Raw genomic sequence first — 68,443 nt, forward strand, 5'->3', positions numbered from 1 at the left:
AACTGTGTTTTCTCCGTCACACGGATTACATTTATGTTTTCAGAAAATACTGCTAATTCTGACCTCCATTAAAAATTAGCTTCAGTGTGTCAGTGAAGCAGTTGACATCAGATTGCTGTTCAAAATAGTTACCTACAGGCCAGGTATTTAAAACTGTGATTTCTCCATCACACGGATCACATATACGTTTTCAGAAAATACTGCCATTTCTGGCCTCCATTAAAAATTTGTTTCAGTGTGTCAGTGAAGCAATTGACACCAGATTGCTGTTCAAAATAGTTACCTACAGGCCAAGTATTTAAAACTGTGTTTTCTCCGTCACACGGATCACATGTACGTTTTCAGAAAATACTGCCATTCGTGGCCTCCATTAAAAATTTGTTTAAGTGTGTCAGTGAAGCAATTGACACCAGATTGCTGTTCAAAATAGTTACCTACAGGCCAGTTATTAAAAACTGTGTTTTCTCCGTCACACGGATCACATATACGTTTTCAGAAAATACTGCCATTTCTGACCTCCATTAAAAATTTGTTTCAGTGTGTCAGTGAAGCAGTTGACATCAGATTGCTGTTCAAAATAGTTACCTACAGGCCAGGTAATTAAAACTGTGTTTTCTCCATCACACGGATTACATTTTTGTTTTCAGAAAATACTGCCATTTCTGACATCCATTAAAAATTTGTTTCAGTGTGTCAGTGAAGCAGTTGACATCAGATTGCTGTTCAAAATAGTTACCTACAGTCCCGGTATTTAAAACTGTGTTTTCACCATAACACTGATCACATATACGTTTTCAGAAAATACTGCCATTTCTGGCCTCCATTAAAAATTTGTTTCAGTGTGTCAGTGAAGCTATTGACACCAGATTGCTGTTCAAAATAGTTACCTAAAGGCCAGGTATTTAAAACTGTGTTTTCTCCGTCACACGGATCACATATACGTTTTCAGAAAATACTGCTATTTCTGACCTCCATTAAAAATTTGTTTCAGTGTGTCAGTGATGCAGTTGACATCAGATTGCTGTTCAAAATAGTTAACTACAGGCCAGGTATTTAAAACTGTGTTTTCTCCGCCACACGGATTACATTTATGTTTTCAGAAAATACTGCCATTTCTGACCTCCATTAAAAATTTGTTTCAGTGTGTCAGTGAAGCAGTTGACATCAGATTGCTGTACAAAATAGTTACCTACAGTCCAGGTATTTAAAACTGTGTTTTCTCCGTCACACGGATCACATATGCGTTTTCAGAAAATACTGCCATTTCTGGCCTCCATTAGAAAATTCTTTCAGTGTGTCAGTGAAGCATTTGACACCAGATTGCTGTTCAATACAGTTACCTACAGACCTATTATTTAAAACTGTGTTTTCTCCATCACACGGATCACATATATGTTTTCAGAAAATACTGCCATTTCTGACCTCCATTAAAAATTTGTTTCAGTGTGTCAGTGAAGCAATTGACACCAGATTGCTGTCTAAAATAGTTACCTACAGGCCAGGTATTTAAAACTGTGTTTTCTCCGTCACACGGATTACATTTAAGTTTTCAGAAAATACTGCCATTTCTGACCTCCATTAAAAATTTGCTTCAGTGTGTCAGTGAAGCAGTTGACATCAGATTGCTGTTCAAAATAGTTACCTACAGGCCAGGTATATAAAAGTGTGTTTTCTCCATCACACGGATCACATATACGTTTTCAGAAAATACTGCCATTTCTGGCCTCCATTAAAAATTTGTTTCAGTGTGTCAGTGAAGCAATTGACACGAGGTTGCTGTTCAAAATAGTTACCTACAGGCCAGGTATTTAAAACTGTGTTTTCTCCATCACACGGATCTCATATACGTTTTCAGAAAACACTGCTATTTCTGACCTCCATTAAAAATTTGTTTCAGTGTGTCAGTGATGCAGTTGAAATCAGATTGCTGTTCAAAATAGTTAACTACAGGCCAGGTTTTTAAAACTGTGTTTTCTCCGCCACACGGATTACATTTATGTTTTCAGAAAATACTGCCATTTCTGACCTCCATTAAAAATTTGTTTCAGTGTGTCAGTGAAGCAGTTGACATCAGATTGCTGTACAAAATAGTTACCTACAGTCCAGGTATTTAAAACTGTGTTTTCTCCGTCACACGGATCACATATACGTTTTCAGAAAATACTGCCATTTCTGGCCTCCATTCGAAATTTCTTTCAGTGTGTCAGTGAAGCATTTGACACCAGATTGCTGTTCAATACAGTTACCTACAGGCCTATTATTTAAAACTGTGTTTTCTCCATCACACGGATCACATATATGTTTTCAGAAAATACTGCCATTTCTGACCTCCATTAAAAATTTGTTTCAGTGTGTCAGTGAAGCAATTGACACCAGATTGCTGTCCAAAATAGTTACCTACAGGCCAGGTATTTAAAACTGTGTTTTCTCCGTCACACGGATTACATTTACGTTTTCAGAAAATACTGCCATTTCTGGCCTCCATTAAAAATTTGTTTCAGTGTGTCAGTGAAACAATTGACACCAGATTTCTCTTCAATATAGTTACCTACAGGCCAGGTATTTAAAACTGTGTTTTCTCCATCACACGGACCACATATACGTTTTCAGAAAATACTGCCATTTCTGACCTCCATTAAAAATTTGTTTCAGTGTGTCAGTGAAACAATTGACACCAGATTTCTCTTCAATATAGTTACCTACAGGCCAGGTATTTAAAACTTTGTTTTCTCCGTCACACGGATTACATTTACTTTTTCAGAAAATATTGCCATTTCTGACCTCCATTAAAAATTTGTTTCAGTGTGTCAGTGAAGCAGTTGACATCAGATTGCTGTACAAAATAGTTACCTATAGGCCAGGTATTTAAAACTGTGTTTTCTCCGTCACACGGATCACATATACGTTTTCAGAAAATACTGCCATTTCTGACCTCCATTTAAAATTTGTTGCAGTGTGTCAGTGAAGCAAATGACACCAGATTGCTGTTCAATATAGTTACCTACAAGCCAGGTATGTAAAACCGTGTTTTCTCCGTCACACAGATCACATATACGTTTTCAGAAAATACTGCCATTTCTGGCCTCCATTAGAAATTTCTTTCAGTGTGTCAGTGAAGCAATTGACACCAGATTGTTGTTCAATACAGTTACCTACAGGCCAGGTATTTAAAACTGTGTTTTCTCCGTCACACGGATCACATATATGTTTTCAGAAAATACTGCCATTTCTGACCTCCATTAAAAATTTGTTTCAGTGTGTCAGTGAAGCAATTGACACCAGATTGCTGTTCAAAATAGTTACCGACAGGCCAGGTATTTAAAACTGTGTTTTCTCCGTCTCACGGATTCCATTTACGTTTTCAGAAAATACTGCCATTTCTGACCTTCATTAAAAATTTTCTTCAGTGTGTCAGTGAAGCAGTTGACATCAGATTGCTGTTCAAAATAGTTACCTACAGGCCAGATATTTAAAACTGTGTTTTCTCCATCACACGGATCACATATACGTTTTCAGAAAATACTGCCATTTCTGGCCTCCATTAAAAATTTGTTTCAGTGTGTCAATGAAGTAATTGACACCAGAATTCTGTTCAAAATAGTTACCTAAAGGCCAGGTATTTAAAGCTGTGTTTTCTCCGTCACACGGATTACATTTATGTTTTCAGAAAATACTGCCATTTCTGACCTCCATTAAAAATTTGTTTCAGTGTGTCAGTGAAGCAGTTGACACCAGATTGCTGTTCAATATAGTTACCTACAGGCCAGGTATTTAAAACTGTGATTTCTCCATCACACGGATCACATATACGTTTTCAGAAAATACTGCCATTTCTGGCCTCCATTAAAAATTTGTTTCAGTGTGTCAGTGAAGCAATTGACACCAGATTGTTGTTCAAAATAGTTACCTACAGGCCAAGTATTTAAAACTGTTTTTTCTCCGTCACACGGATCACATGTACGTTTTCAGAAAACACTGCCATTTGTGGCCTCCATTAAAAAATTTTTTAAGTGTGTCAGTGAAGCAATTGACACCAGATTGCTGTTCAAAATAGTTACCTACAGGCCAGTTATTAAAAACTGTGTTTTCTCCGTCACACGGATCACATATACGTTTTCAGAAAATACTGCCATTTCTGACCTCCATTAAAAATTTGTTTCAGTGTGTCAGTGAAGCAGTTGACATCAGATTGCTGTTCAAAATAGTTACCTACAGGCCAGGTAATTAAAACTGTGTTTTCTCCATCACACGGATTACATTTTTGTTTTCAGAAAATACTGCCATTTCTGACCTCCATTAAAAATTTGTTTCAGTGTGTCAGTGAAGCAGTTGACATCAGATTGCTGTTCAAAATAGTTACCTACAGTCCAGGTATTTAAAACTGTGTTTTCACCATCACACTGATCACATATACGTTTTCAGAAAATACTGCCATTTCTGGCCTCCATTAAAAATTTGTTTCAGTGTGTCAGTGAAGCAATTGACACCAGATTGCTGTTCAAAATAGTTACCTAAAGGCCAGGTATTTAAAACTGTGTTTTCTCCGTCACACGGATCACATATACGTTTTCAGAAAATACTGCTATTTCTGACCTCCATTAAAAATTTGTTTCAGTGTGTCAGTGATGCAGTTGACATCAGATTGCTGTTCAAAATAGTTAACTACAGGCCAGGTATTTAAAACTGTGTTTTCTCCGCCACACGGATTACATTTATGTTTTCAGAAAATACTGCCATTTCTTACCTCCATTAAAAATTTGTTTCAGTGTGTCAGTGAAGCAGTTGACATCAGATTGCTGTACAAAATAGTTACCTACAGTCCAGGTATTTAAAACTGTGTTTTCTCCGTCACACGGATCACATATACGTTTTCAGAAAATACTGCCATTTCTGGCCTCCATTAGAAATTTCTTTCAGTGTGTCAGTGAAGCATTTGACACCAGATTGCTGTTCAATACAGTTACCTACAGGCCTATTATTTAAAACTGTGTTTTCTCCATCACACGGATCACATATATGTTTTCAGAAAATACTGCCATTTCTGACCTCCATTAAAAATTTGTTTCAGTGTGTCAGTGAAGCAATTGACACCAGATTGCTGTCTAAAATAGTTACCTACAGGCCAGGTATTTAAAACTGTGTTTTCTCCGTCACACGGATTACATTTAAGTTTTCAGAAAATACTGCCATTTCTGACCTCCATTAAAAATTTGCTTCAGTGTGTCAGTGAAGCAGTTGACATCAGATTGCTGTTCAAAATAGTTACCTACAGGCCAGGTATATAAAACTGTGTTTTCTCCATCACACGGATCACATATACGTTTTCAGAAAATACTGCCATTTCTGGCCTCCATTAAAAATTTGTTTCAGTGTGTCAGTGAAGCAATTGACACGAGGTTGCTGTTCAAAATAGTTACCTACAGGCCAGGTATTTAAAACTGTGTTTTCTCCATCACACGGATCACATATACGTTTTCAGAAAATACTGCTATTTCTGACCTCCATTAAAAATTTGTTTCAGTGTGTCAGTGATGCAGTTGACATCAGATTGCTGTTCAAAATAGTTAACTACAGGCCAGGTATTTAAAACTGTGTTTTCTCCGCCACACGGATTACATTTATGTTTTCAGAAAATACTGCCATTTCTGACCTCCATTAAAAATTTGTTTCAATGTGTCAGTGAAGCAGTTGACATCAGATTGCTGTACAAAATAGTTACCTACAGTCCAGGTATTTAAAACTGTGTTTTCTCCGTCACACGGATCACATATATGTTTTCAGAAAATACTGCCATTTCTGGCCTCCATTCGAAATTTCTTTCAGTGTGTCAGTGAAGCATTTGACACCAGATTGCTGTTCAATACAGTTACCTACAGGCCTATTATTTAAAACTGTGTTTTCTGCATCACACAGATCACATATATGTTTTCAGAAAATACTGCCATTTCTGACCTCCATTAAAAATTTGTTTCAGTGTGTCAGTGAAGCAATTGACACCAGATTGCTGTCCAAAATAGTTACCTACAGGCCAGGTATTTAAAACTGTGTTTTCTCCGTCACACGGATTACATTTACGTTTTCAGAAAATACTGCCATTTCTGACCTCCATTAAAAATTTGCTTCAGTGTGTCAGTGAAGCAGTTGACATCAGATTGCTGTTCAAAATAGTTACCTACAGGCCAGGTATATAAAACTGTGTTTTCTCCATCACATGGACCACATATACGTTTTCAGAAAATACTGCTATTTCTGGCCTCCATTAAAAATTTGTTTCAGTGTGTCAGTGAAGCAATTGACACGAGATTGCTGTTCAAAATAGTTACCTACAGGCCAGTTATTTAAAACTGTGTTTTCTCCGTCACACGGATCACATATATGTTTTCTGAAAATACTGCCATTTCTGGCCTCCATTACAAATTTGTTTCAGTGTACCAGTGAAGCAATTGACACCAGATTGCTGTTCAAAATAGATACCTACAGGCAACGTATTTAAAACTGTATTTTCTCCGTCACACGGAACACATATACGTTTTCAGAAAATACTGCCATTTCTGGCCTCCATTAAAAATTTGTTTCAGTGTGTCAATGAAGCAATTGCCACCGGTTTGCTGTTCAAAATATTTACCTACAGCCAATTATTTAAAACTGTGTTTTCTCCATCATATGGATCACATATACGTTTTCAGAAAATACTGCCATTTCTGACCTCCATTAAAAATTTGTTGCAGTGTGTCAGTGAAGCAATTGACACCAGATTGCTGTTCAAAATAGTTACCTACAGGCCAGGTATTTAAAACTGTGCTTTCTCCGTCGCACGGATTATATATACATTTTCAGAAAATACTGCCATTTCTGGCCTCCATTAGAAATTTCTTTCAGTGTGTCAGTGAAGCATTTGACACCAGATTGCTGTTCAATACAGTTACCTACAGGCCTATTATTTAAAACTGTGTTTTCTCCATCACACGGATCATATATATGTTTTCAGAAAATACTGCCATTTCTGACCTCCATTAAAAATTTGTTTCAGTGTGTCAGTGAAGCAATTGACACCAGATTGCTGTCCAAAATAGTTACCTACAGGCCAGGTATTTAAAACTGTGTTTTCTCCGTCACACGGATTACATTTACGTTTTCAGAAAATACTGCCATTTCTGACCTCCATTAAAAATTTGCTTCAGTGTGTCAGTGAAGCAGTTGACATCAGATTGCTGTTCAAAATAGTTACCTACAGGCCAGGTATATAAAACTGTGTTTTCTCCATCACATGGACCACATATACGTTTTCAGAAAATACTGCTATTTCTGGCCTCCATTAAAAATTTGTTTCAGTGTGTCAGTGAAGCAATTGACACGAGATTGCTGTTCAAAATAGTTACCTACAGGCCAGTTATTTAAAACTGTGTTTTCTCCGTCACACGGATCACATATATGTTTTCTGAAAATACTGCCATTTCTGGCCTCCATTACAAATTTGTTTCAGTGTACCAGTGAAGCAATTGACACCAGATTGCTGTTCAAAATAGATACCTACAGGCAACGTATTTAAAACTGTATTTTCTCCGTCACACGGAACACATATACGTTTTCAGAAAATACTGCCATTTCTGGCCTCCATTAAAAATTTGTTTCAGTGTGTCAATGAAGCAATTGCCACCGGTTTGCTGTTCAAAATAGTTACCTACAGCCAATTATTTAAAACTGTGTTTTCTCCATCATATGGATCACATATACGTTTTCAGAAAATACTGCCATTTCTGACCTCCATTAAAAATTTGTTGCAGTGTGTCAGTGAAGCAATTGACACCAGATTGCTGTTCAAAATAGTTACCTACAGGCCAGGTATTTAAAACTGTGCTTTCTCCGTCGCACGGATTATATATACATTTTCAGAAAATACTGCCATTTCTGGCCTCCATTAGAAATTTCTTTCAGTGTGTCAGTGAAGCATTTGACACCAGATTGCTGTTCAATACAGTTACCTACAGGCCTATTATTTAAAACTGTGTTTTCTCCATCACACGGATCATATATATGTTTTCAGAAAATACTGCCATTTCTGACCTCCATTAAAAATTTGTTTCAGTGTGTCAGTGAAGCAATTGACACCAGATTGCTGTCCAAAATAGTTACCTACAGGCCAGGTATTTAAAACTGTGTTTTCTCCGTCACACGGATTACATTTACGTTTTCAGAAAATACTGCCATTTCTGACCTCCATTAAAAATTTGCTTCAGTGTGTCAGTGAAGCAGTTGACATCAGATTGCTGTTCAAAATAGTTACCTACAGGCCAGGTATATAAAACTGTGTTTTCTCCATCACACGGATCACATATACGTTTTCAGAAAATACTGCCATTTCTGGCCTCCATTAAAAATTTGTTTCAGTGTGTCAGTGAAGCAATTGACACGAGATTGCTGTTCAAAATAGTTACCTACAGGCCAGGTATTCAAAACTGTGTTTTCTCTGTCACACGGATCACATATACGTTTTCAGAAAATACTGCTATTTCTGACCTCCATTAAAAATTTGTTTCAGTGTGTCAGTGATGCAGTTGACATGAGATTGGTGTTCAAAATAGTTAACTACAGGCCAGGTATTTAAAACTGTGTTTTCTCCGTCACACGGATCACATATACGTTTTCAGAAAATACTGCCATTTCTGGCCTCCATTAAAAATTTGTTTCAGTGTGTCAGTGAAGCAATTGACACGAGATTGCTGTTCAAAATAGTTACCTACAGGCCAGATATTTAAAACTGTGTTTTCTCCGTCACACGGATCACATATATGTTTCCTGAAAATACTGCCATTTCTGGCCTCCATTACCAATTTGTTTCAGTGTACCAGTGAAGCAATTGACACCAGATTGCTGTTCAAAATAGATACCTACAGGCAACGTATTTAAAACTGTATTTTCTCCGTCACACAGAACACATATACGTTTTCAGAAAATACTGCCATTTCTGGCCTCCATTAAAAATTTGTTTCAGTGTGTCAATGAAGCAATTGCCACCGGTTTGCTGTTCAAAATAGTTACCTACAGCCAAGTATTTGAAACTGTGTTTTCTCCATCATATGGATCACATATACGTTTTCAGAAAATACTGCCATTTCTGACCTCCATTAAAATTTGTTGCAGTGTGTCAGTGAAGCAATTGACACCAGATTGCTGTTCAAAATAGTTACCTACAGGCCAGGTATTTAAAACTGTGCTTTCTCCGTTGCACGGATTATATATACATTTTCAGAAAATACTGCCATTTATGGCCTCCATTAATAATTTTTTTCAGTGTGTCAGTGAAGCAATTGACACCAGATTGCTATTCAAAATAGTTACATACAGACCAGGTATTTAAAACTGTGTTTTCTCCGTCGCACAGATTATATATACATTTTCAGAAAATACTGCCATTTCTGGCCTCCATTAAAAATTTGTTTCAGTGTGTCAGTGAAGCCATTGACACCGGTTTGCTGTTCAAAATAGTTACCTACAGGCCAGGTATTTAAAACTGTGGTTTATCCGTCACACGGATCACATATAAGTTTGCCCCAAATTCAGTCAATTGTTGTGAGCATGGAAGATATTGTCCTCCATTTGAAATGGGCAAGGTATGTTGCAAGGGACGGGGAAATGGACATGATGGTGATAATGGTGCATGCAGAGGCCAAGGCCGTGGGCAAGCTGAAATTGTGCCACAACAAACACCCACATCATCTCGCTCGACCTTCCTGTCCCAATTAATAGGGGACCGCAGAACACCACTATTGAACACAGAGCAGTGTGAAAAGGTTATTGGTTGGATAGCATATAATGCTTCCAGTCACTTAGCCACCACCTTGACTTCCACATGGTCAAGTCTCAGTAGCTGTGAGTCTGGACCGCATATTCCTCACTCTGAACCTTCTTCCTCCCACCATGCTGAGTGCCCAGAGACAACTGATCCCACACTTTGACACTCCGAAGAGCTGTTCACTTTCCCATTTATAAATTCGGAACTCTCGTCCGGTCCACTTGAAGCTGGGGAAGAGGAGATCGCATGTAGCAATGCCCAAATATTTGAGCAGTCACGGTCACATGAAGGCGACGGTGGGAAAGTGTCACAAGAGGTGGACGATGATGAGACACAATTGCCAGAAAGTCAGGAGGAGGACCAGGGTGCGTAAGTGGAAGACGAGGTGGTGGATGATATAGTAACTGACCCAACCTGGCAGGAGGACATGCAGAGTGAGGAGAGCAGCACACAGGGGGATGGAGGCAGAGCACCCCAACAGGCCGGAAGAAGCAGTGTGGTGGCTGCAGAAAGAAGGCAGGCAACCGTTCTCCGTAACACCAACATGAAGGAAGTTGCCAGTACAACTGTTAGGTCTTCCCGAGTCTGGTTGTTTTTTAAAGATTCTGCCGATAACCCCAAAAAGGCCATTTGCACCACCTGCCAGGCCAGCATCAGCAGGGGTGGCAAAACGACCAGCCTGACCACCCCTTAACATGATCAGGCACATGGCAGCAAAGCACCCGACTTTGTGGGCCGAACCCCAGGATCCAGGAACAGTGTCTGCGGGTGGCACCATTGCTTCTTCCGCTGTTGTGCAAGCAAGCCAATCCCCTGTCCATGGTGCCCGCAAAGATGCCTCCTGCCCTGCACCTGCCGTTGCACACTCTCAAGTATCAGCATGAGGAAGCACGTCCATGTCCTTGTCCCAGCGCAGCGTTCAGTTGTCCATACCCCAGTCGTTGGAATGCAAGCGCAAATACGCAGCCAACGCCCCACAGGCCACAGTACTAAGTTCCCACATATCACGACTGCTTGCGCTCGAAATGTTGCCTTTTAGGCTCGTGGAAACGGAAGCATTCTGCAACCTGATGGCGGCAGCCGTCCCTCGGTACTCGGTCTCCTGCCGCCACTATTTCTCCTGGTGTGCCGTCCTCACATAACACAAGCTCGTGTCCCAAAACATTAGCCATGCCCTCAACAGCGCAGTTACCTGGAAAGTCCACCTTACCACGGACTTGTGGACAAGTACTTGTGGGCAGGGACGGTATATCTCGCTGACGGCACACTGGCTTAAATAGTGGAAGCCGGGACCCAGTCGGACCTTGGGACGGAACATGTCCTCCCGATGCCAAGGATAGCGGGCCCTAGGTCAATCAGGGTTGCCCCCACAGTCTACAGCTCCTGCACCTCATCCTCCTCAGGCTCCTCCTCCTCTTCAGCCTCCATCTCCAAAATGACCATATCAGTCACAAGCTGGAAGCACTGCAGCACTGCCTTGGCCAAGCAGCAACAGGCTGTGCTGAAGCTAATATGCTTAGGTGACAAACCGCACAATGCTGAAGAGTTGTGGACAGGTCTGAAAGAGCAGGCAGATCTGTGGCTCACACCGCTGAACCTACAGCCAGGCATGGTCGTGTGTGACAATGGCTGGAACCTGGTGGCGGCTCTGAGGCGAGGCGAGCTCACACACGTACCATACCTGGTCCATGTGCTTAACATCGTGGTTCAGCGGTTTCTCAAATCCTACATGAGCTGCCAGATCTGCTTGCTAAAGTACACCGCCTGTGTGCCCATTTTAGAAAGTCACCTACAGCTTCCGCCGCCCTTGCCGTGTTTCAGCAGCGTTTGCAGCTTCCCGCTCACAGACTGGTGTGTGATGTCCGCACGCGTTGGAACTCTACACTGTAGATGCTGGGAAGGATTTATGAGCAGAAGAGGGCAGTTGTTGAGTACCAGCATCAACAAGGCTGTCGGTATTCAGTTCAGACTCCACACATAAGACCTAAGGAGTGGACATGGATGTCAGACATATGTACCATCCTCCAAAACTTTGAGGCCTCCACCAAGATGGTGAGCGGTGATGACGCCATAATTAGCATCACCATCCCGCTTCTTTGTCTTCTGAAACGCTCTCTGCCCACAATCAAAGAGGATGCATTGCAGGTGGAGTACGATGAGATGGAGCAAGGAACCATACAGGGTGATTACACACAGCCCAGCCTCATCTCATCCCAACGTGGATTGGGTGACAATGAGGAAGAGAAGGAGGAGGAGGAAGAACAGGAGCTAGTTTCATGCGCTATAGACGGTACTACCTGCACAGCTGTCATACCGTCTGTTCAGCGTGGATGGCCAGAGGACAGAGAGGAGAAGGAGGAGAGCATGGTCAGTCATCCTCTTGGTGAGGACACAGAAGTCTTGCCTGTTAGCAGTCTGGCACGCATGGCTGAGTTTATGTTACACTGCCTTTCCCATGACCCTCGCGTTCTCAAAATTTTGGGTGACAGTCATTACTGGTTGGTGACACTTCTAAACCCACGCTACAAGGAGAACTTTATATCTCTTATTCCTGAGGTGGACAGGTCTACAAAAATGGGACAGTACCAGAAGGCCGTTGTTGCGGAACGATTAAAAAAATTCCCATCTGTTTTCAGATGGGAAAAAAATTCCCATCTGAAAACGCTGGCGGCAGAGGTCACAGTTCGTTGGACAACCAAGGAGTACAGTCGAGATAGACACAAATGCAATCCAGCAGAGGCAGAGGAACACTGTTAAAGTTCTGGGACAGTTTTCTCAGACCCTCCCATCGCACAGGCCCTGAGGTGCGGGGTACTCTCACAAGGAGTGCAAAGTTTGGGAAGATGCTGAGAGAGTACCTTGCCGACCGTACCAACGTCCTCTGTGATTCCTCTGTGCCTTTTAATTATTTGGTATCCAAGCTGGATATGTGGAATGAACTGGCTCTCTACGCCTTGGAGGTCCTGGACTGCCCTGCCACTAGCGTTTTATCAGAGTGGGTTTTTAGTGCCGCTGGTGGAATTATAACTGATAAGCGCATCCGCCTGTCAACTTAAAATGCTGACAGGCTGACTCGTATAAAAATGAACAAGGGCTGGATTGGGCCAGACTTCTCAACACCACGGAATGATAGCAGCGTAACATAAACTCAAATCCAGTGTCTTTTTTTGGGAGGTGTATTCCCATGCACCTCTTCACACCCACACATGGGTATACGCTTCCTGATTTTGTCTATTTGCTCTTGTCCTCCTCCTTCTCCTCATCCTTATCCTCCACCACCATATCACCAGGGTGACCATGGTCCGTGATGTAACACCCACATAATTTTTTTAAAGGGTGTTTATGATGCTGGTAAAAAAAAAAAATTATACAGTATGTTCATGTATACCCCCCAGGGGTAAATGTTTGTCAGCCCATACACTTAGTGCATGGGCATTACAAGTATAGGAGACCCGCTCCTTTGTAATGGGAACATTTTTTATGAGGTCCTCTAAGTCTCTTCCAAGGGGCATTGGAGTGCCTCCCAATTTTTGGCAGCCCTTGCATTCACTGCATAGGCCAACACAATGGGAGACCCTAACCTTTCTAATGGGAATTTGTCGTTACTGTGGCCCTGCTCTATGTGTCTTTAAATTCTTATTGGAGTTTTTCCTAAATTTTGTCAGCCGTTGGACTCACTGCATACCCTATAACTGTATAGCAGACTCTCTCCTTTCTAATGGGAATTTGTCGTTACTGTGGCCCTGCTCTATGTGTCTTTAAATTCTTAGTGGGGTGTTTCCTAAATTTTGGCAGCCCTTGCAGTCACAGCATGGGCATTACCACTATAGGAGACCCGTTCCTTTATAATGGGAACATTTTTTTACTGATACCCTCCTCTATGTTTCTTCAAAGTGTATTGGGTTGCGTCCAAATTTTTGGCAGCCCTTGCAGTCACTACATACACAATAACAGTATAGGAGACCCACTTGTTAATAATGGGAACAACAAAGCATAGCCGGCTGATGGCTCTCTAACAATAGTGAGGGCCGACTGCTGACCTTTTAAGAATAGTAAGGGTGGTCTGAAGGCCCTATAAAAATAGGTTTTATGACTTTCAGAGTCCCTCCATCATAAATGAAACAGGATGTATCTGATGCTGTGTCACACACCACATTTCCAGATAAGGTTGTAAAATGTTAAAGTGACATTTCCCGGTGATTGCATTTGTCTTAAAAAATAATGTAAAAAACCCCAAAACAATAGGATCTTTCTTTAGTATAAAAAACAGCGTCGCCAGTTTAACCTCAATGTAATCACATTGTTCAGCTCCTGCACCTCCTCCTCCATCTCCGAAATGACCACATCAGTCATAAGCTGACAGCACTGAAGCTCTGCCTTGGCCAAGGGGCAACAGGTTGTGCTGAAGATAACATGCTTAATGCTTAGGTGACAAATCGCCCAGCGCTGCAGAGTTGTTGAAAGCTGTAACACAGCAGCCTGATCTGTGGCTCTCTGAACATACAGCCAGGCATGGTCGTGTGTGACAATGGGCGGAACCTGGTGATGGAGAAATGACAACCGGAGTAGATACGGTTTCCCTCTATGCCAGTCCTTTCACTGAGCTAAAGATGTTAGAACTCTCCTGTTAGGTTTTTTCTATTATGCTGGTTACATGACCGTTTTTGCCTATTTAATCCTGCTCCGCCCTTCTGGCCTTGCTGGACTTCATTGTAATTTCTACTCTTAAGCTAGCCAGGTGCTTTGTTACCTTTCTCAGTCAGTTTAGCTAGGTCTTTTGACCTCTATGTTCTATGTTGTTTGTTTGTCGTTTTACTGCTACAATTTCTGCTAGGAGGTGTCCATCTTTCTCCCAGTCCCTAGTTCTTGTAGGGATCCCTCCCTCACATCTATAGGGCTTCGTTCAGACTAGCTGAGGACTTCAGCGGGTCTGATCGCAGGATCAGGTTCCCTGTTACATCGTAGGGATCTAGCTTAGTTCTATTGTAGGGACAGATCTCCTGTCTTTCCTTAGTGCTTGTAGCAGATCATAACAGTAAGTCCAGCCCAAATTATTTCTCTAAGGAAAGACCTCCAGTTTCCATCATGGTGTCGGTTCAGGATTTGGCTCAACGCCTGCAGGGACACTCTCTGGAGGTGGCCAAGCTCCAACAACACGTGAGTAGCTATTCTGGAGCGCATTTTGTGGAGCCAAAGGTACGATTGCCTGATTTATTTTTTGGTGAACAAAAAGATTTTTTTTCCTTTAAAAATGCTTGTTTATTGTATTCTCGTTTGAGACCCAGATTCTCTGGTGATGAATCACAGCGCAAAGGGTTCATAATGTCACTTTTGCGCAAAGAACCTCAGGGATGGGCCTTTTCTCTCCAACCTAGTGATCCGTGCTTTAGATCAGTGGATAGTTTTTTTTCTGCTTTGGGGTTGGTGTATGATGATCCTGATCGTGTCTCATCAGCTGAGACGGAATTGAGACATTTGAGGCAGGGATCAGGTAATGTGGAAAATTATTGTACTCACTTCCGTCGGTGGTCTGCTCAGGTGGGGTGGAACGATTCAGCTCTGAAAAGTTTGTTTCTTGCTGGGCTAGGTGAAAGGGTTAAGGATCTGCTGATTGCTTATCCTACACCTGGAAACTTGCAGGAGGCAATGCAGTTAGCTATACGGGTGGACAGGAGACTGCATGCAAGGGTTAATGAGAGTAAATCCTCTGCCATGTCAGCTCCGAGTCTTGAGAGGGTCTCTACTGACACTGGAGAGCCGATGGAGATTGGGGCGATGTCACCCCGCTCTCAGGAAAAAGACCGCAGGTTTTCTGAAGGTTTGTGCTTTTATTGCGGCAAATCTGACCATTTCATTAAGAACTGTGTGCTTCGTGTGAACAAAGAAAAAAAAAGGTCAGTTACGCCCGTATTGCCTGTTTAAACACTAAGGGTGTATTTCTTTCTGCTACTACCGCAGCTCAGGAAGAATTAATTGAATTTCGGGTATTTGTGGATTGTGGTTCTACTCTGAATGTGATTGATGGGGGATTCTTGGAAAAACTTAATTTAAAACCCAGCCCTTTGTCATCCCCTATTGCCGTGGTTTCTGTCGATAGCACTCCCTTGAAATGTGTTGCTCACAAGGTTTATGAATTTCCCTTCACTATTAATGGTATTCACCAAGAAAATTTGGATTTGGTGGTATTAAACAATTTGCCTTCTCCAGTAGTTTTGGGGTTGCCCTGGTTAAAATTGCACAATCCTGTACTGGACTGGTCTACCAATGAAATTAAGTCCTGGAGCCCTAAGTGTTATGACAAGTGTTGTAACGGGCGCATTGCTGCTGTGGATAAAGGGGAATTACCTGTACCTATTCAGGATTTTTGGAAAGTTTTTTCTGAGGAGGAGTTGCAAATTTTGCCTCCCCATAGAGACTACAATTGTACCATTGAATTTGTCCCTGGAGCGACTCTTCCTAAAAGTCGTTTATTTAATCTGACTATTCCTGAGAGAAAGGCTTTGGAGGAATACATACAGACGAGCTTGGCCGCCGGTCATATCAGACCCTCTAAGTCACCTGTGGCTGTTGGATTTTTTTTTGTTAAAAAAAAGGACGGCGGTTTACGTCCTTGTTTGGACTTTCGCGAGATTAATAAAATTACTGTACGCAATCCCTACCCACTGCCATTGATTCCTGATTTGTTTAACCAGTTAGTGGGGACCAAGTGGTTCTCTAAAATTGATCTCCGGGGGGCATACAATTTGTTGCTCATGAAGGAGGGTGATGAATGGAAGACTGCTTTTAACACTGTGGTGGGTCATTTTGAGAATTTGGTTATGCCTTTTGGTCTTACCAATGCACCAGCATTTTTTCAGAATCTTATTAATGACATCCTTAGACCTTTGATTGGCAAAAATGTGGTTGTGTATTTGGATGACATTTTGATTTATTCGCCTGACCTGGAGTCTCATTGGCGGAGCGTACGTGAGGTATTACAGTTAATGATTGACAATTCGCTTTTTGTTAAGCTGGAGAAATGTGAGTTCGCTGTACAGAGAAGTAGTTTTTTGGGCTACATTATCTCCAACTAGGGCTTTGAGATGGACCCGGTGAAAGTTCAAGCTGTGCAGGAATGGCCTAGGCCTATTGGTTTGAAATCGATACAGAGGTTTTTGGGTTTCGCCAATTATTACAGAAAATTCATTAAAAAATTTTCTATTATTGTTAAACCACTGACCGATCTCACCAGGAAAGGTTCTAATACGGTTCAATGGACTACTGAGGCCATTGAAGCTTTTGTGTTTCTAAAGGAGAGGTTCAGCTCTGCCCCCATCCTTATGCAGCCGGATGTGACTAAGCCGTTTTTGGTTGAGGGTGATGCTTCTTCTGTGGGGGTCGGTGCGGTGTTGTCTCAGGAAAACAAGGATGGAGTACATCCCTGTGCCTTTTTTTCAAAAAAATTTTCTGAGACTGAACTTAATTACGATATTGGTAATCGGGAATTGCTGGCTATTAAACTCGCATTTGAACACTGGCGTCATCTCTTGGAAGGTGCTGATTTTCCCATTCAGGTTTTCACTGATCATAAAAATCCTATCTATCTTGATGCTGCCAAGCTCTTGAATGCCGGTCAGGCTAGGTGGGCACTTTTTTTTTCGCGGTTTAATTTTTCCGTTACTTACATCCCGGGTACCAAGAATGTTAAAGCTGATGCTTTGTCTCGCAGCTTTTCTCCCATGGTCGGTGCTGAGGAGGAGGAGAGCATTTTACAAGAAGGTGTTGTGATTGCTGCATTGGACTCCGTTTTGGAAGATGAGATTCTTAAAGCACAGGAGAATGACCCATGTAACACTCCCCATGGGAGGTTGTTTGTGCCTAGGACCTTTAGGAGAGATTTGTTTGTTGAGTGTCATGAGTCTCGGTTGGCAGGTCATCCTGGAATTTCTGAGACCAAGAGACTTGTGGGTCGCAGTTTTTGGTGGCCTGGATGGCAGAAGGAGGTCATTAAGTGTGTGCGTCAATGTACTGTGTGTGCTAGATCTAAGTCTTCACATACTCCTGCTGCGGGGTTGTTTTGCCCTCTGGAGGTTCCTAGTGCACCTTGGACACATCTGGCTATGGACTTTATTACTGACCTTCCCCCCTCTGAGGGTTTCACGGTCATCTGGGTGGTTGTGGACCGTTTTAGCAAGATGTGTCACTTGGTTCCCTTCATCAAACTGCCCTGCGCTAAGACACTCGCTAAGGCCTTTGTCAAGGAGATTGTCAGACTCCATGGTGTTCCTACTGACATTGTTTCTGATAGGGGACCTCAGTTCGTGGCTCGTTTTTGGCGTGCCTTTTGTGACAGGTTGGGAGTTCATTTGTCATTTTCATCTGGATATCATCCTGAGTCTAATGGCCAGCCAGAAAGGAAGAATATGGATGTTGAGCAGTTCTTGCGTTGTTTTGTGGCAGACAATCAAGAGGGGTGGTTTGAGTTTCTGCCGCTTGCTGAATTTGCTCTTAACAACCATACATCCTCTTCTGCTGGGTGTTCGCCTTTTTTTTGTTGTTCTGGGAGACATCCGTCTTTTGGGTCATTCTCCAAATTGGTATCGGCTGTGCCTGAGGAGGAGACTTTTTCCGGTGATTTGGAAAGAGTTTGGACGGATGTGCGTGGTAATCTTCAGGAGGCTAACAAAAAATCTAAGATGTACTTTGACAGGAAACGTCAAGAGGTTTTGTTTACGGTTGGTGACATGGTTTGGTTGTCCTCTAAGAATCTGCGGTTGAGGATTCCTTCTAAAAAATTGGGTCCCAAGTTTGTAGGGCCCTTTAAGATGCTTCAGGTAGTTAACCAATCTGCTGTTAGGTTGGAGGTTCCTACCTCCTGGAAGATTAATCCGGTGTTTCATGTTTCTTTATTGAAAAACGCTTATGTATCAGATAGAGACGCCACTGCCACTGTTCCTCCGGTGGTGGAGGACGGGGAATATGAAATTTCCCGCATCCTTAATTCTAGACGGTATAGAGGGAGTTTGCAGTATCTCGTCGCTTGGAAGGGTTTCGGTCCCGAGGATAACTCATGGGTGAGGGAAGATGATGTTTCTGCTTCCAGACTTGTCAGAGCATTTCACAAGAGGTTTCCTGATAAGCCTGGGCCTAGGGGATCCAGAGGATCCTCATAGAAGAGGGGGTGCTGTTAGAGCTCTCCTGTTAGGTTTTTTCTATTATGCTGGTCACATGACCGTTTTTGCCTATTTAATCGTGCTCCGCCCTTCTGGCCTTGCTGGACTTCATTGTAATTTCTACTCTTAAGCTAGCCAGGTGCTTTGTTACCTTTCTCAGTCAGTTTAGCTAGGTCTTTTGCCCTCTATGTTCTATGTTGTTTGTTTGTCGTTTTACTGCTACAATTTCTGCTAGGAGGTGTCCATCTTTCTCCCAGTCCCTAGTTCTTGTAGGGATCCCTCCCTCACATCTATAGGTCTTCGTTCGGACTAGCTGAGGACTTTAGCGGGTCTGATCGCAGGATCAGGTTCCCCGTTACATCGTAGGGATCTAGCTTAGTTCTATTGTAGGGACAGATCTCCTGTCTTTCCTTAGTGCTTGTAGCAGATCATAACAAAAGAATATGGCTGTGGTGAAATACAACTCCCACTGAGAAGCTGTTTCAGATTGAAAAACATTGTGCCCACCAAAGGATTTGATTCTGAGGGCTCACCTTTCTCCCCCACTCAAGAGCCCCATAGCAGCTGCAAAGTAAGCGATATCATGAACTCTCCTGAGGTAAAAGCCAGGGCACACCAGAGGATTCTCTGGTGGGATCGTCCAACCCTGCCGAGAAGCAGTCCTGGCTAAGAAAAGTGTGTGGGAAGGTTCCCGGTCACTTTATGGCTGCTTTCTTACTGAGGAGGAAACACACGCAAACACGGGGAGAACATACAAAGTCCTTGTAGATGTTGTCCTTGCTGGGATTTGAACCCAGGATCCCAGCGCTGCAAGGCTTCAGTGCTAACCACTGATCCAATGTGCTGCCGTTCACCCTCTAATATCTAATAGGCTGGAGAAACTTGCACCTACTGCCACTCTATCTTCATCTCCTTTGTGAGAAACTAATGTGTTTGGGCAGCCACTCAGTCTACCAAATAAAATTCCTGAGAAGGAAATTGGGGATGGCTTTGCTACTGGTACTGGGGGCAGTGCTAATACCATGACGTCGTACCATAGTTTACTGAAAATATTCCAGGCTGGTTGGAGGCAAGCAAATTCCCACAGAAAAGTACCAGCAGTAATGTTCAGGGACCCGTACTTGTAGAAGGCGGAGACAACACCAGGAGAAATAGTGATGGCTGGGGACCGAATATGGACACGAGGCATGAGGTTGTGAAAAGCTTCCGCCTCCACGAGCCTAAAAGGCCACATTTCAAGTGCAAGCAGCTGCCCAGAAATCTGGCAGTTTAGTATTGCAGCCTGTGTGTGGGTGGGTGGCTGGCTGCATACTTGCGCTTGCATTCCAAGTAACAGAAAACTAAGCAGATGGTGGTCTCCATCATCACCATGGCCTCACCTCGGCACTATGAACTCTCCTGAAGGAGAAGCCAGGGCCCATCGGAGGAGTGGGTCCATCCATCCCTGCCGAGAAGCAGCCCTGGCTAAGAAAAGTGTGGGGGAAGGTACCTGAACACTCTATGGCTGCTTTTTTAATGTGGATCAGCCATGCTTATGCATGTTATTTCTCAAACCGCATTACAGATCAGGCCATTGTCCAACTCTGTATTCAAGAAATTAAATGCGCAAAGAAAGATGTGTGTGTGTCAAAGCACCACCGTCAAGGCCGAGTTGATGTTGGACGTGCTGCCATTGTTTCTGCAACAAGCTGCATTACAGGACTTCCTGTGAGAAAGGGTAGATAGGGTTTCCTTCTATGCCAGTCCTTTCACCGAGCTAAATACAACTGTCAGCAAAAAAAGTTGTGGACTGGCTCCGTACCGTCCCTGGCCACATTCACCTGTCCACCTGTTTGTGGTTAGGCGGTCCTTCCCAGTAAGTGCATTGGGGAGGGCACACGTAATGTTGTGGGACCCGTGCTTGTGGAAGGCGAAGACGATACCGGGAGAAATAGTGGCGGCTGGGGACCGAGTATGGAGATCCGGCCACCACCTGGCATGAGGTTATGAAAAGCTTCTACCTCCACGAGCCTAAAAGACCACATTTGAAGTGAAAGCAGCTTTAATGGACTTCCTGGGAGAAATGACAGCTGGGTAGATATGGTTTCCCAAGTCCTTTCACCAAGCTAAAGAATATGGCTGTGGTGAAATACAAAGCAGCAAAAAAAGCTGTGGACTGGCTTCGTACCGTCCCTGGCCACATTCACCTGAACACGTGTTTGTGGTTAGGCGGTCCTTCCCAGTAAGTGCACTGGGGAGGGCACAGGTAATGTTGTCGGACCCGTGCTTGTTGAAGCCGGAGACGATACTGGGAAAAATAGTGGCGGCTGGGGACCGAGTATGGATACCCGGTCTCCGCCACCATAAGATTGTGGACAGCTTCCGCCTCCACGGGCCTAAAAGGCCACATTTCAAGTGCAAGCAGCTGTCAAAAATTTGGCAGTATAGTATTGCAGCCTGTGGGAGGGTGGGTGGCTGGTTGCATACTTGCGCTTGCATTCCAAGGAATGTGGTAGGGACAACTGAATGCTGCACTGGGACAAGGACGTGGACGGCGATTGTTGCAAGTCTGCAAAGCAGGTGCATGGTGGGAGACATCTTTGCATGCGCCAAGGATCACTTATGATGGGCACATTTTTAGGCAGTGACCTGGGAGCCAGAAATGCTTCCAGAGGTCTTCCCCATGCTGTTCCCATGTCTTTTCAGCACTGTATGCATGTGTCTGATGATGTGTCACACACCACATGGCCAGATAAGGTTGTAAAATGTTAAAATGACATTTCCCAGTGAATGCATTTGTCTTGGTTGAAATCATTGCAAAAGTGGAAAAACACATCAAAACGATACGTGTGAACATAGCCCAAGGTGTGGCGGAGTAGTTTTGGTTTTGGTTATTTATTTTGCCTTATATACAAGTCATTACCCTGGAAAGGATGTTCATTAACCCTATAACGCATACCTGGGGCCTCGCAGGCCCGCCCTGTTTATTGTTTTCTATTTTATGCAAGATTTCTTTAGTTAGAATTTTGAAACTCTAGGTATTCCTCAGGTATATAGTTGTTTGTCATTTCCAGTTGGTCATTTATTTATTATTTGCACACGGGCCTAAAAGGCCCCAGGTATGTGAAAGTGTAGATTTTTATGGTCATGCGTTCTAGGGTTAACATATTTCCCAGGAAAATCCATTTTGGTTTCGTTTTTGTATGTTTTATTGTGAGTCTGTAAAAGTGGCGCAATACTCTGAAAACGTTGTTGACATCAGTGACCTGGGAGTCAGAAATGTTTCCAGGGGTCTTCCCCATGCTGTTCCCATGTCATTTGAGCACTGTTCCCGTCGATTTGGACAATTTTTAGGCCCTCTGCAGACCGCTGGGGGGAGCCGCATGAAAAATACTCGAGTTTCCCATAGACTTACATTGGGCTCGTTGCTCGGGTCGAGCACCCGAGTATTCCAATTTGCTCGACCCGAGCAACGAGGACCCGAGCATTTTAGTGCTCGCTCATCACTAGCCCTGATATCTAAGGCTATGGATATCAGTAAAACAGCAGCAGACAGAACGTGCAGTGGACCCTATTCTGGTGTATACACTCTCCACAAACTTTGCCTGCCGAACTCCTGTTATCACCAGAATTAATAATATGCATGTGGATTAGTCCTTAGAAGGACTGTTAGTTGAGATGTATATTGCTCTGGAATACCTTTACCTAGCTAAATAAACCCCATATATGGGGAAAATACACTGTTTGGGCTCACGATAGGGCTCAGAAGGGAAGGAGCACTGTGTGACTTTTTGAACGCAAAATTGGCTGGAATCGAGAGCGGACGCCATGTTGCATTTGGAGAGCCCCTAATGTGCCTAAACAGTGGAAACAAGTGACTCCATTTTGGCAACTAGACGCCTCAAGGATTTTATCAAGGGGTATAGTGAAATTTTGAACCCAGAGGTACGACACAGAATTTGATAACATTAGGCCATCATATTGAATAAGTTGTCATTATTCTTGAGCGCAAGTGCTCGCTATTTGAGTTTGCATCGGTTACTCAGGTATGCATCATGTATCGCGGATGATCGAGTGACATGCTCGAGTCCCCGCCCCACATGTTTCAATGTTTTTAGACACCCAAAAAAACATGTGGTGATTGCTCGTGCATGGCAGGCAATCCTCGCGTGTTTTTTTTTGCTGTATAACAGCATATGGGGAGAAGACTCGAGCATGTCACTCGAGCACCCGCGACACTCGGTGCATACCCGAGCACCCGATGCAAACTCAAGTAGCGAGCACTTGCGCTCAACACTATTCGCCATATCGTCATCATCTTTTTTCTTTACTTTTGAAAAAATCCCATCCCCAACACAATCCTAACCCTAATACAAGCCCAACCCTAGCACAACCCTAGCCTAGAGTTTCTTTTTTACGCCATTCCTCGTGCGTTATAAGTGATTAGATGACTTTATTCTTCGGGTAGGCGCTATTGCAGTGATACCAGATTCATATCGGGTTTTTAAGTTTGGCAGCTGTCCCACACTAAAAGACTCTTTGTTTTTGCAAAGAATAGTTTTTGCAAGAATTTTTCCATATTTTGGCCGACTAGCGGGACAAGTTGATGTTTTAATTGGTATCATTTTTCGGGCACGTGACATTTTTTGATCGCTTTCTATTCTGATTTTTGGGAGGCAGAATAAACAAAAACCAACAATTCAGGAATTGTTTTTTTCTTTTTTTATGCCGTTCTGCATGTGGTAAAATTGATAAGACAGCTTTATTCTTCGGGTTAGTACTTTTACAGTGATACTACATTTATATAGTTTTTTATGTTTTTATGTTTTCTAGAAAAAATAATTTTTTTGCATCGCTTTATTCTGAGAGCTATAACTTTTTTATTTTTCGGCTGATGGAGCTGTATGGTGGCTTGTTTTTTGTGTTACAAGATGACGTTTTCAGCTGTACTATTTTTATTTACATTCGCATATTTTATCGTGTTTTATTCCATTTTTCCTTTGGCGTTATGATGATAAAGCATCGTTTTTTGCTTCGCTTTTTATTTATTTTTTTTACCGTGTTCACTAAAGGGGTTAACTAGTGTGACGGTTTTATAGGTCAGGTCGTTCCGGACGCGTCGATACCAAATATGTGTGCTTTTATTGTTTTTTTAATAATAATATTTATTTATGGGTACAGTATATTTTTATTTTTTTTGTATTATTTTTTCATTATTTTTTTCAAATTTTTTTTTTCACTTTCTGACACTTTTTTTTCACTTTTACCCTTTGTCCCACTATGGGACTTTCATTTTTTGCAGGCTGATCACTTGTATAGCATAGAGATGCAGCAGCATCCCTGTGCTATGCAGGATGTCAGCTCTGCACTGGCACAAGTTAGATCGTGCACTGCGCACGATCTATCGAACTTCCTGATGCCTGGTGACCCGGATGTTGTCATGATGACATCGGATCACCATGGCACACACAGTGCGGGGTCTCCGATTCAAGGTAAGAGGGGCGCTCCAACCTCTGCTTGCCCTGCATATGCTGCGATGGACTTGGATCCCAGCATTTAGGGGGTTAATGTGCCGGGAGTGGTGCAGGACCCCTCCTGGAACATAGTACCGGGTATCAGCTGTTAGAATCAGCTGACACATTGCGGCGATCACGTCCGCACAGCTTCTGTGCGGGCATGATCGCCGGAGAGTAATAATACGTACCTGGTCAATAAGGCCCAGGCCACAGGTACGCGCACGTCAGAAGGGGGTTAAGAAAAAAATGTTTTTTTAAAAAATGAAATGTGTTAAAGTCTTATTGTTTGAGGCGTGTGGACCTATTTTACAGTGGTTAAAAGTATAATTTGCCCCTTTTAGAATATTGGCTATAAGAATATATGTGGGTAAAAATGATTTTTACTTTTTTCTTTGCTCTTCACTATCGGTGTGGGTTGGACTGAGGTTATACAGTGACTTTCTTTATGTTTTCATTTCTTACTTGCTGTCTCATTATGAGTTACTACTTTTAATCTATGCATATCTAAAATAATCTTTTTTAACCCCTTCACGACATATGACATATACTGACTTTGATGCGGGCTCGTAAGCCGCGCCCGCATCTTTCCTGTGATTTGTACTGATGAAAAAGTTTGAAACTTCGTGACACATTGACTAATAAGCCGCATTCCTGGATTCCGTTTTTCCTTTTTCATCATCATTACTGGCAGCGCAGTTTTAACCCATTAACTCCATATCTGATGTTATCCTAGCCGTGGGTCTGCAGCAGCCTCGAGCCTTTACAGTGGCTGTGGTCACACAACTACACTAGGTGAGTACCTTTACATTCGGTCTCCCCAATTTTACCTGGACAAGACCCTTTTGCCCTTATTGTTATCCCAGCTTTCTACCATATCTTTCCTGGCAGATGATGACTGTGTTATTCAGCCATCATCAGCCTCTAACAGCCACATATGGAGAGAAACTCTGCTCACAGCTGTTAGCCTGATAAATACCGCTCTCATTCTCTGACAACAGCATTTACAGCACGCTGGCAGAGGGGCGTACCATTCTATGAGTCCATCCTAAACAGTGTATGGATCGAGAATACCATAGTGACCCTTCACAGGTACTGCAGCTCAACTCCTACTGAACTGAATAGGAGCTGAGCAACACTTGAGAACGACCACTAGACAAAATGTGGATCTGTAGTGTTCTGACTCCTAGGTCAATATCAATATCTTAGTACTAGACAACCTTTATCACCGAGTTCATTCTCTTATTGATAAATCTGGGACTCTTGGTGAGGTTCATGGACTGGCCAGACATTGTCCAAGTGTTATAAATTCTCCATCACTAAATTATCCCTAAAGGACCTGAGTTACATATTTTGGACTCCTTGTGTCATGCACTACCCCATCTCTTGGTATAAAGCAGAATTTTTTTTCCTAGAGTGTTCCTTTTAACAGTGACGCTATAAGCATTTTTTCAGTAGAATGTCAGCAGATATGGTAATGGTAAACTGATGTAGCTTACCAATCCCATTTATTCATAGATAAAAAAAAAATTAAGAAAAAGCAGACATTTGTGTGACTGGTATAATAACAGGTCAGGAAAAGTTACAATACATTGGTCAATATTTTACCTTACACAAAAAATAATGTGTATGTTGCACTTGGTCATGGGAAAGAATTTGCACATCACTCTCGTTAAATTAAGACGATTTTTTATATAAAAATGTAAAGTAAAGTAACACTATACAATAAAAAAAGTAATAAATACTACAAACAGATTCATTTCAGGGACACCCTTTTGTTCAATCCACTCTGTAGGTTCTTCTCCCCCACTTGGTACTGTAAAACAAACTTCCTAGTTGTTGGGTCTTCCTTAGAACAAATAGCGACATACATGAATTTACAATCCTCTGTACTGCAAGTTCCTTCCCAGTAACCGTCCTTTCCGAGGATCAAAGGAAAGGAATATTTTCCTTTTATGCTCACTTCAGAAACATCAGGAACTCGAAGTTTGAAGGAAACATTGCTATTTTTTGGCAGGACACCTTCCAATGGTGTAAGGAGATCATATTGCTCAGCCCAGTCTGTGTATACTAATGGGAATAGTGGCCATTTCACTGTGGGGTTTTTGCATATAACGAGGTAGTTACACTGGTGTTTGTACGCGTTACTGTTTTTAGGTTTCACATTCACATGCAGCACATATGTTCCTGGCTGTGGAAGATGGACCTTTATCTGCACGTTGCCCTCCATTACAGTTTGGAAGACGTGTCTTTGGGTCATCTCTGGAGTCATTTGTATTTCATCAGAGTGTAAAGTAGGAAAAATACTTAATTCCCGGAAAAATGCAAAGCTGACGGTAAAACGACCATCTTCTGAATATATTATAGGATCAGGGTGTGAAGGCTGAATGAGGCCAGCCTTCTCTGTATCTAGACCTGGTCCCACAGGATTATGGAGGCTAGAAGGGAAGGATGGCCATTTCACCTTGGGGTTTGAGCATGTTACTAGATAGTTACAGATGTAGCCAGCAGAGCCATCAAATATCTGAAGAACGTAAGAACCTAAGCGCGGAAGGCGAACATTAAGCTCTAACTTATGCTTCTGTGTGCACTGTATAACATGCATAGCCTCCGGTGCGATCTGTACGTCTTCAGACTTGAGACTAACTGTGACATTTAATATTCGGTTAGTAGAAAAGCTAAGGATGAAGCATCCATCTTCTGTGTCCACAATTGGGTCTGGATGTGAGGGCTGGAGCAGTCCAGCCATTTCTGTGTCTGGACTGGGACCTACTGGATTATGGAGAATACTTGGAAAGGGTGGCCATTTCACTTTAGGATTTGAGCAATGCAATAAGTAATTGCAGATAAAACCTTTATTGCTGTCAAATATCTGGAAAACATAAAACCCAAAGTTGGGAAGCCGGATATTAAACTCAACTTTATGCTTTTCTGCTCTCTGTATTACATGATGTAGTATAGTCTGTATCTTATCAGACTTTAAGCTGCTGCTTAGTTTTAGATAGTTGTTGAGCTTGAAACTGATAGTACAACATCCATCATCTGTACGAATAATCGGGTCCAGATGGGAAGGTTGAAGAAGACCTGCCTTCTCTGTGTCCGGATTGGGGCCAGCTGGGTTACGTATCAATGCTGGGAACGGCAAACATGTGACATTGGGATTTGAGCAAATTATGAGATAGTTACAGACGTACCCCACATCAGCATCAAATATTTGGAGAACATAATGACCAGATTGTGGGAGATGAACACTAAACTCCACTTTCCGATCTTGTACTGCTTGTATGATATGATTAAGAATGTTTTTTCCTTCACTGGATTTGAGACAGGCTGTAAGTTTAAGCTTTTTCTTCATAGTAAAACTTATACTGCAGCACCCATCGTTTGCATAAATGACTGGCTCTTCGTGTGAAGGGGAGTGAAGACCAGTTTGTTCTAACAACAAGCTTGGACCAACAGGGCTACTGAGGCATTTCGGAATCTTCATCTGGTTGTCAACAACTTTGCAATCTATTCTGTAATCCAAAACCATCTGGTAGACCTCTTTTGTATCTTGTTTCCTTGCATAAATTTGTAAAAACTGTTGACCGGTCTTTTGGGGATAAATATCAAACTTGGCTTCTTGATCAATGAGTCTTAGTAGACCAGGATCTTCTGTTTCTTGTAGAGTGAAGAGGAAGAGCAGATCATGCTGGCTCTCTATTGTGATGGATACTTTTCCCTTTTCTAGAAAAAAAAAAACATACCTAGTTACAAGAATAATATTGATCTCCGTCATGTCATAACTAAATGTATTTTCTGAGCACCAGGAAAAGATTTGACATATAGATATGGTGTTGGCTACCTTTTTAGAGTATGTGTGTGCAATTCAGATACAACGGATAATTTTTCAACTCAGGTTAAAAAAAAAAGTGTTATGGTTATTTGTTAACATTGTCTGTTTTTATTTTCCCCTCCCTAATTTTACTTTACCAGCACCTTCCCCAAACACAATTAGAAAATTAATTTCAAAATGTACAATTTTTCCAACACCTTTTTTTCTGCCTACACAAGCAAAGTGGGGAAAGTTCTCTCCCCATTGTTCTACAACGCAGAATCTATGGAGTAAAACGCTTCCATGTGGAACCAAGCTGGACGCCATCAATGATCTAGTGAGAATATTTTACCTGTTTCAATAACAGCTGCATCAGGCTGAGAGGAAATCAGTCCTAAGCTGTAGAAGTGGCTTCTGCGGTGAACACTTAGCACAAACTGCTTCTGGGACACTTCTGGCTCCAGTAATTGAAACTCTGTTTTCTCCGGGAAGTGATCGCCAATAAAGAGAGCAGGATGAGTCAGGAAATAAAACTCATTGTACCTTGGAAGAATAAACAGAAATAAGAAATGGTGGAAAAGTATCACTAACAAATCTGACGGAAATTATTTGAGATTGCGCCCCCAAGTCAAATGTGAGCAATGTATTGTACTGCATTACAATAACCTTTGTGTGAGATGACATATAGTGTCCATGTTCAATATATAAATGTCTACTATAAATATGATTGCGGCTAGGTGACTTTTAGACTTTTGATCAAAATGGTTAACTCAAGTTTTTACTTGTGTAGCAATAGTGTAGTGTACGCATTTATTAATTGCAGAAGGTTGTTTCAGAGTCCAAAAATGCACCTTTAGTCCAACTATAGGGATTGAGCATAAAATCTTCTTTATTGAATATTTAATAAAATCATGTTGTGACAGAGTAACATCATAAAAAAAGAGTTACAGATTGTACACGCTTCGAGCGGCTTACCTGTTCTTAAAGGGAAACTGTCAGTTCCCCCATGCCCTCCAACCCAGCAGTATTAACATACATATGATTACATTCCCTGCCTAACCAGCCCTGTATAATGCTATTCACTGAAAGCTATGTTTAAAGAAAGTAGCTTTAACCTCCGCTCTTGAATGCTAATTAGGGCTTTGACTAGTCGATGGAGCGTTAGTTCCCCAGATCTGTCAGCCCTCTTTCCATGTTATCACGCCCTCTCTAGAGCTCTATTTTCTTCTTACCAACACTTAAGTACTTTAACTTGGAATATCTAAATAAAGAACACACTACTTACTGGAAAACAAACTTGCTTATATACTCATCAACTTGTCCAGCTCCCCATGTGCAGTCCAGCAGGTGCCAATGTCCCTCCAAATATACCATGTTCCAAGTGTGATCTGAGTCCCCAGATATTGTTTGCCCGGGCTTGAACGATGCTCCCTTACAGTAGCCGCTAACGGATCGGCACTGAACACTAACAAGTCTATTGGAGGATAAGGGTATTTCATTAGTAATATTTTACTTAAAAAATAATCTACATGTAGGTATCTGAAAAGAGGTTGAGTAGAACCACACTGTAGGAAATGCCCTATTAAAAAAGTAATAATAATTAAAATACACATTGCTCATAGGTTTTAGGATGCTCAAATAGGGTTGTGCCCTGTAATACAATTTGTAGGATAGAACTTGGCACTCCAAAAGATAATGTTGATAATGAATGATTTAATTTTTGCAATTCAAAAATAGTTCACAAGTAACGTTTCAGACTTACAACCTACACACGAATTGCACAAGGATAGGAGAGTAGAAGAACAAAACAACCAAGAAAAAATATACCAATTGCGGTCCATATAACACATAACCATCAAGAAGACTGTTGTGTACATAATGTTGTTTTCCTTATAGGTTGCCCAAAAAGCAGGTAGTGGAACTCTGAAACTCTGCTGGTTAAGGATACAGTAGCTGGCCATGGAAATGACACTCTTCTTGGCTGTCAGCTACTTTGGAGGTGCAGATAGTAGATCAGGTACATGAAATAATCAAGGAGAGTCAAGTGATGCCGATATGTTGTGCCACCACAATGTGACATGGGACTACTGGGAGAAGCAGTTAGGTGTAGATAAGAAAGGAAGCTTTGTTGGTAGAATAAGACCTGGGCAAGAAGGAATGACTATCTCAAATTCTGTGGGACGGAGATTGTTTGTTGGGGTTTGTGTAAAATAACAAAGTCCTGTGATATGACTCATGTAAAGTGAACAGCGACCTGAGAGGGTTTGCGGGTTACACAATTGTTCAGGGTTCCAGTTCTTTAGTTAAGTTCTGTATCTTTAAGCAACAGTGGCACTTTTTCTGTTTTAACCATTAAGATTTAGTGCCTCCTCCAAGTGTTGTAACCATTAAAGGGAATCTGTCAACAGGTTCTTGCCATATAATCTGAGAACAGCATGATGAAGGAGCAAAGATCCTGATGACAATGATGTGTCACTTACTGGGTCGAGTTTTGTTGTTTCAGTACAATCAGTGTGTTACGCACATACCCCGGTTCGTTAGATTTTCTTGTGCTCCACATCGGGCTTTGCAAGTAGCCCAGTGTGCTCCCTTGCGTTGTATTTCCAAGGCCTATATAAGGCATCCCAGGACACTCACCTGTGTCTTGGTATTGTATTAAGACTTGTTAGTAACTCTTTTAGTTGTATTGCACAGTTCCAGCCAACAGTCATCAGAATGTCTCCTGTTTGTCTGTGATTTCCCATCCCTGAGTTATTTGTCTGTGTTTTCCAGTAACCATGTCAGTGTTCTTCAGGACTTCATCTGTTTGTCTGTGGTTTCCATTAAACCTTCTACCTGTCAGTGGAGGACTTCACCTGCTTGTCTGCTGTCTCCAGTAGCCTTGCTACCTGTCAGTGAAGGACTGCTTGTCTGCAGTTTCCAGTAACCCTGCTACCTGTTAGGGGTCTTCAGGACTTCACCTGATTGTTTGTGGTTTCCAGTAACCCTGCTACCTGCTACTGGTCTTCAGCACTTCACCTGCTTGTCTGCAGTCTCCAGTAACCTTTCTACCTGTCAGTGGAGGACTTCACCTGCTTGTTTGTGGCTTTCAGGACCCATTTAAGACTTTTGGTTTGCCTCTACATGTCCGCCTGTGGCTTCCAGTAACTCTGTTAACTGTTTCCCGATATGCTACACCCACCTGCTGCACTGATGCCCGCGGCCTGTGGGCTCAACCGGTCCTTGGGCCTGGAGAATGCACCTCACCTAGTGAGCCCGCTTTGTGTAACACAGTGTTTAATCAGCAGGAGATCATCACTACAGGACAACTGGCCTCATGCATCCAAGTCCAACTCTGCCCCCAAGACAAATTAGCAGTTCTCTGTCACTATACAAGGTACACAGAAAGTTGTGATGTGGATGAATTTATTGAAAGCTCAACAACTGAGCTCTGCTAGATCTACAGCAAAGAAAGCTATGACTCTATCATAACTGCTGCACTCAGTAAGGTAAGTGATACATCTCTTGAATGAGGGTCTCTGTCCATACCTCATGATGCTGTCAGATTATATAACAAAACCTGCTGACCAATTCCTTTTAAGCTTACTTTGCCTCTCCGAGTAACAGCGGGGAAAAAAAAGTTTTGATTGAGTTACATTGGTCAGCAGTGTTTTTCTTTTAAAGGTAAAGCACTTGTGAGAAATTCCCATGCTACAACTATCATCTGATCATTTGGATGAGAATATGACTGCAGAATCTTGACTTCACAGGGCTTGTTTCTAGTCTGTAACCATTGAGAGGTATAGATCTAGATAAAAGCTGTGTACGTAGAGTAGACTTATTTCTCATAAAATTAAACTCCTTAACCTATAAAATCTGCTGGCTGCACGCAACCTGTGATATATAAATATTGATTTGGTTAAAAGGAAATTAATGTAAGGCCATGATGAACATCACCTGCACATGTGCTCAAACAGTGCGCTGTATCCTGTACAAACACCTTTCTTGGTACGAAACACGACTTCTGGGTCAGATGATACCAGGTCTTTATTCTTTAGCGCTGCGGTGTCATACTCTGTGAGAGAAGAATGACTCTTGTAAAGTACATTGTAAAGCAGTCTTGTAAAGTACATGGATCTATTTTATTAGTGTTTACTCCTTTTATACATTTATGTTATACTAGATGGTGGCCCGATTCAAACGCATCGGGTATTCTAGAATATGTATGCGGCCGACGGGGCGCAATCAGCAGAGCGGTGTTTAAATTTGGCGCTAAAATCGCTGATTGGTCACGGCCGGCAACCGTGACCAATCAGCAAAGCGGGGTTTAAATTTAGCGCCTATATCGCTGATTGGTCATGGCCGGCGGTCGCGACTAATCAGCAGAGCGGGGTTTAAATTTGGCGCCAATAATGCTGATTGGTCGCGGCCAGCGAACGTGACCAATTAGCAGAGCGAGGTTTAAATTTGGCGCCAATAATGCTGATTGGTCACGGACGCGACCAATCAGCAGAGCGGTGTTTAAATTTGGCGCCAATAATGCTGATTGGTCGCGGCCGGCGACCGCCACCAATCAGCAGAGCGGTGTTTAAATTTGGCGGCAATACTGCTGATTGGTTGTGGCCGGCGACCGCGACCAATCAGCAGAGCGGGGTTTAAATTTGGCGCCAATACTGCTGATTGGTTGCGGGCTGCGGCCGCGACCAATCAGCAAACCGTGTTAGTGAGGACTGGAGAGCGTGTTTAAATTTGGTGCCAAAATCGCTGATTAGTCGTGACCGCGACCAATCAGCAAAGCGGTGTTTAAATTTGGCGCCAATATCGCTGATTGGTCATGGCCGGCGGTCGCGACTAATCAGCAGAGCGGGGTTTAAATTTGGCGCCAATACTGCTGATTGGTCACGGCCGGCGACCGCGAACAATCAGCAGAGCGGTGTTTAATTTTGGCGCCAATAATGCTGATTAGTTGTGGCCGGCAACTGCGACCAATCAGCAGAGCGGGGTTTAAATTTGGCGCCAAACTCGCTGATTCATCACGGCCGGCGGTCGCGACCAATCAGCAGAGTGGGGTTTAAATTTGGCGCCAATAATGCTGATTGGTCGCGGCCGGCAACGGCGACCAATCAGCAGAGCGGGGTTTAAATTTGGCGCCAATAATGCTGATAGGTCGCGGCCGGCGGTCGTGACCAATCAGCAGAGCGGGGTTTAAATTTGGCGCCAATACTGCTGATTGGTCTCGGTTGCTGGCAGCGACCAATCAACAGAGCGGGGTTTAAATTTGGCGCCAATAATGCTGATTGGTCGCGGCTGGCGACCGCACCCAATCAGCAGAGTGGTGTTTAAATTTGGCGCCAAAATCGCTGATTGGTCGTGGCCGGTGGTCGGCGGGGGAGCGGCGCTGCCTGTGCAGGTACTTCCGTTGCGAGCAGCTGGGAGATGAGCAGCTGGTCGCAGCAGAAGCATCCCGACCGGCGGCGCTGCTCCCCAGTTCTCCGTTCACACTTGCCGTCGGGAGATCAGCGACGTTAGCCGCATGGAGGTCAGCAGCGCCGCCGGTCGGGGCAGTTCTGCTGCTAGCGCCGCTTATCTCCCGGCTGCATCGCAGCTGACATCCGTGCGGCAGATGAGCCGCTAACAGCCGCCATCTTTTGAGCGACGCGGGATTTCCTGGACAGACAGCGGCCGGACCAATGAGCGACGCGGGATTTCCTGGACAGACAGACAGACAGAAAGACAGACGGGATAAGACAATTATATATATAGATTTATCAAAAATGTCTTCATGGGTTTAAAGGGTTTGACTGCCTAAGCAAAGGAATAAAGGATTGTAAAATATGGCAACTTCCAACAAGGTCCTGACGTCTAGTCGTGAGCAACAGAAGCTGTCAGCGAAGTAGATTGCTTACTGTTGAGATTTATGATTTTTTTGGAAAGGTTCCCTCTAATAACCCATTAGCCATCATTGATTATATATTGTATGTGTCAGATAGCAACAGAATTTACTATACAAATAGACATGTATTGGTTCTCTAGATGTAGGAGCTAAAGAAACATTTCTTCTAGTTTTTAGGATCTACAGTCTAAACTGTAGAAGTAAGGGTTCAAACACCTACTACAAATCACAGCTACACAGTCATAACTATATGGGGATCAGAAATAACAGTCACAACCTGTTTCTGATGCCTAATATGGCCTTTTTTTCCCCACGTTACAGGATTTTAAAGGGGTGGTCCAAAATCCAAATTATTTTTCATCCTTAATCCCTATCTATTTAATGCCATAATCTAAACTATTTTCTAATACACTTGAATTAAAAATTCCCTATCCTTCTCTCACTACACTTTCTAATTGCTTTTTGATGACGCTTCGTTGAAGAATCCCGGTGCATGCTGGGATACTAAAATGAGTCATCATCAGGGCACAGAGGCTGCTGTCACTGCTACAACCCCTGCCCCCTCCCTGAAATGAAGCGTCATTAGTAACTCTCATTTCAGGAGCTGGGCTAGTCCCTGTGTGATGTGCACTGTGCGATGTGCACAATGACAGCACGCTATCTCACCAGCTAAGATCAACAGTAACAAGCCAGCAACAGAGCTCACTGTCAGTGCGCATTGTCAAAATACCAGGCGTGCAGAGACCAGCACTGCCCCTGCAAGCAACGTCATTGGCTCGTTACTGCTGATCTTGGTTGGTGAAAAAGAGAGCACTGACATTGTGCACATCACGCAGTGACTAGCACAGCTCTTGAAACAGATGTCACTGATGACGCGTCATACCAGGGAGGCAGCAGAGGCTGCGGCACTGACCATAGCCTCTGCCCCTGATGATGCCTCATTTGAGTATCCCAGCATGCACTGGGATTCTCAAGCAAAGCATCATCAAAAAGGAAGTAGGAAAACAAAAGAAGTTAGATAGTGTAGCTAGGAAAGGATAGGGAATTTTTAATTTGAGTGTATTAGAAAATTATTTAGATTATGACATTATATAGATAGGGATTTAATATGAAAATGAATTTGGATTTCTGGCCAGCCATTTTAACCTTTGGAAATAGCACATGATGTAGGGAGGGGACTGTCAGATATGTCATAGAGGCCCAAAAGTTTAAAGTTATGCTTCTGCATAGGAAATGCAAAATATAGTAACACTGGAATATACAACTAGCAAAAGTAATATATAAGAAACACATTATACTGCTACTGGATCTCAAAGTAATGACCTTCATTCTGGATTGAATCCGGCATGTTTTGTTATTTGATAACAGTGTACTAACTTTTAGATGGCACATATAACATACCGATATGATGACATATCCACATCCAGAAAACTCGTGCCTTCTCCAAGTCTGTGTTAGCACCAGATGTAAGTTCATTTACTAACTGTTCCAATGTCACACCAGTCACCTGTAAGAGAGAGAGCGTCATCATCTAACTTACATTAAAGCCTGTAGAGGAGCAACTCTCATAATACCCCTTATTTTAATAGCTGCTATTGCCCTGTTTGTGTGCATCTAATGTGGCTTCACACCTGTTTGTGCATCTGTTTAGCCCTTGTGGTACAAGAGGTGGTAGTCCACCATGAGCCCTGGCACCAACAAAGCCTTGCTAGTGTTGCTGGCCACTAGAGAACATAGACCTCGATTTATCAAAGCTTTTATGTCATAATTCTAGAGTAAAAAGTTTGGAAATGTCAGAAAATTTTTGTACAAGACGCTGCACAAAAAATGTTCAACTTTTGCCATTTTTCTAAGCTCAAACAAAGTTAGCAGAACTGGGGCAGGACCGGGGAGTGATGACCCTCACTCATCAAATTCACGAGGAATGGCGACATTCCTTATGCCACAAATCTTACTTCAGTCCCTAACTGGAGTATGATTTCTGGCCCTTACTCATCAAGACTGCCATTTTCTCAGTGTGTACATCTCCACAAATCTTATACCAGTCATTTGAATGGGAACAGAAACGTCCATAAATATCTTCCATTTGACTGAAATATAGCAGCTGGATCTTTTTCTTTTAAAGGGGTTGTCTCTTGAACAAAGTACATTTTAATCAATAGATCTTATAATAAGAATAAGTTCCACAATTGGATGTGTTGAAAAAAATGTTCCTGTGCTGAAATAATCTTATAATTGTGCCCCTGCTGTGTACTGTGTAATGGCTGTGTCTCACCATGTTGGACATGGTCGACATGGTCTGATCGTATCACATCTCCTGGGCAGGGGAGGAAGCACGGGAAAGCACGGGACCACAGCTGATTCTTTCTGAGAGGTAAAACACATTTTTAAACAGGCCGTGAAATGTTTTACCTGACAGAAACCAGCAGCTGTGATCCCATGCTGTCCTGTCTGTATACTCTCTTTTGATACCTCCCCTGCCCAGGAAGCACATTTATAAGATTATCTCAGCACAGGAACATTTTTTAACACATCCAATTGTGGAAATTATTATTATTCCAAGATCTATTGATTAAAGTGTACTTTATGGGAAAAACCCTTTAACACTGAATACTTTTCAAAATGGATCTGATAAATAGCCATCCGATTTTCTTCCGCTTGAAACAGTTCCATTTTTTATTTTTGTTTCCTGGATCAAAAGGATGAATACTGGAAATGTGAACTTAGCCTAAGAACATTATAGTACCTTTTTGGCATGGAGGTCCAATTCCTCAAATACACTTAGGTCTACCTCTAGAGACTTGAGATTTCTTTTGTCCCAGGGGTAAGCTGTGTGAAACAAGAGCAGAAAACAGTTAGCAGGATAATTTTCAACAATTGGATTAACATTATAATAGTTCAGCTGAGAATAGGGGTATGGCTGTAGGAGGTGCAGGGGTAGCATTGGCGCCAGATCCCAAATGCCTATTATATTAGTGCCTAACATATAGCATGGGGTACAGAAGTTTCATGCTACTGGCCAGTAATATTTGTTGCCACTTCTAAGAGCCAAATTGGAAGAATTCAGTACCACTATGGGACTAACAGGATAAGTAGTTGTTGACTGGGGGTGTTGGAATAATGCTAATTATTGTATATATTGCATCAACTACTATTCACTACTGTTTAATAGTGTATGAGTTTCTGACTCCAGTAATAGTGGTATATTGCTATTAAAGCACTGTTAAAAAAAAAAAAAGAAACCAGGAAGTTCCTGTTCACTGTGTGTGTAGCTGGAGCACATTTTACTTTCACTTTGCAAGCTGAGAGACAAGATGCTAAGATCCTAAACTATAAGAAATACCAGTTGTAAGCTGTGTTATCTTTGTTCCTGAATATATATATATATATATTCACTGTTGAATACCAAGTACAACCTTGGTTAGGGGGAGATGCTGTTTCTAAAAAAAAAAAGGCAGCCATGTTTTTCTAATCCTGGACAACACTTCTAAAGAAAAATGACAGGTTGACAGAGGAGAACTCCACCAATCAGAGCAGGAGTAGATGGATGGCATGAACAGCAAGGAAGAGCCTTGTAGTTTTCGTAGATATTTCTTTGGTTTAAGGTTATTGGTAGCCATAACACAAGTCTCTGCAGATAACAAATAGTACTTTTCAATAGTAAATGTGGGTTCAAAATATTCCACTTTCACACGTTTTCCAGGGCAGTATTTAGTTATTATATCTGCCCCATCAGTCCTGGACCCTGAATTTTTTGTTTCTTTTTTGATGAATGGGACATTGTGTGCAATGAATAAATTGTTCATATGTTTGAAATTATATTTCTGTGAAAAACTATATGGAGAGATGAAGATACACTCCATAAAGCGCCATGGAATAAACGACGCTATATTCATAAATAATAATATATGATATATAATGATTTTCTTACTGTTTGTTGACGTCGGGTTGTTTTCTCTGTTCTGTATGAGATCTGTACCAGAAACACATAGATACAATCAGGATAGAAATTGTTACTTCATATAATTCTTGGAGGCAGGGGTGGATTAAAGGTAGCAAGGGCCCCGGGCAGTTTAGAAGGCGTGTGCCCCCCCCCCACACACCTGATATATCACGTGACATGATAGATCATGTGATAGTTCACGTGAAATTAATTTGCCACAATATTAATATATTAATTATAATATTTTTTTACATTAATTGTATGATTTAATATTGAGCACAATTAAGTATGCTGATATCCCCTATATACAGTATGAGACCCTACATACAATATGAGCTGCCACATAATCCTCCTGAACACAGCAGGAGGCCACACGTAGCCATCTATAAACAGCAGGAGGCCACAGGACGACATCTATACACAGCAGGAGGCTGCACAACGACATCTATACACAGCAGAAGGCCGCACGGCACCATCTATACACAGCAGGGGGCCGCACAGTGCCATCTATACACAGCAGGGGGCCGCACGTAGCCATCTATACACAGCAGGAAGCCGCACGGCGCCATCTATACACAGCAGGAGGCCGCACGGCGCCATCTATACACAGCAGGAGGCCGCACGGCGCCATCTATGCACAGCAGGGGGCCGCACGGTGCCATCTATACACAGCAGGAGGCCGCATGGTGCCATCTATACACAGCAGGAGGCCGCACATAGCCATCTATACACAGCAGGAGGCCACACGGTGTCATCTATACACAGCGGGAGGCCGCACGTAGCCATCTATACACAGCAGGGGGCTGCACGGCGCCGTCTATACACAGCAGGAGGCCACACGGCGCCACCTATACACACCAGGGAGCTGCACGTAGCCATCTGTACACAGCAGGGGGCCACATGGTGCCATCTATACACACCAGGGGACCGCACGTAGCCATCTATACATAGCTGGGAGCCGCATTTAGTCATCTATACACAGCAGGAGGCCGCACGGCGCCATCTATACACAGCAGGGGGCCACACGTAGCCATCTATACACAGCGGGAGGCTGCATTTAGCCATCTATACACAGTGGGAGACCACACTTAGCCATCTATACACAGCAGGAGGCCGCAAGTAGTAATCTATACACAGCAGGGAGCGGCACGTAGCCATCTATACACAGCAGCCACACGGCGCCCCCCAGATACAGCGGGAGGCCGCACAGCACCCCCCAGATACAGCGGGAGGCCACACGGCACCCCCCAGATACAGTGGGAGGCCGCATGGCACCCCCCAGGTATAGTGGGAGGTCGTACAGTGCCCCTCAGATGCAGCGGAAGGCCACACGGTGCCCCCTAGATACAGCAGGAGGCCGCACGGCACCCCCCCAGATACAGTGGCAGGCCGCACGAAGTCATGCACACACACACAAACATATACAGACATATACAGTACAGACCAAAAGTTTGGACACATCTCATTTAAATATTTTTCTGTATTTTCATGACAATGAAAATTGTACATTCACACTGAAGGCATCAAAACTATGAATTAACACATGTGGAATTATATACTTAACAAAAAAGTGTGAAACAACTGAAAATATGTCTTATACTCTAGGTTCTTCAAAGTAGCCACCTTTTGCTTTAATGACTGCTTTGCACACTCTTGGCATTCTCTTGATGAGCTTCAAGAGGTAGTCACCGGAAATGGTTTTCACGTCACAGGTGTGCCCTGTCAGGTTTAATAAGTGGGATTTCTTGCCTCATAAATGGGGTTGGGACCATCAATTGTGTTGTGCAGAAGTCTGGTGGATACACAGCTAATAGTCCTACTCAATAGACTGTTAGAATTTGTATTATGGCAAGAAAAAAGCAGCTAAGTAAAGAAAAACGAGTGGCCATCATTACTTTAAGAAATGAAGGTCAGTCAGTCCGAAAAATTGGGAAAACTTTGAAAGTGTCCCCAAGTGCAGTTGCAAAAACCATCAAGCACTACAAAGAAACTGGCTCACATGAGGACCGCCCCAGGAAAGGAAGATCAAGAGTCACCTCTGCTTCTGAGGATAAGATTATCCGAGTCACCAGCCTCAGAAATCGCAGGTTAACAGCAGCTCAGATTCGAGACCAGGTCAATGCCACACAGAGTTCTAGCAGCAGACACATCTCTACAACAACTGTTAAGAGAAGACTTTGTGCAGCAGGCCTTCATGATAAAATAGCTGCTAGGAAACCACTGCTAAGGACAGGCAACACGCAGAAGAGACTTGCTTGGGCTAAAGAATACAAGGAATGGACATTAGACCAGTGGAAATCTGTGCTTTGGTCTGATGAGTCCAAATTTGAGATCTTTGGTTCCAACCACCGTGTCTTTATGCAACGCAGAAAAGGTGAACGGATGGACTCTACAGGCATGGTTCCCACCGTGAAGCATGGAGGAGGAGGTGTGATGGTGTTGGGGTGCTTTGCTGGTGACACTGTTGGGGATTTATTCAAAATTGAAGGCATACTGAACCAGCATGGCTACCACAGCATCTTGCAGCAGCATGCTATTCCATCCGGTTTGCGTTTAGTTGGACCATCATTTATTTTTCAACAGGACAATGACCCCAAACAAACCTCCTGGCTGTGTAAGGGCTATTTGACCAAGAAGGAGAGTGATGGGTTGCTACGCCAGATGATCTGGCCCCCACAGTCACCAGACCTGAACCCAATCGAGATGGTTTGGGGTGAGCTGGACCGCAGAGTGAAGGCAAAAGGGCCAACAAGTTCTAAGCATCTCTGGGAACTCCTTCAAGATTGTTGGAAGACCATTTCCGGTGACTACCTCTTGAAGCTCATCAAGAGAATGCCAAGAGTGTGCAAAGCAGTCATCAAAGCAAAAGGTGGCTACTTTGAAGAACCTAGAATATAAGACATATTTTCAGTTGTTTCACACTTTTTTGTTAAGTATATAATTCCACATGTGTTAATTCATAGTTTTGATGCCTTCAGTGTGAATGTACAATTTTCAAGTGATGAAAATACAGAAAAATCTTTAAATGAGAAGGTGTGTCCAAACTTTTGGTCTGTACTGTACATACACGCATAAACACATTTGAAACACAAAAATACATATAAACAGACATCACACAATGATATCTGCACACACAGACACACTGTGACACACACACGTCAATCACCATCCCCTGGCTCGGCTCCAGTCATCCAGCTCCTCTCCGGTGGTAAGTAGCAGTGCAGGGCGCACACTGCATGACGTCATGCTAGCAGACACAGCCACGCACAGGGCCATGACTCCTAGCTGTGAAGCGGCCGTGCCAGCACACAGAGAAGTTAACAGGTGTAGTGCTGTTAGAAGGAGGGGTCCTGCGCAGCTGCTGGGGGAGCGCTCCGGTGTGTGCTGCATTGGCGCCGTACACATTATAATGAGGGCAATTTGGCCATGGGCCCCCCGGAGCCTCGGGCCCAGGGCGGTAGCCTGGATTGCCCTCATTATAATCCGCCTATGCTTGGAGGAATATTCTACTGTTAGGCTGCGGTCACACGTTCAGTATTTGGTCAGTATTGCACATCAGTATTTGTAAGCCAAAACTATGAGTGGGTCAAAATGCAGAATTGGTGACGTGTTTCTATTACACTTTTTCTCTGATTGTTCCAATTCTGGTTTTGGCTCCCACTCCTGAGAAAAAATACTGAACAAATGAAAATAGTGTGACCGTTATGAGGAAAGTGAGAAGCTACGAGCTACTGTGTAATCAAAATATGATATTTCATTAAAGCCTATCTGTGGTTTAACCCAAACCCTGTGGAAAGCATGGCCATAGTTATACTGCTTATACTACTTTGGGTGCAAATACTTGTCGAATTTGTTCAGGAAAACTAGAAAAATGTTTGTTCATCTTTCTCAGTGGTGCATCGTCCTGTGTATACAGGATCTGTGCTGCCGAGAACTATGGCAGCCTATGCACAATGAACGATCTAGTATAGATTGCTCTCTGTACATTGTTTCCTTTTGTCTGCCTGTGTAAACAGGCATTTAAACAACCCCTGATCGGTAATAGTTTATTTCCAATTAATGGTAATGGTAATACTATAGCATACAAAGACATTTTAGTCAATTGTATGCTTCCAACTTTCCAGCAAGAACTTGAGGAATGCCCTTCTTTTTTTATTATGACTTTGCCCCTATGTACAAAGTGAAGTTCATGTAAACAAGGTTTGGGGTTTTGTCTGGAGCAACTCATTATAGTGTTTGTAAGGGAATTGATCAAAAGTAGAAATGAGTGAACCCGAACTTAAAAGGTGCTCGTACCGGACAGTTAGTGTTCGGCGCTAAGCACCGAACGCGAACTTCTCCCGGAAGTCCGTTGCAATTTTCGACGTTCTGGTGGAAGTCCGTGAGAGAAAGAGAGACAGAGATTTTTTCCAGCAAAGTTTGAGTCCTCATTGTTTCCAATTGGGTTCGGTTTCTGGTTCAAGTTTGGGTACAGTTCTGGTACCCGAACTGAACTTTGGAATAAACTTCAGGACGGGCACCAGAACCTGAATTTCAACGGATTCCCTAATCATAAGCCTGTCTCCTAATCTTCCTTATTTCCAGTACTTCCTGAAGACTTTAATTACCTATTATATTTTTGTCCATTGACTTCTATTTAGTTTTGCTTCCATAAACCAAATATATATATTTACTGTCTTTACAGAGACCCTGCTTTCACCATGTTCGCCTAGTGAGGACTCACTATAGTCAATTGAGAAGTGGAGAAAGTGTTTTTTAATCTGGTTGTTCTTTACATCTTATTACGTCCTCTGTGGGTGTGCAGGCAGTAACCTCAGGCTATTTACTTTCTGATTACTCACCAGAACTGTGATTACTTTTCTTTCCCTTGATTTCTTCCTTGTTCTTGTAAGAGCTTTTCCTTCCTTATAAAGAGTAAAAACACTGCTATAGATGAGACAATATGTGTATATTCACTGGCAGGTTTGTTACACAAGTTTCTTTGTCTGAAAATCATTTTCATATAAAAGGGACAGGACAAGTGGGTGGGGTCTCCGGGAGAGAAGGGGCACCCCAATTTCTGATAGATTTCTTCATAACATAAACAAGAAATCGGTGTAAATTATACCAGAAATCTTGTATATCTAATAAAAATAATGATTTATGGGGTATTGTTTGTTTTTCGATTAATTGAATATAGCGGAAATGTAGACCTGTTCATATCTGAATTAAATCTTATTTTATAGCACACGTCCCAGGATTTGCTAATTACATTAAGAGATGTGTGCTTCATAAATAAAACTGTGGTAGAACTGAGTGTGCTTCTGTTTAGGCCAGTCTTAACAAATTCCCTAATTATTAGGTGAAAATGGATGTGAAGGCACTCTGTTTGCCCCACTTTCAAGTCTGTGCACATGGATAGCCAAATGTAAGAGGTGTAAGGATGTGAGACATGTAAGCAGCCCAGCAAACCATCCTTCAGTTGGATGTTGCCCTGTGTATGGCCTTCCTGTGATTTTCCCCATGAAGGGGTTCTGCACTATGTAGATATTGATGACCATATATTTATGCCTTCAATATAAGATCGTGGGGATCTGACACTGGGGACCTCCACCGATCAGCTGTTTGCACCTCCAGTGGTGACTTCATGTAACCAGTTTATGGAGCCAGAATAAATCCACTCCATACTCAGTAGAGTGGCCTTCCTCACCTTCTGCAGCTTAGCTCCTATCAGCTTCCACCCATCTGATATTGGTGACCCATCCCAAGGATTGGTTATCATCAATATCTAAGTAGTGGAAGGTGTGTCATAGATACGCCGTATAAGCTTAGTCATCGGGGCCAGTGGAGTTCCTTTTAGTGCTAGTCATCCTCCTATTCCTTCAGAAACCCCTAAGGTTGGCTTTGGGTGTAAGTACCTTTCCTATATACTAATTTTACAATGGAGGCTGAACTCATTTTTCACTGTTATTTGTGTAGCCCAAAACGTGTTTATTCTGTGACTTTCCTATTAAGATTTTTATGGGTGCTTATAATGGTGGTCTTACCAGATTCAATAGCAGGTTTAACTCCTTGTATCTTATCCTCTGCAATGGAAGAGTTGATTTCATCCTCCAAGTTGACTAGAAAATGAGACCAGATGTTAAACAAGAAATACCAACAACCTGTTCAACTTTGAGGAGTAAGTCCGCCTTAAATGTCATTATGGTGAATAATGAAATTCTATTCAGTCCTAAAATGAAAATGTAGCATGTTTCTTTAATAAGTACTATTTCACATCTGCCTCTCCTTAACCTTTGAAACCTTGTGGAATGATAGGAATGTTTTATAAATGAAAGGAGGAAAAGTCAACTTTTCTGTACAGCAATTATTAACTTATGCCACGCCTTACCGTCACAGAAAAGGCGGCCATGTCCTGTATAGTAATCATTTTTTCCATGTTAAGCTAGGATTGTTCGGAAGGCTTTTCAGCTTTATATATACAACAATGGTCCGGAAAGATGTGTTTATCAACAAAGTAAATTTGCCAGAAAACTATAGTGTGACAATAAATAGCATTTCCTTAATTTCAATGACCTGGACCCGATAAAGATTGCCATATTTCTATAATACTGTGTACCATTGTATAAGTTTGTCCCAGACAAGAAAACCTAAACTGTATTAGGGGAATGATTCTCTGGAGATTCAGCTATAACCAGGGGCATCGCAAGTGTCAGGAATCAGGGGCTGTGGCTCTGAGCTTCTTACCCGGAACACCGGATCTTAGGCAACCGCTGCATTGAACTGTGTCAGCATCAACATCACGCCAATACAGTTCAATCCCATCCATCTCTACCACCATCGGCATGTATCTTACAAGACATCAGCATGCTCATATCGCGATTACGTCATTGCATCCCATCACCTCTGAGGGCCTGCTGTAAGAATCAGAAAAGGAGATGGGGGCTGCAGTACAGGATATCTGTATTAGGTGACTATAATGTTTATTTGCATATTATTAGTTTATGGGGGACATCATACTATACATTGGGGTCTGTGGGGGATATAATGCAGTAAATAGGGGGTAATAGGACCATCATACTATATATAGGGAGGTGTGGGGCCTCATACTATAAAGGGAAGAGCTGTGGGTACCATAGTAATATATATAGGGAGCTGTGGGGCCTCATACTATATATAGGGTGTTGTGGGGACATTATACTATATATAGGGGATTTTAAGATATAAGGCAAACCACGCTGTGTAGCACCGGCATCTCTGCCTCCTGCCCGGCAGAGACGCTGTCCCCCTTACCAGTCCTGCTCCGGCGTCTTCCGGCCTCCCTGCAACTGCTGCTGGTGCACGCAGCTCCCCTGGCTCTGTGCTTAGGGCGCTCGCCATCCTAAAAAGTTCCCGGCCAATGGCCGGAGGACTTCCCCTATAAAAGGCACCTCCTCCAATATGGAGGTGCCCGTGCAAGGTTGTTGCTTTGTGATTCTTACTTTGCTTCAGCCCTCAGGTCCTCTGCAAGTCAGTCCTGTCCGCCAGTCTGATATTCAGTCCAGTCTGCTAGCCTGACTACTCTCCAGCCCGCCAGTCTGTCTACAGTCCAGTCCGCCAGTCTGTCTATGGGCTCTGCCCACCTGCTTACCTGGAAGCTCCTGCCTGTTACCTGCCGTGCCTGCCAGCCCGCTTAACTGGAAGCACCTGCTTGTTACCTGCCCTGCCTGCCCGCTTACTTGGAAGCACCAGCCAGCTACCTGTTGTGCCGCCAGCTTGCCTACCTGGAACACTTGCCTGACTATCTGCCTAATCAGCCTGCTTGTCTACCCGGACCACCGTCAGCCTGCCAGCCGAAGCTCATCCGCTGTACCGGTCAGTTCCTGCCTTCTGACCCATGGGAGTCACCTGCTCTCATACAAGGTCGGTCCCAGAGTGGCACCTGGTCCCTCTGCTCAGTTCCTCCCTGGTTCACGGAGTCGACTGAGCCGCCGTGCGACCTTGGTCGGACCGAGTTGATACGCCCCTCTGGCCCCTCCTTGCACCACAGCACAGCGGTTCCTCCACCCGGGTCCGTAACACGCTGGCACTGCTACCACATCCACATGAAGGATTCCAGGAAGCAAATACTTTAATTCTTGCAAATTAATCCAGAAAACCAGAACTTGTGGTGCTTAGCTAAAAAAAAAGCCATTGTAGATTCAGTGGGGAAAATAAGTATTTGATACATGGCCGATTTTGCAAGTGTTCCCATCTACAAAGAATGGAATGGTCTGTAATTTTTATCGTAGGTACACTTCAATTGTGAGAGACAGAATCTAAAAATAAAAAACAGAAAATCACATGGTATGATTTTTAAATAATTAAAAAAAATAATTAAATTACATTTTATTGCATGAAATAAGTATTTGATCACCTACCAACCAGCAAGAATTCTGGCTGTCACAAACCTGTTAGTTTTTCTTTAAGAAGCCCTCCTATTCTGCACTCATTACCTGCATTAATTGCACCTTTTTAAACTCGTTAACTGTATAAAAGACACCTGTCCACACATGCAATCAATCACACTCCAACCTCTCCACAATGGCCAAGACCAAAGAGCTGTCTAAGGACACCAGGGACAAAATTGTAGACCTGCGCAAGGCTGGAATGGGCTACAGGACAATAGACAAGCAGCTTGGTGAGAAGGCAACAACTGATGGCACAATTATTAGAAAATGGAATAAAGACAAGATAACTGTCAATCTTCCTCAACCTAGGGATCCATGCAAGATATCGCCTCGTGGGGCAAGGATGATTCCGAGAAAGGTCAGGAATCAGCGCAGAATTACACAGGAGGACCTGGTCAATGACCTGAAGAGAGCTGGAACCACAGTCTCAAACATTACTGTTAGTAACACACTACGCTGTCATGGATTAAAATCCTGCAGGGCACACAAGGTCCCCCTGCTCACGCAAGGACATATTCAGGCCCATTTGAAGTTCACCAATGACCATCTGAATGATCCAGAGGAGGCATGGGAGAAGGTCATGTGGTCAGATGAGACCAAAATACCAAAACTTTTTGGTATCAACTCCACTCGCAGTGTTTGGAGGAAGAAGGATGAGTACAACCCCAAGAACACTGTCCCAGTCGTGAAATTTGGTGGGGGAAGCATCATACTTTGGGGGTGCTTTTCTGCAAAGGGGGCAGGATGACTGCTCTGTATTGAAGGGAGGATGGATGGGGTCATCTATCATGACAATTTTGCCAACAACCTCCTTCCCTCAGTAAGAGTAGTGAAGATGGTTCATGTCTCAGTCTTCCAGCATGACAATGGCCCAAAACACATACCCAAGGCAACTAAGGAGTGGCTCCATAAGACGCTTTTCAAGGTCCTGGAGTGGCCTAGCCAGTCTCCAGTCCTGAACCCAATAGAAATTCTTTGGAGGGAGCTGAAACTCAATGTTGCCCAGCGACAACCCCGAAACCTGAAAGATCTGGAGAAGATCTGTATGGAGGAGTGGGCCAAAATCATTGCTGCAGTGTGTGCAAAGAACTACAGGAAATGTCTGACCTCTGTAATTGAAAACAAAAGTTTCTGTACCAAATATTAAGGTCTGTTTTTCTATTGTTTCAAAAACTTATTTCATGCAATAAAATGCAAATTAATTATGTAAAAATCATACACGGTAAGGCGTTTTTCTGGATTTTTTTAAGATTCTGTCTCTCACAGTTGAAGTGTACCTATGATAACAATTCCAGACCTCTCCATTCTTTGAAGGAGGGAAAACTTGCAAAATCGGCAGTGTATCAAATACTTATTTTCCCCACTGTAAGTACTCAGAAGATCGAAGATAGTAGGTAGCAGCACTCAAAACTGGTACATTAAAACAGCACTTTATTTGGTCAACGCATGAGGAACACAGACATGAAGGAAAACTAGCTACTGCTGTTTCACATGTACTTGTGCTTCTTCTGGCTTTTACATCATTAGAGACATGCTTCCCTTTTATACTACCTTCAGAAGTCACATAACAATTAACAATACAAATATATATACAAAAAAAGAAAAGAGTCTAAAATCCATCTAATTAAAAATATCTAACTAGATAGATACATTTTTTTATTGAAAAATGGGCTTAAATCATACCGATCATTAAGACCCAATGATTCTGGTTTCTAAATGAAATAAATCTCTTTTTTAAGTAGTAAATTGTGTTGGCCACTGCCCTTCATAGGTACTGTTATAGAATGTAGACCCAAAAACTGCATTGAATTAGGATTGCTTTGATGTGATTGTCTCATGTGAGCAATAAGTCTAAGAGAACCTTTCCCCAATGATAACGTGCGCTCATGTTCGCTAATGTGTTTATAAAAAGGACAAATAGTTTTTCCTCTATAAAATCTTCCACAATCACATATTGCAGCATATACTAAATATGTACGGTACTTTGGCAGGTAAAAAAAATGGTTAACATTATGACTATAACCATCTAGTTTAACTTGTTTATTGCAGTACATATAATTACAATAGTTGCAATGCTTACACTTAAAATTACTTTTCAGTAAACTTCTACTTATCCAGTTGTTATTAATATTATCCTTTTGTTGTGTAAACTTACCCTTAGCTAGCATATCCTTAAAAATTCTCCTCCTGAAAGTTCTTCTAGGTTGTTTAACTGAAATGTTTGCTAGTAAGTAGTCGTGAGTGAGCATAGTCGTTACTCGAGATTAACGAGCATGCTTGAGTGTTTTCTGAGCATCTTCAGCGTGCTCGGGTGATATGTTTTCGTCACTCAGTGATCATGATTTACGACAGTTTGACAGCTTTAATACATGTGAGGAATGCCTGTTTCTTAGGCATTCCTCACATGTAATAAAGCTGTCAAACAGTCACAAATTATGAGCACTGAGTGACGAAAACATAACACCAAGCACAGCTGAAGATACTTGGAGAGCACCGAGCATGCTCACCGAAAGGGTTAACAGAACATACTCGCTCATCGCTACTAGTAAGGGATCACTTTCTATCATGTGCCAGTTTTTATGAATTACAGATTTAACAATTCTGCTCATTGGATCATACTGAAAAGATAACACAAACCTTCTATCATTTTTTTTTTTTCCAATACTGAAATAAACAATTCCGATCTTGATTTAATGCTTTCTAAAAACTGTTATCAATTATACCTCTTGGATAGCCCAGTTCTAATAATCAATTTTTTAATTTATCAGATTGCTGAAAAAAGGTACTGTCAGAACTATTAATACGATGCTATCTTAAAAATTGACTATATGGTTAAGAGTATTTGGTATGGAATGGGTGATAACTGTCGTACCTCAACAGCGAGTTGGTAGGTGTTGGTTACAATAAACTTTTGTGTGAATGGTACCTTCAAGAATTTCAATCTGGACATCTAAAAATGCAATAGAATTTTTTGCAATATTGCTGGTAAACTTCATATTCACCTGATTATCATTTATATAATAAATATATAAATTATAAGCCCTTGAATAATTGTGGGGTGCCATCCCACACAATCAAAATATTGTCAATATAACTTACAAAGAACTTGATATTTTGGCAAAGGGATTAATTGTTAAAAATGTTATCAATCTCAGATTGTCCCAGGAAAATATTGGCAAAGGTTGGTGCCACTGGTGTACCCATCGCTGTGCCAGCCGACTGGGCACACCAAATTATGGAATTATGTCTCAATACAAATTGTATTGATTCGCATACAAAACTCGCACAAACTGAGTCCATATTATTTTCCTGTAGTAAACGTCCGACAACCTGCACACTAGTACCCAGTGACCAGGCTCTTGTTCCTCCATGTCTGTGCTTGTCATGCATTTACCAAAAAAAGTGCGGTTTTAATGTACCAGAGGTTTGTGCCGCTACCTACTATCTTTGATCTTCTGATTAACACTCTCTCTCTCTCTCTCTCTCTATATATTGGGGCTGTGGGACTACCATATTATATATACTGTAAGAGGGGCTGTGGGGACATCATACTATTCATAGAGGAGCTGTGGGACAATCATACTGCATACAATAAATAGGGGGATGTGGGGATCATCATACTATATATAGGGAGCTGTGGAGAACATAAAACAGTATAGAGAGCAGTGGGGTCCATCATACTATATGCAGGGGGCTGAGGGGTCTCATACTATATATAGAAGCGCTGCATATAGTATGCATAATATGTATATACTATGAATAGTATGCATATAGTATGTTTATATAGTATGATGTACTATACTATGTATGTACTACATACTTTATATATATACTATATAAAGGGGCTATGGGTACCATTCAACTACATATAGAGGAGCTGTGGGGACCATCATACTATCTATAGAGGGGCAGTGGAGGATATAATACAAAATGTAGGGGGCTGTGGGGATATCATACTATATATATGGAGCTGTGGGGACATCATACCATGGGGGGGCTGTAAGGACATCATATAGTATAGGGAAGGTAGTGGGGACATCATACTATACAGTGGGGAAAAAAGTATTTAGTCAGCCACCAATTATGCAAGTTCTCCCACTTAAAAAGATAAGAGAGGCCTGTAATTGACATTATAGGTAGACCTCAACTATGAGAGACAAAATGAGAAAACAAATCCTGAAAATCACATTGTCTGATTTGGAATTAATTTTTTTTCAAATTTTGGTGGAAAATAAGTATTTGGTCAATTACAAAAGTTCTTCTCAATACTTTGTTATATATCCTTTGTTGGCAATGACAGAGGTCAAACGTTTTCTGTAAGTCTTCACAAGGTTGGCACGCACTGTTGCTGGTATGTTGGCCCATTCCTTCATGCAGATCTCCTCTAGAGCAGTGATGTTTTGGGGCTGTTGCTGGGCAACACGGACTTTCAACTCCCTCCAAAGGTTTTCTATAGGGTTTAGATCTGGAGACTGGCTAGTCCACTCCAGGACCTTGAAATGCTTCTTATGAAGCCACTCCTTCGTTGCCCTGGTGGTGTGCTTGGGATCATTGTCATGCAGAAAGACCCAGCCACGTTTCATCTTCAATGCCCTTGCTGATGGAAGGAGGTTTGCATTCAAAATCTCACGATACATGGCCCCATTCAATCTTTTGTGTACACGGATCAGTCATCCTGGTCGCTTGTCAGAGAAACGGCCCCAAAGCATGATGTAGCCACCCCCATGCTTCACAGTAGGTATGGTGTTCTTTGGTAACAAATCAGCATTCTTTCTCCTCAAAACATGCCGAGTTGTGTTTCTATCAAGCAGTTCTAATTTGGTGTCATCTGACCAAATGACATTCTCCCAATACTTTTCTGGATTATCCAAATGCTCTCTAGCAAACTTCAGAGGGGCCTGGATATGTAATGGCTTAAGCAGGGGGGTCACGTCTGGCACTGCAGGATATGAGTCCCTGGCGGCGTAGTGTGTTACTGATGGTAGACTGTGTAACGTTGGTCCCAGCTCTCTGCAGGTCATTCACTAGGTCCCCCCCCGTGTGGTTCTGGAATTTTTGCTCACCGTTCTTGAGATCATTTTGACCCCATGGGTGACATCTTGCGTGGAGCCCCAGATCGAGGGAGATTATCAGTTGTCTTGTATGTCTTCCATTTTCTAATTATTGCTCACACGGTTGATTTCTTCACACCAAGCTGCTTGTCTATTGCAGATTCAGTCTTCCCAGCCTGGTGCAGGGCTAGAATTTTGTTTCTATTGTCCTTCGACAGCTTTTAGGTCTTCACCATAGTGGAGTTTGGAGTGTGACTGTTTGAGGTTGCGGACAGGTGTCTTTTATACTGTTAACAATTTCAAACAGGTTCCAGTACTACAGGTAATGAGTGGAGGACAGAGGAGCCTCTTAAAGAAGAAGTTACAGGTCTGTGAGAGCCAGAAATCTTGCTTGTTTGTAATTGACCAAATACTTATTTTCCACAAAAATTAAAAAAAAATTTCTTTCCAAATCAGACAATGTGATTTTCAGGATTTGTTTTCTCATTTTGTCTCTCATAGGTGAGGTCTACCTATGATGTCAATTACAGGCCTCTCTCATCTTTTTAAGTGGGAGAACTTGCACAATTGGTGGCTGACTAAATACTTTTTTTCCTCACTGTATTTATGTACTGTAGAGAAATAATGAGTGGTGGCTGTAAGCACATCCTGGCATAGTGTCTGACACCAGACTCTGCAGTGTATCAGTGCAGAGCGAGCTATCAGTCAATATGCCAGGTGTGCTTACAGCCACCACTGACTACATACTGTGGGATGACTGAAGCCACACCAGCTGTGCCTCTAAGACTGAAAGCCAGAGGCTGATGGGATTAATAAAGTTCATTTCAGCCCAGTAGCCAGGCTTTCACTGTGACAGCCAGGCAGCTTTAGAACGCTATTAACCTGCAGATTAACCCTATATCTTCAGGTTAGTAGGATTTGGGGACATGACAGATTACATTCAATGAGATGTACTCCAAGTGCTGCGAGATAATGGGCCATTCCACCTTGACCAGAGTATTAACTTTAGAAGTTTAAAAAAATGAAAAATTAACTTTTCTGAATATGCTGCCCTGTGTGTACAAGAGGAATAACACTATTTCTGTCAAATATATAACTTGAATCCTACTTGTCCACCAGTTTCCCCTCTGCAGACTATCTCTCTTAATTTAAAATTGACTCTGAGCTGGTGAGAGGAGACCAGCTACTATGATGTCTCCAATACGCAGCACTTATAGACATGAGAAATTGCAGCCCTTCAGTCCTTAGCTATCATACAATAGAAACAACAGTAGCATGGAGGAAATTATTCAGCAGTACTGAGCAGTGTGGATGTCAATCCAGCACAGTGGTGAGGTAAAAGTCTTGTTAGAATGCTCTGAATGATCTTTCTGTCTCCCTCTGCTCGTTTACTCACGCTTCTCCTCACTCCTCCTTTCCCTTTCCTTCTCCATAGTGTAAAATAGAAGTAAGAACCTGACATCTCACTGTCTTAGCGGTCCATCTTGTCTTGAGTAAGATGGAATAAGCTTTTTTTCAAACTGATGACAAATTCAAAAGGCAGGGAGGGTATTTATGCAAAGTTTGTTGAAAATATACTTCATTTTAAGGGCTAGTGAAAGAAACAGAATTTTAGCCAAAATAAAGGAAAGCCTAGCTATAACTCTGTTTCATAGATCGTCCCTCTGGACTTGATGAATGACTTGTTATGTTGTTATGTCATGTAGCTGTAAGGAGGTGAGAAGAAGATGCCGTGTCAAGAAAGAGTTAAATGTTATAGACATATTTTATTTTTATCTGCTTTTATATATAAATCTTCATTTTATCCTTATGGCTGGTTTGTGTCTTGATTTCCTGGAAGTTTATCTCAAGGCTGTCCCCGGGGATTAGGAAGGGCTGCCCAGAGGGGAACCAGTGGAAGGCATGGAGATGCATTTTGTAGCAGTCAGGGTAAGACACAGTTAAAAGCTTGAGAATAGCCCACATATTGGGTGGGGTGAGATCCGATATAAAGGGGAATCACTTCCTGATTGGAGGAAGTCTCAGACAGTGTTAGTGAGTGGAAGGTTCAAGGTCAGTGGATGCATAAGCGGATAGGGGCTCCTATCAGTTTCAAGTCTCCCAAACAGCATGAGGATACATCTTAAGTTTCATGCAGATCCCGGGGTGGTCCAGGGCCTAGCGCCCAGAAGAGGCATCGGATTCCATGGCTCTTTCTCCCTTAAGTGGAAGAGGTCAGTCAGGTCAATGCGAGAGGGAAAGATGGGCCTCAGAGAAGCTGTAATGCCGGACAGGAAGTATCTGGTACCAATAGAAGCTGTTGAGGTGGGGGCACTTTGGGCAGAATGGAGACAAGAACTGATAGTATACTGGGCTACGGGAGTATCAACCGGAGGGGACCCTGCCTCATTCTGTATGCCATAGCCGAATGTATCCGTGTCTTACATTAAAACTGAATCTGTTGAACCGGACCAAATGTCTCCTGTTATGTGTGCAGCTGTTTCCGGTCATAAAGACGGGGAGGTAACGAGGACTCCTGAATGACAAGTAAGTACAGAACGAATCCCAAAGCGTTGGCCCTGGCCCCCCATCACAGCCATTATTTTACATGTACAGTATATACTATTCACTATCGAACCTGTGTTTCTTTCATACCATTATTATTATTGGATGACAGTCTTGTTCTTATATCCTCGGTGGTATTGCTTGAAACTTCTGTAAGACATGGTTTTTACATTATGAATAGAAGAGCCATTATTAATTTCTCATTTCTTGTACGCTTACAATGGAGAGAACTTATTCAATGTTGTAGATATACAGCATATACTATATGGACAAAAGTATTGGGACACCTCCATTTTACACTTATAGGACCTTTTATGGCATCATTTTCTAAATTCATAGGCATTAATCTTGGGTTTCTTCCACCCTGACCACTGATCCCTACACGGGCACTGGTACAACTAAGCAGACCCATCAATCAGCTCTGTGCCCCTGTAGGAGCAGTATCTATAACATCTAAATATCCCACTACTTCTAAACACCCCTGATGATCCGTCCTTATGGAGGGGAAAAAGCGTAGGGAGATGACATACTTGTCAGGAGGCCATATGCTTATTCTTGGGTAATAGCTAGGTAACACATGAGGACTGTCATTGTGAGGGCAGGAGCAATACAGGGGCACGACAGGGTACTCTATATGGACATAGAGAGAATGAACCCCCCCTAGTTTGAATGCTAGATGACTTTTCAGGTCCTACTCCTGCCGATAAGACCTGGATCTAGAGTCTGAAGAATTGGTGAGATCAAACCTTTTTTATTGAGCATTGGTTCACACTTAGACCTGTACCATTAGGTACTTTTATTGTTCGTGAGTTTTTGGCCTTATGTCTTAGGTCCCTTTTACTATATAATATTAAAAGTTATATTTTAATCATGATATTCACTTCTCCCTGCTGAATTATACTGTCTATATTGAGAGGTTCACATATAGGTATAACTATCATATAGTTGCTTATTTCTTCCACCCTCTCACCCCTCTCTTTTCAGCTTCCACTCTTCTGGGAAGACTTTCTACCAGATTTTGGAGCTTGTCTTTGGGAATTTTTTGCCAATTCATCCAAAAGAGCATTCAGATAGTCAGACACTGTTTTGGATGAGAGAGCTGGGCTCATAATCTTTATTCTAGTTCATTGTAAAGGTGTTGGATGGGGCTGAGGTCAAAGCCGCCAGTCAAGTTCTTTCACATCAAACTCCCCCAGCCATGTGTTTTTGGACATTTTTTTGTGCATGAGGGAACAGTCAAGCCGGTATAGGAACGGCCATCACAAACTGGTCCCACCAAGTTGGAAATACACAATTGTCCAAATGTCGTGTATGCTGAATCATTAAGATTTTCCATCACTGGAACTAAGGAACCAAGGTCAAGCACTGAAAATGTGACGCTCGCAGCCCTGCCCTGGGAAGATGGGGGATACTCGGAGCCGGGTCAGATGTTGAGGGGATGCAGCCGTGGCCTGGACCCGTTCCGTGTCCAGGGCCGTCACATTAAAAAGGATGTAAGGGCTTTCCGGTTTGAGTGGTATTTATCGACTACGCCACCTGTGGTGTCTGGTGATGCGCCACCAGCGCTGCTAGCAGTCCTCTGAGGCTGGATGTAATGGCAGCAGGCGATATTATAACTCCCCACAGGCGGAGCTGGGCCTCAGGGCAGATGTAACAGGAGGATGGGGAGAGTAGTCCTAGGTCACTCAGGTGCGGTGTGGTGCAGCGCAGAAATAAAGGAACTAGAGGCCATAGGGATAGTCTTCCAGGTCTTTTACTCACAGTTCTTTTAAGCAGCGGCAAGGCTTCTCCCTGCTCCTCACGGATCACTGCGGCCACCAGGGATGAGGGCTCAGTGCACCCAAGGAATTCAGGTACTTCGATCAGGACCCTCCGAGTGTTCCTAACAGTCCCCTTTGAACCTCTCCTGTGTGTGTGCGTGCAAAGGCTGGGTCTCCCTCTGGACTATGCACAGATATAGGGTAAGGCGGCAATTCCGCTCCGCCTGTCACCTGACGGGATCCACTGTAGCCTACCGGGCTTCTCTGACAGAGACGTGAAGTAGCAAAGTCAGATGTCAGAGGCTGGTACCCCTCTTGCAGCAGGAGTCCCTCTGGCCAGGCCAGAATGGAGAGTACAGGTGGCGTACGCCGCTCCGTCCGTGCTCCCTGGGATCCTTTTGCTTGTGGAGCTGTCACTATAGCTCCCGACCTTCTTAAGCAAGGGAACTTGACCGGGATAGAGACACTGTTAACTTCTTCCCGCTCCTCGTGTCAAGGTCAGAGCACGAGGACCGTGCATCTTCAGCACACTGCAGGCTCCTACACAAGGCCACTGTCAGCTGCAAAGACCACAATCAAAGAACACTGTGCTTAAGATGGCTGGCTATTATATATGAAACTATGTGTGCAAACTAAAAGTGTGTTCTACCCTTCACCCACTACTTGGTTCCCCTAACTTTTGGTTCCCCCACTCGTGATCCTGCTGAGGCAGCACTATGGTGCATACTTGACTCCCATAGGTCAGGAGTGTGTAGTGTTGAATGTAGATTCAGGGTCCTGACCAGTGCACCTTCCTTACCTGGGTGAGGAGACACTACACCTGCTGACAGGCTGCAGTATCCCCCCTTGTGGCGACCGAACCCTCAGGGGCGCCACAAAAACATACCCATAATATTATCCCTCTTCATTAAACTGTATCGCTGACACAATGCAGTCAGGCAGGTAACGTTCTCCTGGCATACATCAAAGCCTGACTAGTCTATCAAACTATTAGATAGAGAATTGTGTTCCATCATTCCACAGAACACGTTTCCACTGCTCCAAAGTCCAGTGGTGCTGGCTTTACACCACTACATTCGATGCTTGGCATTGTGCTTGGTGATGTAAGGCTTGCAAACAGCTGCTCAGCCATGGAAACCCGTGACATTAAGCTCTCGGTGCACAGTTTTATGCCAATGTTAATGTCATAAAAAGTTTGGATTCTATAGTTATGGAGTACGCAGATAGTCGATGACTTTTATGCACCATGCTCCTCAGGACTCGGTGACCCCATTCTATTAATTAATGTGGCTCCCACTCTATGATGGAGTTACTGTGGTTCCTAAATGCTTATTTTGTTTAATACTACCACTCATAGGTGATTGTGGAACACTGATCAGGGAAGAAATTCCATGACCTGACTTGTTGCAACAGCGGCTCCTATTATAGGACAACGCGTGTACTAGTGATGCTCTGTAGAGTGAGACACTCTCCTAAATGTAAGCACAGGCAAACGGCATGGCGAGGGGCTGGATTTTATAAAGGGGTCTAAATAGAAAATCTGAAGTCAATTATTAAGACGCGTGTCCCAAATCTTTTGTCGATATAGTGTAGATAGATAGACAGATACAATGCTGTAGAAAAATGACTTTGGTAAACAGGGGTTGTCCAGGACTTATTTATTAGTGACCTCTACTTAGAATCAATCCTATACCCGGAGACCCCACTGCTGTTTGTAGCTCCCTCTCCAGCAGGATGTACTTAGTGTACAAGTATTGTGTTTGTCAGGGAGAAGCAGGAGATACAAACACCTAATCGATGAGGGGGCTCCAGCAATCTAGGGCAATATTCCGAGTGGTTCATTGCGTAAACTGTCCGCTACTGATGGATATTATTGACTAATACAGTCTTATGATATACCTAAGAAATAAATCTTACCTAAATCTTGATATTTTCCATCTGGTTCTGATTCATTTTTATTTTTTAGACCTGATAATAAATGACATACCAGTATCAATAGAGTTGCCAGATGAATGGTGACAGATGCACTATATTGCATTGTAAGTAAGATAGAACTTTGCTTTGATGCCCAGTCTGATCTCTAAATTGGTCGTAAACCCCTAGATTAAGCGTTAAATCTGCAGCAAAATCCTCATCAAAAACATGTAGATGTCATTGTGGATTTCACTGCATGAATGCTGTTTGTTGCAAAATTCATCATTTGCACCACAATTCTCAGCATAAATTGATATGCTGCAGATTTCAAATCTACACCCCCAGTCAATTTCCACTGTGGATTCTCTCTGCAACACGTGGATGTATTTTTGTGAAATCTGATCCACAATAATGCTGCTCTAATACAAACAGTAGAAAATCCCACTGGATGTCCACATACCCATACTTGTATTGCAAAAATGCTAATTCACATACAGTAATGTCCCTAAGCAGAGTGAATGGTATAAACAGTCGTTCATGATGAATTTGCGACTTTTGGGGTTTTCATGCTATTTTTGCCCAGCTGTAACAAAAAAGGTTGGCACTGGGGCTTATCAGGGGCAACGTTCACTACGCCACAAATCGTACTCCAGCAGTGACTAGAGTAAGATTTGTCTTGTCTGATTCACTAAGAGACATGCGCTTCTTAAAGAATAAGGAGCCTCATACTCCGTCAGGCCCCTCATCAAGTCCAGCGTGAAAAATGCTGGTCTTGATGAAGCGGCCCTTATATCTCTTTTATACCAAACTGAGATAATGGATGCAAAAGATTAGATGGACCAAAGTAGTATATAAAATTGCCAAGTTTCGGAAACATTTGTTTAACATTTCTATAGCCCCAAGGACTATGCTTCCTGTTAAATGTTGTTGAATGAGACTATAGTGGGGGGATCCTTGTTGGTACTATATATGTACTATGATAGAATGGTGGCTCAGTGGTTAGCACTGCAGCCTTGCAGCGCAGGGGTCATGGGTACAAATCCCACTAAGGACAACATCTGCAAGGAGTTTGTAGGTTCTCCCCGTGTTTGCGTGGGTTTCCTCCGGTTTCCTCCCACACTCCAAAGACATACTGATAAGGAATATAGATTGTGAGCCCAATGGGGACAGTGATGATGATGTCTGTAAAGTGCTGAGGAATATGAAGGTGCTATATACGCAAAGCATAATACTTAAATAATACTAAATAATATTTAATGAGAACTATTGATCGCTGTGATATAAAAATACAGATTCAATGTTTTGGTATTTTTTTAGCCAAGTTTAAAGAAATAAAATAACCTGAGGTTTTCCTGGTTGATACTAATGGTCTCCAGTGCTGTTACATTTCTGTATTGTTTTATTGCTTTCTTAGCATAGGAGAACAATGTTTGCATCTAGGTGGAGGTCAGTAGTTCGGCCTCAAACACCTGTCAGCTTTGATTGTAGCTGTAAATTCCTTACACACTCGTGAGTTATATATAACTGCTTTGAAGAGCAGAATAACAAACGATTGCCTTGACAATGATCACAAAACAAACCGAGATGTATAGAGATATAGGTATGATAGGATAAACTGAATCCTATTCCCACCTGATAGACTCTATGGTCTAGAGGGCACTAGTTCTTCTTGTGGAGATCCAGATGTTGTAGGGAGTCTTACAGACAAGGATCCCTGAGTAACTACCGTAATTCTTTTACCGCAAATGACCGGATTGACCTAAGAGATCCTTCAGCTTCAAGGATAATCACATAGGAAGTTAAGTAAATCTTTCGTATCTTAATTTGTGCAATTAGTACAATTAAGTTTTATTATAGATGTAGCCAGAGTGTGCAGAAAAGTCAATTTTCTGGACCACCATTTATCTCAACGTTTTGGCCTCCACTTTCAGTGAAAGTTATAGCCATAGAACCAAACCTCCTATGAAAATAAAATCCCTTCACTTATTGATTAAATTAATGGAAGTTGTAGAATCACACCTTTAGCTTTCTCTACAGGGATGGCTGGGACTGTTTCTTGGATCAGTTCTGACATATATATTGATATGTTACAAAACTCCAAGTTACCATGTATATTTAGTCTTCTCTCCCTCCCTATAATTGGCAATGTTCTTAAATATAATTGGAATTATTACCTGAAGGGTAATGATCACACAATATAATGCAGAGGAACTCAAAGTTACTGTTAATTGCTGGTAAATTTGCAAAAGCGACTATTTCCGTAAAACAAGTTTATAGACCACCTATGGGCTAGCAGGCAAACTGGGAAAATAGCATTGCCTTATCAACAGCCCAATTGTCTTTCAAAAAGTTCCCAAAGTGCTAAGACTATGTAAGACACTGATACGACATGTTGTGCTGCAGTATTAAATCAATGTAAGGAGTAGTACTTACACAGGTGGTACACACACACGTAGAATGGGAGTAGAGGAAAGCAGAGGATCACCAGTAGTATCCTTTGCCACTGATTGAGTTGGTGGTGCAGTGCCATGATGCATTTCCAGGGTTATATTGTGTAGGTTCCTGGTTGTTTTCAGTGTTACTGACTGCATGAACTTTAAACTGTAAATGCATATAAAACCTGGCAGATACGAGCCCTATATGACGCACTGTCAACACAATCCTTTTTTGAACTTGAGTTTGGGTGTGCTCACATGACCTTTGGTTAAACACCTTATTTCCTCAGCTACGCTCCCGTACATACAAGTGACTGATAATACAAAGCTGAAAACATAACCTCTCCTCCCAGACAGATCTGCAAATAATCTCTGGTTTTGAAGATATTGCCTGAATAACTTTGTAGACAGAATTGACTTAATAAATAGGATAATAAAACTTTTTCGAGGCGTACGAATGAGGCCTTCAATATGCTATGAGACTGTTAGCCCCACTAAGGATTGACAAGCAGTCTTATGGGCCCCTAGATGAAGCTAGATGTTACCAGGACACAAGGCTAAATCTTTATCAAAGCCCCTAGAGATGAACCAATTTAATAATAAGTTTGGATTACAATTTTTTTGCATTTCGATTCATGTGAATCAAGATATATGGCGACCAGGGGCGGGATCAGGTGAAAATAATTAATAATACTCACCTCTGCCCAGCTTCCTGCGTGGTCATTCTGGTCCAGTTTTCATTTTTTGGCCACCAATCTTCATGACGTTGTAAAGCCTCTTGAGTGCTGGAGGCACAGAAGACCAACAGTACCCAGAGCATGAAGAAGGCTGGTGACCTGTCAGTGAAGACCAGACCACAGTGACCAAGTGGTTAGCTGTGCAAACAAGATGAAGGCCAGGGAGAAGTATTATTACTATTATTTTTTCACCCAACCATTATGGCGGCACTGTTCGTGGCAACCTGGCAACTGTTAGTAGACCATACATGGACAGGCTTAGCGCTATCCACTCCATTTACCAGATTCCAGGGGTTGCCCTGACCTTCACCCTTTAACTCCTGAACATGGATCTGGATTTACACAGGGGCCCCTGTGTTGGGGCTATGGAGTAAGCTCCTAGTGGGTGAAGCAACTGGCAGCAAGAAGGATCGTCCTGAAAGGTTGGTACAAGGAAGTCAAAGTCAAAGGCAGAATAGTTAAGCAGGAGAATCTCCAGAATACAGATCAAAAAAAGTATTTACAGGCAGAACAGGAGCAAACAGACTGCAGATGACCAGAGTAGTAGTCACTATAGCTGGCTCTGGAAAATGACTATCAGGAGTTTAAATAGAGAGGAGCCTTGACCAGGACTGACAGCAGGGAGAAACACTACCTAGGCAAGAATTAACCCACAAGCTTCTAACCTGGGTAGAACCACAAGTCCCAAGAGTAAAATAGGGCTACTGAATTGTCACCTACTAACTGATACGGACAAAGAGGGGACAGACACTAGCAAGGATGTCACCGTATCCCCTCAGTTATGAGAGGCCTCTGAACCCTTGGGACAAGGCTTGTCAGGGAAAGGCTGATGGAACTTCCCAATAAGTTTGTTGACATTGATATTGTTAGCCGATATCCACGATTTTACCTCTGCAACATAGCCTTTGCAATGTACAAGGTATTGCCTTGACCCCCTTACTACACGGGAATTAAGGATCTTTTCTATTTCACACTCAAGGCAGCCTCTAACTAGCATAGTGGTGGAATATACAGTAATTGACAAAGTGTACAGGTGAACAGTATGTCTTTAGCAATAATTTATGGAAAACATCTTGAATCTGGAAAAGTTTAGCTGGAAGACTACAGGGCAGCCTCAGATATCTCATAAGGACTAATGAATTTAGGACTCAACTTAATGGAGGAGACCTTGAGTTTGATATTTCTGGTGGATGACCACACCTTGTGCCCAACAGTGAAGATAGACCCATCCATTTGCTTCTTATCAGTTGAAAAGGACTGTCCACCCTGTACCCTTTCCAGGTTTTCTCTTACTTCAAGACCAGATAAACTCCAAGTTGTCTACAGATTTACTAGTTTCTGAAGTATCAAATTTAGAGGCTGAAAAAGAGCCAAAATGCGGATGATACATGAGATTATAGAAGAAAGTAGAGATCTTAGTGGATTGTTCATATATTATTAATGGCAAACACAGTTAATTTTAGGCAACCCAGAAAAAGATACAAAATGACACTGTTTGCTAATACGGATGAGCGAACATGCTCTGTGATACTCAGATATTACTCAAGTATCACGGTGCTCAGATGATGCTCATTTTCAAACTCGAATCCCCGCCCTGCATGTTTGGCGCCTGTTACACAGCCAATAAACATGCGTGGACTGCCTGAGTCACTGTAATGCCGTAGCCATCTTGGTAGTGGCATTACTGTGATCGGTTGGCTGTCTGACATCATTAAGGTTTATAAAAGAACAGGCGCTGCCCGGCTCGGCACACTGACACCACTGCACAGCTCTGTGACATTTCGTATTGGAGGGAGAGAGTGCTTGTCCAGGCGTGTATGTGCACAGTTTAATGAATCAGAGTCCCGTACTGTTGATAATGGTCCTGAAGCAGAACCATCATACTAAAAGCCCTTGTCAGGGCTAATCATTTGCTTTGTTGTTTGTATCACATACATTCTGAATTTAGTGTAGGGAGAGAGAGAGTCGAAGGTCAGGGAGAGTGGCAGAATACAGTCTGTGGACAGGGATTAGGGCTGTACAGTCCGTGCCAAATATATAGCTGTTTTTTTTTTTTTTGGGGGGGGGTGAAATATTGAATATATTTTAATCCATCAAGTATTACTTGCTTTGAGGTACTTTTATTGTGTTATGTAACACTCCTAAAAATCGTTGAAACATTTTCCTGGGATAAATTTCTCACCCATACACTATTCAGTGTTCTTGGGTACATTTTTTAGATATATCACTCCCAAAAATTGTTGAAAAATTTGGCAGGGTTAAATTTCTCACCCATACACTATTCCGTGCTGTGGGGTACATTTCTGTGATCTTTAAAACATAAAAAGCATTAAAAAAATTTTCAGGGTTCAATTTCTCAGCCATATAGTATTCCGTGGTTTGGGGTAAATTTGTGTGATATCTAACACTATAAAAAAGCGTTTAAAAAATTGGCTGGATTACATTTCTTACCCATACACTATTCCTTGGTCTGGGGTACATTTGTGTGATATCTAACACTACAAAAAATCATTCAAAAAATTGTCTGGATTACATTTCTCATCCATACACTCTTCCATGGCCTGGTGTACATTTCTATGATATATAAAATTCTAAAAAAGTGTTAACATTTTGTACTGTATTCAATTAGTCATCCATACAGTGTAATGTGCTTAGTGGACGACAAAGATGTCAGAACCATGCAAGACTCTCGAGGGAGTGACCGGAGGAATATTGGAGCCAGAGGAAGCTGGCACAACAGGAGAGGGACAGGAGCCTGTGATCCAGATCCTGATGATTTCCAAGAACCAACAAGCCCCGAACCCAGGCCACATCCTTTACCTTTTTTCTCTTGCGGACTGTGGACGAGAGAGCCAGAATCCAGAAACTGGTGAGTGGACTGGGGGGGCCTAGGCTGGTCGGAAGAGACAAGGAGGTGAGCCAGGACCAGGTCTGGAGAAATGTTATAGAGCCCAGTTGCCACAAGGTGCCGAGAGTTGGCATCCCGGGGGGTGGTCGTTACTTACGACCGTCAGAGGAGAAGGGGGTCCATTGAACAGTTTGGGACCCGTCATCACATCTTGTTCAGCCATCAGGCAGCAGAGATGGAACACTTGCCTCGAAGGCTGCAAGAGCTGATGGCTGAAACCAGGGTAACGTTCCTCAAAAAGTAAGGGCAACATCGCTGGTATGCAGTGGGTGTGATGCCAGAAGGAAGGGAGCAGGATGAACCCTTCTTGAGGAATGAACAGGCCTTGGAGAGGCAGATCAAGACAGGGCTACTACCACCCCCTGAGAGATTGTATGGTCCTTGGGGTTCCCCACCTGCTATGCGGGAGAAGGCGATGGTGCAGGTGACACAGGTGGTTGTTACCCATTTCTGTATCAGTGCCTCCAGCACTACCGGAAGCCAGGTCACTTACAGCCCAGGCACCTGTGAATCGGGCTCCAGGAAGCAGATGGAGGCAGTCCCCCCAGCCTGACGAGGAATAAGAAAAAGCGGACACTTGAAGAGGGTTACTGTATTACTCTCCTTAGCATTCTTTACTGGCTTTTTACTTTGTGCAAAGCCTTTGTGAGTGTAGGAGTTCAGCAATTACACTTTAAAAATATTTGAATGAGGCCCACCAGTTGTTGCCTTTCAGGGGTCTATGGATGACCCTCCTTGTATTTTTTTTCCTGGCTTTGCACTTTCTGCAGAGCCTTTATGAGTGTAGAAGTACATTAACTACACTTTCAACATATTTACATTCAAAAACTTTTTCTGGATTCAATTTATCATCCATACAGTTTAACGTGGTACATTATGGTAGTATGTAAAACTCAAAAAAAGCGTTACAATTTTTTGCTGGGTTAAATTTCACACCCATACAGTATTAAGTGTTTTGTGGTATATTTCTGTGACATATAACGTTCCAAAAAGTGTTAAAAAATTGGTCTGGGTTAAATTTCTCACCCATACACTATTCTGTGTTCTGTGGTACATTTTTGTGATATATAACGCTCAGTAAAGTGTTTAAAAAATGTGCTGGGTTAAATTTCTCACCTATATAAGTATTTTGTGCTTTGTGGTCCATTTCTGTGGCATATAACAATTCAAAAAAGCGTTAAAAAAATTGACTGGGTTAAATTCCTAACCAATACACTATTCTGTCTTTTGTGGCACATTTTTGTGATATATAACACTCAAAAAAAGTGTTTCAAATATTTGCTGGGTTAAATTTCTCAACCATACGGTATGACGTGCTTTATGGTCCATTTCTGTTGCATATAACTCTCGGAAAAAGCATTAAAAAATTTGGCTGGATTACATTTCTCAACCAAACATTCCGTGGTCTGGGGTACATTTCTGTGATATATAACACTCCAAAAAAGTGTAAATAATTTTTACTGGGTTAAATTTGTCACCCATACACTAATCCGTGGTCTGGGGTACATTTCTGTGATCTCTAAAACTAAAAAAAAAGCATTTAAACATTTTTCAGGCTTAACTTTTGCAGCCATACATATTCTGTGGTCTGGGGTACATTTCATTAGTAAATAACCATCAAAAAACTTGTTAAAAAATGCATTGGTAATATATTGGTCATACATTCAGTATTCCGTGGTCTGGAGTACATTTCGTTGATATATAACCCTCAAAAAACGTGTTAAAAAAATGATTGGTATTATATTGCTCATCCATAGACTATTCCATGGTCTGGAGTACATTTCAGTGGTGTATAACCCTCAGAAAACTTGTTCAAAAATGTATTGTTGTTGTATTGCTCACCCATACACTATTCTGTGGTCTGGAGTACATTTCATTGGTATATAATTCTGAAAAAATGTGTTAAAAAATGTATTGATATAATATTGCTCATCCATAGAGTATTACGTGTTCTTGGATATATTTCAGTGGTAAATAAGCCTCCAAAAACTTGTTCAAAAATGTATCGGTATTGTATTGCTCACCCATAGACTATTCTGTGGTGAAGAGTACATTTCGTTGAGTATATAACCCTCATAAAACTTGTTCAAAAAGGTATCGTTATATTGCTCATCCATACACTATTCCATGGTCTGGAGTACATTTCGTTGGTATATAACCCTCAAAAAATGTGTCCAAAACATTATTGGCATTATATTGCTCACCCATACAGTATTCCGTGGTCTGGAATACATTTCGTTGGTATATAATCCTCAAAAAACTTGTTCAAAAATTTATCGGTTATATATTGCTCACCCATAGACTATTCTGTGGTGTCGAGTACATTTCTTTGGGATATAACCCTCAAAAAACTTGTTCAAAATTTTATCGTTATTATATTGTTCACCTATATAGTATTCCATGGTCTGGAGTACACTTTGTTGGTATATAACCCTCAAAAAACTTGTAAAAAAATGTATTGTTTTCTATTGCTCACCCATACAGTATTTCACGGTCTGGAGTGGATTTTGTTGGTATATAACCCTTACAAAACTTGTTTCAACTTTATCTTTATTATATTGCTCACCCATACACTGTTCAGTAATCTGGAGTACATTTTTCATTGACATATAACCCTCAAAGAATTTCTTAAAATATCTATTGCTATTATATTGCTCACCCATACACTATTTCATGGTCAGGGGTGCATTTCATTGGTATATAATCCTCAAAAAAGTATGTATTGATTTTATATTGCTCACCCATAGATTATTATGTGTTTTTGGGTACATTTCATTGGTATGTAACCCTCAAAAACGTATTAAAAAATATATCGGTATTGTATTGCTCACCCTTAGACTATTCCGTGGTGAAGAGTACATTTCATTGTTATATAACCCTCAAATACTTGTTCAAAAATGTATCGGTATTATATTGCTAATGGATAGACTATTTTGTGGTCTGGAGAACATTTTGATGGTATATAACTCCCCCCATGAAATTTTTTCCAAACTTTATCTTTATTATATTGCTCATCCATACAGTATTCCGTGGTCTGGAGTACATTTCATTTGTACACAACCCTTAAAGAATTTGTTAAAAAATCTATTGTTATTATATGCTAAGCGAGGGACTGAAGGGGCCTTCATACTGAGTGTGGGGCTATGGGGGCCATCATACTGAGTGAGCGAGTGTGGAGCCATGATACTAAGTGGAGGACATCATACTAAGTGAGGGGCTATGGTGGTCATCATACAGAGGGAAGGGCTGTGTAGAACATCATACTGAATGAGTTACTGTGGGGCCATAATACTAAGTGAGAGGCTGCGGGGGCCCTCATATTGAGTGAGAGACTGTGAGGCCATAATACTAAGTTAGAGACTGTGGGTGCATCATACTAAGTGAGGGGATGAGGGACTATGGGCAGGGCCGGCTCCAGGTTTTTGTGTGCCCTGGACGAAAGAGTCTCAGTGGGCCCTTTTACCACATACCACGATTCATGATGCACAGATACCGCAGAGAAATATATATATATAGTACAATGCCGAATATTTCACTTCTTACATTACATAACCGATATCTATTGTAAATTCCACAATAGCTCAGAAACTGGCCAATCGCTCCATACAGAATACTGGCCCCAATAAAATGCTCCATACAGAATACTGGCCGCCATAAAATGCTCCATACAGGATACTGGCCCCCATATAACGCTCCATACAGGATACTGGCCCCCATATAACGCTCCATACAGAATATTGGCCCCCATATAATGCTCCATACAGAATACTGGCCGCCATAAAATGCTCCATACAGGATACTGGCCCCCATATAACGCTCCATACAGGATACTGGCCCCTATATAACGCTCCATACAGGATTCTGTCCCCCATATAACGCTCCATACAGAATACTGGCCCCCATATAATGCTCCATGCAGGCTGTGCCCCCACATAATGCTCCATGCAGGCTGTTCCCCCCAACATAATGCCTCATTCAGGCTGTTCCCCCCTTATAATGCCCCATGCAGGCTGTTCCTCCCCTTATAATGCCCCATGCAGGATGTCACCCACCCTTATAATGCCCCATGCAGGATGTCACCCCCCTCCCTTTTAATGCCCCATGCAGGATGTCACACCCCCCCTCCCTTATAATGCCCCATGCAAGATGTCACCTCTCCCCTCTCTTATAATGCCCCATGCAGGATGTCACCCCCCCTTATAATGCCCCATGCAGGATGTCACCCCCCCTCTCTTACAATGCCCCATGCAGGATGTCACCTCCCCCCTCCCTTATAATGCCCCATGCAGGATGTCACCTCTCCCCTCTCTTATAATGCCCCATGCAGGATGTCATACCCCCCCTCCCCATATAATGCCCCATGCAGGATGTCACACACCCCTCCCCATATAATGCCCCATGTGTTATGATCTGCTACAGGGACTAAGGAAAGACAGGTGATCTGTCCCTACAATAGAACTAAACTAGATCCCTACGATGTAACGGGGAACCTGATCCTGCGATCAGACCCGCTAAAGTCCTCGGCTAGTCTGTACGAAGACCTATAGATGTGAGGGAGGGATCCCTACAAGAACTAGGGACTGGGATAAGTTGGACACCTCCTAGCAGAAATAGTAGCAG

The 68,443-nt window shown here is 42.4% G+C and overlaps 1 protein-coding gene across 2 annotated transcripts; it reads right to left on the minus strand.

Annotated features, from left to right (window-relative positions):
- Positions 1-26,076: 26,076 nt before the first annotated feature.
- On the minus strand, positions 26,077-60,420 carry LOC141258977 (uncharacterized). Of its 2 annotated transcripts, XM_073674310.1 has the most exons (12): positions 60,177-60,415; positions 57,747-57,797; positions 54,160-54,219; positions 44,093-44,167; positions 42,908-42,970; positions 38,055-38,096; positions 36,870-36,952; positions 35,525-35,630; positions 32,188-32,305; positions 29,537-29,725; positions 28,604-28,794; positions 26,085-28,163 (listed from the first exon to the last, which is right to left on the minus strand). In XM_073674310.1, exons 1-12 carry the CDS (start codon positions 60,271-60,273, stop codon positions 26,194-26,196), a joined length of 3,045 nt encoding a protein of 1,014 aa, XP_073530411.1. In that variant the 5' UTR covers positions 60,274-60,415; the 3' UTR covers positions 26,085-26,193. The 2 variants fall into 2 exon arrangements, with proteins under 2 accessions (XP_073530412.1, XP_073530411.1); XM_073674311.1 differs by lacking the exons at positions 54,160-54,219; positions 57,747-57,797 and having other exon boundaries at positions 26,077-28,163; positions 60,177-60,420.
- Between the last annotated feature and the right edge of the window lie 8,023 nt (positions 60,421-68,443).

This window comes from Phyllobates terribilis, unplaced genomic scaffold (assembly GCF_046119375.1).
Source record: "Phyllobates terribilis strain yellow unplaced genomic scaffold, ASM4611937v1 Scaffold_3__8_contigs__length_932513732, whole genome shotgun sequence".
NCBI classification, from domain to species: Eukaryota; Metazoa; Chordata; class Amphibia; order Anura; family Dendrobatidae; genus Phyllobates; species Phyllobates terribilis.

Excerpts from the sequence above, each read along its gene's own strand:
- LOC141258977 (XM_073674310.1), bottom strand. The coding sequence starts at position 60,273 with ATGGCACTGCACCACCAACTCAATCAGTGGCAAAGGATACTACTGGTG. Across the intron at positions 38,097-42,907 it reads GAAAAGTAATCACAGTTCTG|ATCTCATACAGAACAGAGAA; the intron begins GTGAGTAATCAG and ends TTTCTGGTACAG. Across the intron at positions 35,631-36,869 it reads TGGACCTCCATGCCAAAAAG|GTGACTGGTGTGACATTGGA; the intron begins GTACTATAATGT and ends TCTCTCTTACAG.